Source organism: Muscardinus avellanarius, assembly GCF_963383645.1.
Source record: "Muscardinus avellanarius genome assembly, chromosome: 11".
NCBI classification, from domain to species: Eukaryota; Metazoa; Chordata; class Mammalia; order Rodentia; family Gliridae; genus Muscardinus; species Muscardinus avellanarius.
Window position 1 is genome coordinate 94,547,348 of NC_137797.1, and position 71,284 is coordinate 94,618,631.

At 47.9% G+C, this 71,284-nt stretch overlaps 1 protein-coding gene across 1 annotated transcript; it reads left to right on the top strand.

The window, feature by feature from the left end:
* Nucleotides 1-18,463: 18,463 nt before the first annotated feature.
* On the top strand, nucleotides 18,464-38,247 carry WNT5B (Wnt family member 5B; the record flags this gene model as incomplete). The annotated part of the gene is made up of 5 exons (XM_080705960.1): nucleotides 18,464-18,583; nucleotides 19,664-19,800; nucleotides 21,722-21,969; nucleotides 27,555-27,847; nucleotides 37,789-38,247. Exons 1-5 carry the CDS (start codon nucleotides 18,533-18,535, stop codon nucleotides 38,245-38,247), a joined length of 1,188 nt encoding a protein of 395 aa, XP_080562086.1. The 5' UTR covers nucleotides 18,464-18,532.
* Between the last annotated feature and the right edge of the window lie 33,037 nt (nucleotides 38,248-71,284).

The window sequence follows — 71,284 nt, forward strand, 5'->3', positions numbered from 1 at the left end:
GCCACTGGCTACCAGAGCGCACAGTGAGGTCTCCTGTCGGGCGGCAGTGTCCCAAGTTTAAAACTGAGTGACCAGGGCCGGGCGTGGTGGCGCACGCTTGTCATCCCCGCGCTTGGGAGGCGGAGACAGGAGGATCGCGCAGGTTCAAAGCCAGCCGCGCTGGCTTAAGAGACCCTGTTTCCAAATAAAATATAAAATAGGTCTGGGAGTGTAGCCCGGAGGTAGAAGGGTTTTATCCCCAGTACCACCAAAAAAACAAAACCAAACAAAACGGAGTGGTCTGCGGGCGTAGTGGCCCATGCTGCTTGCTGGTAATCACAACATTTGGGAGGCTGACCTGGAGGATCATGGTTCAAGGACAGCCTTAGCTACTTAGGCCCTTTGCAATTCAGTGGACCTTATTTCAATATAAAGAATAAAAAATAGGGCTGGGGATGGAGCTCGGAGGTAGAATGCCCCTGGGTTCCATCCCCTTTTCACATGTGTCATCCCAGTACTTGGGAGGTTGAGACAGAAAGATTGTAGATTTGAGGCCAGCCTCAGCAATTTAGAGAGACCCTGTTTCAAAATTTTAAAATGGCTGAGGTTGAACCTTGGAGATAGAATGCCCTTAAGTGCAATACCCAGTACAAAAATAAAAAAGATATTATCCAAACATCTAATTAGTTTTGTTCTTTTACACTAACACCCAGCTTAGTGTTTTTTTGGGGGGCTTTATCTTTACTTTTATTAAAGGTTGGAAATTCTAGAACAACTTATTTTGAAAGAGCAATAAATTGCCCAATGAATTTATTGATCCATTCTGGCAAATCGATTGACTAGTCAATAGATGCCAGAAACATTAAAACTGGAAAGTACTTTGGGGATTGTATGGTCAGCCCTTCATCCTCTTCACTGTGGTGGTTCTGGGGTCAAACTCAGGGCCTTGCACGTGCTGGGCAGGCACTGCACCACTGAGCTATACCTCTAGCACCTTCCTTCATTTTGTTCCCCTTGCAGTACTAGGAATTGAACCCAGGTGCATTCTACCTCCAAGCTACACCCCAGTCCTATTTTATTTATTATTTTGAAACAGGGTCTTATTGATTTGCAGAGGCTGGCCTTGAACCTGCAATCCTCCAGTCTCAGCCTCCCATGTACTGTACTGGGACAAAACAGTAAGATAAACATTGTAAGAGTTTGTGTTAGTTACAGTCAGGCTGACTCCCATAACAAAAACCCCAAATATAAATTGACTATAAAACTATAGACTGTAAGTTTATTTCTAGTCCATGTAATACCAAAATGGCCGTTCCTGTTGTTGGGCGGTTCTCCAGATGTTCACATGGGGACCTGGGCTGCTTTCAGTCTCATGACTCTCTCTTCGGCCCTGGCTTTGAAGACTGCTACATGGTCCTCTTTCTGCCTCTTGATATAACTTATAAGGAGGCTCATGACACTCTCCCAGGGTCTCTCTAAGTTGCTGAGGGCCTTGCCAAATTGCTGAGGCTGGCCTTGAACCTGCAATTCGTCTGTCTCAACCTCCCAAGTACTGGGGTTACAGGTGTGCACCAACTGTGCCTGGTTTGGATATAATTTTTTTTTTCAGGTCTGGGGATGGAACCTAGGGGTATTAACATCCTAGCCACACCCTACTTGTTTTTTAAATTTGGCTCATGACTGACCCGGGCGTGGTGGCGCACGCTTGTAATCCCCGCGCTTGGGAGGCTGAGACAGGAGGATCGCACAGGTTCGAAGCCAGCCTCAGCTACTTAGTGAGGCTCTCAGCAACTGAGTGAGACCCTGTTTCTAAATAAAGTATAAAATAGGTCTGGGAGTATAGCCAGAGGTAAAAAGCCTCTGGGTTCTACCTCCAGTACCACCAAAATAAATAAATAAATAAATAAATAAATAAATAAATAAATAAATAAATTTGGCCCATGATTTCAGAGGTTTCAGTCCATGACCCATTTGCCCTGTTGCTTCCGGGCCTGTGGCAACGCAGCACGTCTTGGGAACACGTGGCGAAGAAAACTGTTCATCTCATAGCTGTGGCATTATAGAGAGTCAGTAAGAGGCCAGGGTCTCAATACCCCCTCGAGGAGACCCCACCCCTGCCCTAGCCTCACTTTCTCTACAGGCTCCACTTCCTAAAGGTCCCACCAGCCTGGTCCTCCTGGTGCCACAGGCTGGGGACCAAGCCGACAGACAGCACGTGAGTCATCGGGGACTTCAAGATCCAAACCATAGCGGCTGCCATGCTCGCTGCATCAAAGGGGGAAGAGCTCAGAGGGTGACTCACTGGAGGTTACAGATACCACCTCTTCCAGTTCTCTATAGATAGGGCTCAGTCATGTGACCATATGTTAGTGCAGTGCATGGTGGGCCGTGTGGTGAAGCTCTGCGTGATTTCAGTAGCCAAGTGCTCTCTGCCACAATTAGCTTTAAGGTTCCAAACCAGGAAGATATAGGAGGGTGAAGTAACTCTAGTCAAATTAGTATATACCTAGGCATGCAAAAGTTACTTCTAGCCAGGTGTTGTGGCTATTAACTAACTTTTGTTCATTTCAATATAGATTTCTGCTGACTCATGTGCTTCAAGCTTTATTTTAAGTTGTGATTCTCATTAATGACGTGTTTGTAAGATGATAAGATTAAATCTACGGAGATTAAATCTTTTCCAGCCACTTAATAGGACCTTGGAAATGAGCATAAAAACTAATAGGTTCCCCTTGTAGCCATACACAAATAGAGACTACACAGTCAGTGCTCTTTGGGGCAGAGGGTGCTGAAGATGGAACCCAGGACCTCATGCATGCTAAGCAAGTACTCTACCTCTGTGCTACACCCTCAGACTTTTATTCAATTCTTTCTTGATTTCAATTCAGTAGCTATTAGAGGCAAGCAGGCCAATGCCTGCACTGGTCAATAATATAACTCTGGACTGGTGGTTGGTGGCTCTCATTCTCTGTGTTCATCTATGGGAGAGCTGTGTTATCAATACCATCTTCCCCACGCAGCTTCCCTCCCTTTGAGATTATTTGGTCTTTCTTAGGTGTTGGGATAGCATTTTTGGTACCTCTATTTTAACCTAGCTATGAGCTGGGTATTCTAATCTGACACATGTTTTTCTCACTCTATAACCAGATTCCTGTTTGTTTGTTTGTTGGTTGGTTGGTTGGTACTGGGGTTCCTGGAAGCCCTTCTACCTCCGGGCTACACTCCCAGACCTATTTTATGTTTGGAAACACGGTCTCTTAAGCCAGCGCTGCTGGCTTCGAACCTGCTCATTCCTCCTGTCTCCGCCTCCCATGTGTAGGGATTACAAGCGTGCGCCATCACGCCCAGCTTTTTTTTTATTTTTGAAACAAGTTCTCACTGAGTTTTGAAGGGCCTAAGTAGCTGAGGCTGTTCACGAACTGTGGTCCTTCAGTCTCAGCCTCACGAATGTTGGGATTACAAGAGTGCACCAGCTTGCTTGGGCTTGTAGTCATACATCTTAATGAAGTACAAGATGGTAGAGGATTCCTGTTTCTTATCCTTGAGTAAAGACCTAATGGATGCTCAGTAATATGAGTTGATTTTTTTTTTTTAATTTTGCGGGTCTGGGGATGGAACCCAGGGGCATTCGACCTCCGAGCTGTACCCCCTGCCCTATTTTTTTATTCATTATTTTGAAACAGGGTCTCACTGAGTTGCAGAGGGCCTCACTAAGTAGCTGAGGCTGTCTGTGAACCGCGATCCTCAGGTCTCAGCCTCCCGAATGCTGGGATTACAAGCGTGCGCCACCACGCCCGGCTATACGAGTTGATTTAAAGTAGTCTCAGCCAGGCTTGGTGGCACACGCTTGCAATCCCAGCATTCGGGAGGCTGAGACGAGAGGATGGTGGTTCGCAGACAGCCTCAGTTACTTAGTGAGGCCCTATTTCAAAATAAAGGATAAAGCCGGGAGTAGTGAATAAGCTGTCCATTGAGTTCTGATAATGGGACATTGTTGTGGACTTCTTCACAGAGTGCCTGCTTTTCTGAATGATTATCTATAAGGATGAATAATAGAGATTGTCATGGAGTAGAAGAAGGTTTTACCTCCGTGGGGTGTGGACCCTAGGTCATGAGTCAGAGTGAATTACTCCTATCCTGATTGCACGTGGCACTTTCCATGTATCTCTATCATAGTCCCTACTGCACCTGATTAATTAACTGATTAATTTTAGTAGTACTGAGAATTGAACTCAGAGGATTCAACCTCTGAGTTACACCGTCAGCCTTTTTTAGTTTTTATTTTGAAATAGTGGTTAAGTTGCTTAGGGTCTAAGTTGCTGAGGCTGGCTTGGAACCTGCAATCCTCCTGTATCTGCCTCCCCAAGGACTGGGATTACAGGTGTGAGCCACCATGCTTGGCTACCAAATTTAAATAACAAATTTCAAGTGGAGCTCTTGGTCTTATATGAGTGGAGACTTGTTTTCTCCTCTGGCTTGTACTTGAGACCGGCACTGTTCATAAACTAGGATGGTGGGAGTGATCTCTAACCCATACCACCCACCCAGAACTTCAGTCCCTGGCCACATGAGGCCGCTGAGCATTTGAGATGTGGCTGGCGCAACTGAGGAACTAAACACTGAGCTTTTGCTAATTTCAATTTTTTTTTTCAGTACTGGGGATGGAACCCAGGGGCATTCTACCTCTATGCTATACCCCCAACCGTATTTTTTATTCTTTATTTTGAAACAGGGCCTCACTAAGCAGTAGCTGAGGCTGTCTGCGAACCGTAATCCTCCTGTCTTAGCCTCTCAAATGCTGGGCTTACAAGCGTGCGCCACCACGCCCGGCTAATCATTTTAATTTGTTTTATTGGTGCATTGTAATCATTCGGCTTGCTGAAGTTCAGCGTGACATCGGCATACATACACACAGTTTCATTAGCCCCCCTCCAGTTCTCCCACGCCATTTCCTCCCTTCCCCTCCCAGTGCTCAGCACAGTGACTGCCTTTGATAAGTCTGTATGTGCACAGCATCCCTTGTGGTGTTTCTCTCTTCAAGTCTTCCTCCCCGCCCATCTCCCTCAGATCCCTTCCTCACTCCATTACGGTTTCTCCTTCTTTGTCCCTCCTATGTCCCAGCTTTACCCTAGCTTCTGTATATGAGGGAGGACATCCAACCTTTCCCTTTTTGTGACTGGCTGATCTCACATAGCATAATCTCCAGTTCCATCCATTTCCCTGCAAGTGACATGATTTTGTTCTTCTTTATGGCTGAGTAGAATTCTATTGTGTACATATCTCATAGTCTTGTAACCCATTCATCTGTTGATAGACATCCCGGGTGGTTCCATCGTTTGGCACTTGTGAGTTGTTCAGCTATTAAACATAAATACACATGGATTACTGTGGTGGTTTGGTTTCCATTTTTTCTGTGGCCAGCAGCCACCACATTGCACAGCACCGCAATACCGAGTTCTAGGAGAAGGACGTATTAAGTTATCATACTCTCCTGTACAGTGCTAGGGAAGCATAGCCCCTCAGTAAGCACATGTTAACTGATGCTGGCACTTACTGAGTGCCTGCTGATGCCAGTGTTGCCAGAGGCTTCCTATGTCCCATTCATATTTGCAGAGGCCCTCGTTGGGGCAGCATGGAACGCCAGGCTTGACACCCATCATGGCAGCTTTTCCCAAAAAAATTGGCAGCCAGGGGAGCAATTTAGCCTGAGGCTGGGGAGCCTGGCAGAGCCCTCAAAGGAACTTAAGCATCTCAGTGGTGAACCATGGGCCTCTTTATCCTGCCCATGCCTGGATCCAGCGATTGCTGAGACAGTCACAGAAGTCATTTAATCCTAAAAGGCAGGGCCTTGTGGAACCCACAGACATGGTCTGAAGATTGCTGGCAGAAGCTTTGGCAAAGGAAAGGTGAACTGCTTATATATGAGAGGGTCATGAGAAGAGGTGACCGCCTGGCTTTGACTGCTCTGCGTGGGAGGCGGGCCCTGCACTGGGACGAGCCTGCACCTTGATCTGCATTAAGGACCTGCTTGGCACTTCCCCCAGGAGCCTGGCCTTCTGCAGCGCAATCTAAGGTTAGGGGCGAAACCTGGGCAGTAGCCAGGTCGGCTTTAGGAGGACCCACATATTAAGAGCTACTGGTTTCCCCCGCCAATTTTTTTTTTTTTTGGCAGTACTGAGGATAGAACCCAGGGGCATTCTACCTCTAAGCAACACCCCCAGTGAGCCTTATTTTTTATTCTTTATTTTGAAACAGGGTCTCACTGAGTTGCAAAGGGTCTCACTAAGTTAGCTGAGGCTGTCCGTGAAACACGATCCTCCTGTCTCAGCCTCCCAAATGCTGGGATTACAAGTGTGCGCCACCACGCCTGGCTCTCCCCCCCAAATTTAAAAACCAGGCATCACTTCTGCATGAGCAGAAAGTTACAAGGAGAATTATAGCTTGTAGTCTGCCCTTTCCCACTCCACAGGTAGAGTCTGGCTGGCCCTGTGCTTCCTTTCGGAGTTCTGTGTGTCCTGACAGGTGAAGGATGCGAGATGGGCGGGGCCGGTCAGCCAGGGCTCTGTGGATCCAGGACTCTCATTCTGCAATATTCATTTCACACTGGCTTACAAACCTAAGCAACTGTTCGATTTTTCCAAACAGAAATTGCTACTTTTTAAAGTAGAGGATTGGCAGCTTCAGGAAGATTGCTCATCCAAACTGAGATTCTGGAGGAGAGTTATAGACTTGCTGGACTTGGGGCGGTGGCTCAGTGATAGACTACCTGCTGAACACGTATGAGGCCTGGGGTTTGAGCCCTCCCTCACGCGTGTGCACACATGCACAAGAATTATTGAATCATTTAGAAAAAATTAGTATAACTACTTTCAGAAAACCCCATATGGGAAGTCCAGATTTATGAGTAGTTAAAGAGTAGGTATGCATATAGTAAAATGACTATTAGACCTATAATATATTAATAACTATATATTTTTTTGTTTGTGTGTGTGGTACTAGGGATTGAACCCAGGGGCATTCTACCTCTGAGCTATACCCCCAGCCCTATTTTTTTATTCTTTATTTTGAAACAGGGTCTAACTAAGTTGCTGAGGCTGGTTGAGAACCTGCAGTCCTCCTGTCTCAGCTTCCCAAGTACTGAGATTACAAGTATGTGCCACCGTGTGTGCGTGCGTGTGTGTGTGTATTTATTTATTTATTTATTTTTTTTTTTTTTTGCGGTACTGGGGATGGAACCCAGGGACATTCGACCTCCAAGCTATATCCCCAGCCCTTTATTTTATTCTTTATTTTGAAACAGGGTGTCACTGAGTTGCAAAGGGCCTCATTAGGTAGTAGCTGAGGCTGTCCTCAAACCACGATCCTCCTGTCTCAGCCTCCCAAATGCTGGGTTCACAAAGCTTAAATTAACATATATAGTTTATATGTGGGTGTTTGTGTGCGTGCGTGTATTATATATATTTCTTTAAAGTACAGAATGGCAAACTCAAAACTCTATGGGAACCCGCCAAGCAAAATGGATGCGGGAGGCAGACAGCAGTGACAGAAAACAGCAGGGACGGGAAGTGAGAGCCTGCATGTCCCCTCTCCTCTCACCAAGGCATTCATGTCCTGAAAATTGTAAAACACTGTGTTAGTCAAAGAAATCTGGCTGGCTGGCTGGCTGCCAGGCGGTGGTCTCTGCTTTTTAAAACAGCACAATTGCCCAGGTCCTTAAAGAATACATTCCAGTTTGTAACATTAGGAACACATCTACTTGGTAGCACAGATACACTTTGATTCCAATTAGCTCCTAGTACAGACAGCGCTTGGCATCCTCCCCTTGGTGCGGATCTCCTACTCCTTTCCCTCTGTGTAAACTTGGAGACCGACTGCATAGCTCAGCTGGGATCTTGCCTAGCGTGCAGGAGGCCCGGGTTTCATCCCAGCACTGCAAAGAATAACAAATAAACTTTGGGGGTTTGCAGAAAAGGCAATTGGCTGAGATAAATGTTGTCTCCTGTAATACAAGGCCCCAAAACTCGAGAGCAGATAAGAGTAGACTATTTGCAAGATGAGAACATTTAAACACCTTTCTCCTCAGCCCTTCAAACCTTTGTAAACCAAACCTACAGCTTTGGCTGCTGTGCTCCTCAGAATCATTTCCTAACCCACACTGACTTATGAGCCATACTTTTTCTTTCTTTTGTGGTAGTGGGGTTTTAACACAGAGGAATTCTACCTCTGAGCTATACCCAGACTTATTTTATGTTTTAGTTCGAAACAGGGTCTAAGTTGCTAAGGCTGGCCTCAAACCTGTGATCCTCCTGTCTTCGTCTCCCTCCCTGGGCCATTCCTTTCTGCCTTCTTTTGTAAGCCGTCTTTTATCGCAGGAGTATCTATGTTCATAGATGCGCAATTCATCATTCCCAAACTATGGAACCAGACAAGATGTCCATCAACAGATGAGTGGATTACAAAACTACGGGATATGTACACAGTGGAATTTTACCCAGCCATCAAGGAGAACAAAATTATGGCATCTACAGGGAAATGTCACTAAAAATAAGAAATCAGATACTTTCCCTAATATGCGAAAATTAGGGAGAAATGGGTAATAGGAGGAACTCTAGATGAAGAAGGGGCCCTACAGAGGTGCAATTAAGGCGACCTATCTGAGGGGATGGGAGGGGGAGAGGGAAACTCTGTAAAGCACGTGATATACTTAAACATATCAAAGTTAATCACTAAATCAAGCATGGGAATGAGGGAGGGGGAGGGAATGGGATGGGGATTGGGTAAAGGCTAATTGGGTGATGTGTGCATGTATATCTCCACAAGTTTTTTATTCCATTAAGATGTTTGACAGCCGGGTGTGGTGGCGCACGCTTGTAATCCCCACGCTTGGGAGGTGGAGACAGGAGGATTGCGCAGGTTCGAGGCCAGTCTCAGCTACTTAGTGAGGCTCTCAGCAACTTAGTGAGACCCTGTTTCCAAATAAAGTATATAAAAAAAGTTAAAAAGGCTGGGGTGTAGCTTGGAGGGAGAATGCTCCTGGGTTCAATCTCCAGTTCCAAAAGACAACTTGATTTTCTCATGAAGCTGGCAGGATGGATTGTCACCGCTCCCCTGCATGGGGATGTAGCGTGCCTTTCTTTCTTCCCAAATCACACCCATCATCACTGGGAAGGCCAAATACATTTCTGACTCAGTATTTTTCTTGATGGCCAGAATTTAAATTTCTTCTCAACTATGTACTCTGTATCTTTCCTTCACCAGGAAGGCATAACTTCTGCAAGCTAGAGAAACAACCAGAAGAGACAAAATATTTGGGCGGAGAGATTTCTCAAAGAACCAAAGAACTGCTGGAAAAATAATATGCTAGAGCCGGCAAACCCCAAACTCCTCCCTTCTCTATTTTTAATTTTTTTCTTTTCTCAACCATCCAGAAAGTAGATCACACAAAGGACAAAGGGATGCTGTGCCTTGGGGCTAAGATGACTTATGAGCAAAGCCAAGCCTGGAAGGGGGAGAGAGAGGGAGGGAGGGAGGGAGGGAAGGAGGGAGGGAGGGAAAGAGAGAGAGAGAGAGAGAGAGAGAGAGAGAGAGAGAGAGAGAGAGAGAGAGAGGAGAGGAGCTGACCTAGAGGCAGAGAAAGGCCCTTGGGAGAAATAATCAAGGCTGGCAGGCAAGGGCTATGTTAATTGAGCTGAGCAGAAAGATGAGCGTCTAGGGATTCTCTTAGGAGACTGCATTTTCTGATAAAGTCTTTGGTACGTTATTGCACTAATCTTTGGTCCCTATAGAAAATGTCTTTTAAGGATAAAAGGTGTCTGTAAAAAAAAATGTCATGCAAGAGAAACAGCTGGGTTACAGGAGGTCATAGGACTAAACAGCAATCCTTGACCAAAAAAAGAAAAGAAAAAAAAAAAAAGAAAAGGCGATACAGAAGATGGTTGTGCCAGATCCTGGCTTCCCAGAGTGGGAAAGAGAGGAAGCCACGTGCGGCGTGGGCTCCTGAGGTGGTGGCTGCTGCTCCTGGAGAATTGGTCTAGGCCTGGCACACGGGCACACTGTGTGGTCTGCACTGGAGCCCCTCCCACTGACCCGCCAATGGTCACCCCACCTGGCCGGCTTTGCGGTACTGGGGATGGAACCCAGGGGCACTCTATCTCTGAGCTACACCCCCAGCCCTATTTTTTATTCTTTGTTTTGAAACAGGGTCTCATCATGGTAACATAATGCAGGAAATTACAAAGAGCATAATCTATGGACAGAGTAATAAACTGCCATAAAATAAACCACCTGGTATCCATTACCCAGGTTGAGAAATAGAACATTGCTGGTACCCCAGTAACTCCATAAGCCCCTTTCTCATCAGGAGTCCCCAGCCCCCCAGGAAACCATTCCCTGACATGCGACAATCAGTTTCTTGCTCTTCTTTGTGACTTAACCACCTATGTGTGGGTTTCTAACCAGGAGAGTTTTGGTATGAATGAGATCGTAGTCTAAATATTCTTTGGTGTAGCCAGCTGTGTTAATACACACCTGTAATCCCGGTACTTGGGAGGCCGAGACAAGAAGATTGCAGTTGAGGCTAGCCTCAGCAACTAGATCCTGCTTCAAAATAAAAAATAGAGCCGGGCGTGGTGGCACACGCTTGTAATCCCAGCACCTGGGAGGCTGAGACAGGAGGATCGCACAGGTTAGAAGCCAGCCTCAGCTACTTAGTGAGGCTCTCAGCAACTTAGTGAGGCCCTGTTTCCAAATAAAGTATAAAAAAAAAATAGGTCTGAGAGTATAGCCCGGAGGTAGAAAAGCTCCTGGGTTCTACCCTCAGTACCCGCACCCCCCCACACACACATAGCTGGGTGTGGTGGCGCACGCTTGTAATCCCAGCATTTGGGAGGCTGAGACGGGAGGATCATGGTTTGGGTACAGCTTCAGCTGCTTAGTGAGGCCCTCTGCAACTTAGTGAGACCTTGTTTCAAAATAAAGAATAAAAAAATAGAGGGGTGTAGCTTGGAGGTCGAATGCCCCTGGTTTCCATCCCCAGACCCACAAAAAATAAAATAAAATAAATAAATAAAAATAAATAAATAAAACTGGGATAGGGCTGCAGCTTGGAGGTAGAATGCCGCTGGTCTCTGATTTCAACCCTCAGTACCAAATATATATATTGGTGCCACCAAGCCCAGCATGAGCTACTATTTTGACATGCTTCCTGGTGTATAAGTATCTCTAGGGCAGTAAGATAGCTGCATCATCAAAAATACTTTTTTCGGCTGGTGTGCCTACCTGTAACCCCAGTGCTCGGGAGACTAAGACAGGAGGATGGCAGGTTCAAGGCCAGCTTCATAACTCAGCCAGACCCTGTTTCCAAATGAAAATTAAAATAGGGCTGGATGGGTAGTTGGAGGTAGAAAGCCTTTGGTTTTACCTCCAGTACAAAAAAAAAAAAAGGAATGTTGCCAGGTGGGTGGCACACACTTGTAATCCCCACGCTTGGAAGGCAAAGACAGGAGGATCTCACAGGTTCAAAGCCAGCTGTGCTGGCTTAAGAGACCCTGTTTAAAAAAAAAAAAAGTATAAAATAGGTCTGAGAGTATAGCCCGGGGGTAAACGGGCTTCCAGGAGGAACTCCAGTACCACCAAAAAATAAGGAATGCTTTTTTATCTCTTTACTTTTACTTTTTGAGACAGAGATCATGCTAAGTTGCTTAGGCTAGTGTTGAACTCAGGATTCTCCTGCCTCAACCTCTGGAGTAGCTAAGACTACAGGCTTGTACCACTGCCTGGCTAGGAACATTTTTTAAAACTCTAACAACTTTGTAGATATAATTCAGGTATGATACAGTTTGTTTGTTTGTTTGTTTGTTTATTAGTCTGGGGATGGAACCCAGAGGCATTCTACCTCCGAGACACACCCCCTGCCCTATTTTTTATTCTTTATTTTGAATCAGGGTCCCACTGAGTTGCAGAGGGCCTCACTAAGTAGCTGAGGCTGTCCGTAAACCGTGATCCTCCTGTCTCAGCCTCCCAAGTGCGGGGATTACAAGCGTGCGCCACCACTCCCGGCACAATTTTCTTATTAAAGTGTGCAGTTCAGTGGCTACTAGTCACAGAGATCTGCCACCCATCATCAGTAACACTTTTAAGTGAATTGGCATTTTGTTAATTTCTTTTTTTTTTTGGTGGTCCTGGGGTTCCTGGAAGCCCTTCTACCTCCAGGCTACACTCCCAGACCTATTTTATATTTTTGAAACAGGGTCTCTTATGCCAGCGCGGCTGGCTTCGAACCTGCGCGATCCTCCTGTCTCCACCTCCCAAGCACGGGGATTACAAGCGTGCGCCACCACGCCCGGCTACATTTTGTTAATTTCAAGGATTTGTTTACTTGTGACTATGAAAGTAGAAAAAGACAGACATATGTATAGAGACAGTGCTTAGTTTGCAAGTGTTATGTGAGTCAGTGGCCCTCAGGGGGTCTTAACTCCAAGGTTAGGAGCCTTAGGGTTAAGGTATTGATTATGTCAAAATTTGCCATTAAGCCGGGCGTGGTGGCGCACGCTTGTAATCCCCGCACTTGGGAGGCTGAGACAGGAGGATCGCGCAGGTTCGAAGCCAGCCTCAGCTACTGAGTGAGGCTCTCAGCAACGTAGTGAGACCCTGTTTCCAAATAAAATATAAAATGAGTCTGGGAGTATAGTCTGGAGGTAGAAAGCCTCTGGGTTCAACCCCCAGTACCACCAAAAAAAAAAAAAAAAAAATTTGCCATTAAATCCTTTCTGTGGAGCCCGGTCTGGTGGCCTAGGTTTGCAATCCCAGCGTTCGGGAGGCTGAGACCGGAAGATCGTGGTTCTCCACCAGCCTCAGCTACTTGGTGAGGCCCTCTGCAACTCAGTGAGACCCTGTTTCAAATAAAGAATAAAAAAATAGGGCTGAGGTGTAGCTCGGAGGTAGAATGCCCCTGGGTTCTACCTCCAGTACCACAAACACTAAAAAGAAATATGGTACATTAGTTTATTACATATTACTGTGGATTGCTTTATGACAGCAGTTCTGGAATTTCCTTGTGTGTCAGAATCACCCAGGAGGGCTTGTTAAAGCTGATTGCTAGCCAGGTATGGTGGCACAAATCTGTAATCCCAGTACTTGTGATGCTGAGACAGGAGGATTGCAGGTTCGTGGCCAGCCTCAGCAACCTCTTGGGGCCTTCCACAACTTATGAGACCCTGTTTCAAAATAAAAACATAAAAAAAAAAAAAAGCCGGGCGCTTGTAATCCCAGCATTCGGGAGGCTGAGACAGGAGGATCACGGTTCATGCACAGCCTCAGCTACTTAGTGAAGTCCTTTGCAACTCAGTGAGATCCTGTTTCAAAATAAAGAATAAAAATAGGGCTGAGGGTGTAGCTTGGGGGTAGAATCCCCTGGGTTCCATCCCCAGTACCGCAAAAAAAAAAAAAAGAAAGAAAGAAAAATGTACATCTGGGGGTGTAGCTCAGAGGTAGAATGCCCCTGAGTTTAATCCTCAGTACCAACAAAACAAAACAAAACAAACAACAACAGCAAAAATCGATTGCTAGGCACTACCCTCAAAGTTTCCAGTTTGCTGGGTCTGGGTGGGGCTTGAGAATCTGTTTCTAGCAGTTTTTCCAGTGATACTGATGTGGTTGGAGGCAGGCACACCCTGAGAACCACAGAACTGGATGTGGGGGAATCCATTCAAGGCTGGGGTACAGCTGGGTGGTAGGGAACTTGCTTACTATTTGAGAGGCTCTGGGTTTGATCTCCAGCATCTCAGAAGAAAAAAAAAGGGGAGAAAGAAAGAAGAAAAGGATATAAGATACAGTTTGTTTGAAGGAAAATAGGTCAGTTAGCAGACTCTTGTGGTAGCTCAGAGTATGGCAGTAGGAATGGAGAGTATGGCTATAGTATTTACCATCCATCCATCTATCTATCTATCTATCTATCTATCTATCTATCTATCTATCTATCTCTCTATCTATCTATCTACCTATTTATTTGCAGTACTGGGGGTGGAGCCCAGGGGCATTCTACCTCCAAGCTACCGCCTCAGCCCTATTTTTACTCTTTATTTTGAAACAGGGTCGCACTGAGTTGCAAAGGGCCTCACTAAGTAGTAACTGAGGCTGTCCTTGAACCGCGATCCTCCTGTCTCAGTCTCCCAAGTGCTGGGATTACAAGCATGCGCCACCCCGCCTGGCTGGAAATAGTTTTTAAATAGTATGAAAGGGAGTTTTGTTCAACCATAAAGAAAAACAAGAAGCCAGGCGTTGTGGTGCAGGTTTATAATCTCAGCACTCAGGAGGCTGAGACAGGAGGATCAGGTTCACGGACAGCCTCAGCTACTACTTTGGCCCTTTGCAACTCAGTGAGATCCTGTTTCAAAATAAAAAATAAAGCCGGGTGTGGTGGCGCACGCTTGTAATCCCCGCGCTTGGGAGGCAGAGACAGGAGGATAGCGCAGGTTCGAAGCCAGCCGCTCGCTGGCTTAGGAGAACCTGTTTCCAAATAAAAATGTAAAAATAGGTCTGGGAGTGTAGCCCGGAGGTAGAAGGGCTTCCAGGAACCCCAGTACCACCAAAAAAATAAAATAAAAAATAAAAATAGGGCTGGGGCTGAAGCTGGACGTGGTGACGCACGCTTGTAATCCTGCACTTGGGAGGCTGAGACAGGAGGATCCCACAGGTTCGAAGCCAGCCTCAGCTACTGAGTGAGGCTCTCAGCAACTTAGTGAGACCCTGTTTCCAAAAATATATAAAATACCACACACACACACACACACACACACACACACACACACAAAAGGCTGGGGCTGTAGCTAAAAATGCCCCTAATTTACAAATTCTCAACCCCCACCCAGACCTAAAAACTGGAAACCTTGAGGGTAGTGCTTAGCAATCTAGCAATCGGTGTTTGTTTTGTGGTGGTACTAAGGGTTGAACACAGGGGCATTCTACCTCTGAGCTACATCCCCAGACCTATTTTTTCTTCCATCCCTAGTCCCTCCCCCCCCCCAAAAAAAAAAAAAAAATATATATATATATATATATATATATATATATATATATATGCCATTTGAAGGCAAATAGATGGAACCAGAGTATATTATGTTAAGGAAAATTTGACTCAGAAAGTCAAAGGTCACATGTTTTATATGTAAAAGCTAGAGAGAAAACAGGAAAGAAGGGGGTGACCTCATGAAAATAGAAAAGAAACAAACAGAGCAGAGGAAGGGGACAGGGGCGAGGAAGGGGCTTCTGGGAATGGAATTGACCAAATGATGTTACGCACTTGTACAAATATGTAACAACAAAGCCCACTATCATGTGTAATTATAATGCACCAAAAACAAAAAACAAACATGTCCTGTGGAGGGCTGGGGTGGCGCTCAGTGGTGGAGTACTTGCCTAGCATGTGTGAGGCCCTGGGGGCCATCCCCAGCACAGAAAAAACAACCCCACCCCTGTAGAGACACAGTCGGGAGTCCTTGGCAATTGACTTGACACGGAGGTTAAAGGAGAGGGAGGAGTCCAAAAAGACACCAAGATGTCAGGCCTGGACCCAGAACCAGGATGGACGGAGCAGCAGGCCTGAAGGACCAATCACCAGCCTCGCTCTCTGCCTCTGGGCTCTCTAGGAGGATCCACTCAACCATCGATCAGTGGCCAAAAGTCACCCAGGGTGACCGATCCCCCAAGTCTTTGGCCCCATTTCTGCAATGTTGCCCCCAGATACTAGAGGCATAGCGTCGTGGGAATTCTCCTAGGTAACTGCTCTTGAAGAATCCAGGAAAATTCAGCATGAGATTTTGCAGGAACTACCTAAATTTAATGAACAAGAGTGAGTCTGAAAACGTTGGAAGTGGTTGAAGTCTTCCTTTATTGCAATCTCCCTCCTCCCCTTCCAAAACACCTTGAAAGTTTCCCTCTTTGACCAAACTGCATCATCATATAAAACCCTTCCTCTTCTTTTCCTTCTTTTTAAAGCCCAGGTATCAGGTGGGTGTAGCGGCACACGCTTGTAATCCCAGGGATAAGAAGATCATAGCCTCAACAACTTAGTGAGGCCTTCCACCACACTTAGTGAGACTGCTTCAAACTAAAAAGTAAAAAAAAGGGCTGGGGGTGTAGTTCAGAGGTAGAATATCCCTGGGTTCAATCCTCAGTACCACACACACACACACACACACACACACACGCATGCACGGGGAACTTTTTAGATCTCCCAGCAGAAGAAATTCAGCTTTCTCACCTTTGGGTAGTTCCCAGATCTTTCTTTCTACACAAAGGAGAGTGTCCTGAGGTTGAACCTGCTGTAAACCTTACCAGTAACCCACACGAGGGATTTTCCATATGTCCTGCTCACTAAGACCAAGCCATCAACCCCCACGCAGCTTCTTTCTTCCCCAGGGAGCTTGAGGAGAGAAGTTTCCCTTCTGCCCAGTTAGTGGGACCCACCACCAGGTTTACCTTTCCAAGACCTCCCCCCTACCATCCCCACACAAGACCGTGCACCAGGCAAGCAGCTGCCCAGCTCTTGGGTTGTGGCTCCCATCTGTCTGCCAGGAGAGAGGGCATCTTTAGGTGTGGGAACAGTTGTCCATGGGAAGGGTTAGTTTCCGGTACCACAAATCTAGAAGATAAAAGTACCAAGCAAGATAGAGCATCCCCCTCCCTGGGGTTGGTTGGTTTGTGGTGGTACTGGGGATTGAACCCAGGGGCATTCTACCTCGGCCCTTTTCATATGTGTGTGTGTGTGTGTGTGTGTGTGTGTGTGTGTGTGTGTGTGTTACTAGAGATTAAACCCAGTAGCATTTTACCTCCTAGCTATACCCTGAGCCCTATTTAATTTTTATTTTGAGACAGGGTCTCACTAGGTTTATGTGAGTCTCACTACTTGGCCCAGGCTGTCCCCGAATCTGTGATCCTCCTGTCTCGGTCTCCAAACACTAGGTTTATAGGCATGTGCCACCATGCCAGCTCCTTTTTTATTTTTTATTTTGAAACAGGGTCTTTGCTAAGTTGCTCTCCTAGAACCTGTGATCCTGAGTTAGCCTCCCAAGTACTGAGTTTACAGACATGTGCCACGGTGCTGGAGTTTTTGGAAGGCCAGGGGGCGGTAATTTTTAAATATAATTTTTTTTTTTTTTTTTTTTTTTGCCGGACATGGCGGTGCGCGCTTGTAATCCCAGCATTTGGGAGTCCGAGACCAGAGTATCATGGTTGATGAACAGCCTCAGCTGCTTAGTGAGGCCCTTCACAACTCAGTGAGACCTTGTTTCAAAATAAAGAATAAAAAATTAGGGCTGAGGGTGTCGCTCAGAGGTAGAATGCCCCTGGGTTCCATTCCCAGTACTGCAAAAAAAAAAAAAAAAAAAAAAAAAAAAAATATATATATATATATATATATATATATATATATATATATTTTAATCCTTTTTATGTTTGAAACAGGGTCTCACTGAGTTTCAGAGGGTCTCACTAAGTAGCTGAGGCTGTCTGCGAACCCCAATCCTCCAGTCTCAGCCTCCCAAATGCTGGGATTACAAGCCTATGCCACCATGCCCAGCCTAAAAATATAATTTTTACTGAGCTGAGATTTGGATAGGACAAACACCCCAGAGGTTCTAGGAGTCCCTCGTTCTGTGTGTGTGTGTGTGTGTGTGTGTGTGTGTGTGTGTGTGTGTAAGGCTGGGAGGGGCGGGCCCAGCAGCTCTGGGGGAGTCTGGCCCTAGTTGCCTGTCCGCTTGAATGGAGCAGTCAAAGCCGCAGTGACCATTGGTTGGCAGGCACTGGCTTCTGTCCTTGGCTCTACAGAGGTCTCAGTGGAACCCAGGACTTGCAAGGCCAAATAAATGTCCCTGGAGCCAGCTGGAAGGAGGTGACCCGGCTGAGGGGAGACCCTGGGGATAGGAAGTGTCGCCAGTTGGGAGGAGGCCCCTATCTGGCTGTGGGAATGTGTGATGTAGATTGGGAGGGGGGTGTTTGGGGTAAGATGGGGGAGGGGAGGGCGGAAGGCAGGAGGGGATGGTCCCCTACAAGGACTGGGAGGTGGGGTTGGGGATGTTTGGACAAGGAAACTCTTTGAAGCGTTTCCCTCCCCTTCCCTATCCTGAACCTGGTCCCCTCCCCTCCATAAAGCCATTAGCTTCTGGTGCCAGCCCTATCTCTGCTCCATCTCTCGGTTCCAGTCGCTGCATTCGCAGACCTCCTGGCCCGAGGGACGAGGAGGATTTATGGGGGTCGGGGGGGGGGTCGGGGGAGGGGGCATCCTTTACGGCGTGGAGAGGTCGGTGTGGGCAGCTGTTGGTCTCAGGCCGCTCATTTCCGAGCTGGCTCTGCATGACAAAGGGGACTGCAAGGCTCCTCTTTGATCTGCCCTGGCCGGCCCCCACACACCTGCCTGTTGGTCTCCCCGCCCCATCGGAGACCTCAAGGAGAAAGACCAAAAGGGGGTGGGGGAAAGGCATAGTCCCAGCTCTCCTGGACCCTGCTCGGGCCACCTTCCTCTCTTGGTGGCCCCAGGACATAAGTATTTCCGAGGCTGATGACCAAAAGCACCTGCCGCCCCCTCCGGTGGCGCCTGGAGACCCGCGCGGTGAGACGGGGCGGGGGCGGCGGCCGCCTGGCGCGCTGGGAGAGAGGTGCGGAGGGTCCCGGAGCAGACTCCCAGGAGACGTGGGGTCCCGCCCCACAGGGAGCGGAGGGAGAGGCGGGAGGGGGCGCAGGGGGCGTGTTTTATCAGCTCGCTCTGGCTTCAGTTACTAAAGCGCTAGGCAGATGTGGGGACCTCTGGTGCTCCGGCCGAGCGTGGTGGCTTTGGGAAGATGTCCTCGGCCTAGACATCATATCAGATGCTCATGTGTCCCGGGGTGGCCTCTCTGCGCGAGAGGGTACCAGGCCGCCAAGGATGCGCGACCCCAGACTCCCAGAAACCTTTTGCGCTGTTGGCTGCGCTGCTTAGAGACGCTGACTTGAGAAAGTGAAGTCCTCCTTGTTCTTGGGAGGCTGAGACAGAAGGATGCAAGTCCGAGGTCAGCCTGCGGCAACTTTAGAGATCCTGTTTCAAAATAATAAAAAAAGAAAGAAAGAAAAAGGGCTGGGTATGTAACCGAAGGAAGGAAGGGAGGGAGAAGTCTTCCCTCTTCTCCCTGCAGTTATTCCTTAAGGATAAACAAGAGTTGGGATTTGGAAAACTTGTTTGGAGGAAGAAGGGTACAGATTGAAGACTCCTATTTGGGTTTAGGGAAATCCAGTTCACCAGTTTTGTATGTTTGTTAAAATCCCTACCCCCCCCCCAAAAAAAAAAAGACTGATGGTAAGAAAAGTCAGTCTCTGGACTGGAGAGGTAAAAAAAAAAAAAAAAATGAGGCTGGATGGTCCTCATTTCTCAGGATGTCCTAGAAGGGCAGGTGTGCTTCACAGCAAAGCAACTTCCTACACACCACACTATGTTACACCTTCGTTTCCATCCCCCTTTCCCGGTTCCGTTTATTTCCTTTGGAGTTAGGACCTGAATGGGGTTCCCACGGCTCCCGGCAAGAGAGGTGGAGGTTGTCAGGGGCTGAGTTGCTGTGGGAGCAGAACTTGACTCAGGCCCACCCAGAGCCCAGCCCGGGCTTTCCTGGCCTGCCCCTCCCTCCTGGTCTGCGCACTCATTCTCCCCTGGTTTCTCTAGGGAGCCCCGCTTTGGAAGCTGTTGGTCCCAGGGCACTGGGGCGGGCTGAGGCCCACCATGCCCAGCCTGCTGCTGCTGTTCACCACGGCTCTGCTCACCAGCTGGGCCCAGCTGCTGACTGACGCCAACTCCTGGTGGTGAGTGAGGGGCTTCGGGACTACTCTGCACGCCACAGCTCCTTTGGTGATGGAGGTGTGGAGGGAGGGCACCCTGGTCATACTTTTATCCAGAGGAATGGGAAGGGCCTTTTGTTAAGATTTCCTTTTCCCTCTCCAGCCCCCAGAGGTGAGGGTTCCCTGAAGATACAGGATTGGTTCTTTTGGGTTTTTTTTCCTCTGATCCTATCTACCATCCTTTTTCCTGGACCCTCCCCCATCCCCATGAATTGTTAAAAATAGCTCTTTTAAGCCTGGCGTGGTGATGCAGGCTTGTAATCCCAGCGTTCAGCATTCGGGAGGCTGAGCCCAGAGGATCAGGGTTCTTGGACAGCATCAGCTACTTAGTGAGGCCCTCTGAAACTTAGTGAGACCCTGTTTCATAATAAAAATACAAAATAGGACAGGGGGTGTAGCTCAGAGGTCGAATGCCCCTGGGTTCCATCCCCAGACTCACACACACACACACCAAAAAAAAAATAGCTTTTTTATTGTTATTTGGGTTAATTAACTATTGATAATAGTATGCATAAGGCCCTGGGTTCAATCTCCAGCTCTGAAAGAAAAGAGAAGAAAAGAAAAGAAAAATCCTATGAAGCTGGGCACAGTTGCACCTGCCTGTGCTCCCAGTTCCTCAGGAGGCTGAGGCAGGAAGATTGCTTTGGCCCAGGCATTCAAGGCCAGCCTGGGTCACACTGAGACCTTCATCTCAGAAAATATATACGTATTGATATCTGTTTTCACCCGCAGAGGCAGAGAGGGCAGAATTTCTGTTTCATCCAGATGGGGGTCTGCAGGAACACGTGTGGCTTCTTGTTTTAGGGCCACTGTCACTGCCAAGTCAGCACAGCAGTGTGATGGCGAATCCTTATTTTACATGGTCTGTGCCCTGTGCAGATGTTTATGCAGATGGTGAATCTGCATAAACATCTCTAACCTAAAACTTTTTATGTCTGTTTGATGATGAACAGGAGGATTCCAGAACTGATGGGCAGTGGGTTGGGGGATGTGTGGGGTAAAATATGGAAGTGAAGATGTATAGAATATATTATGCTGTGTGCAGACTAGATTCTATTGCATTTATTTAGTAGTAAGGATTGAAACCGGGTGCAGTCTATCCCTGACTTTTTTCTTTCTTTCTTTCTTTCTTTTTCTTTCTTTCTTTCTTTCTTCTTTGGCGGTCCTGGGGATGGAACCCAGGAGTATTTATTGTACCTCCGAGCTACACCCCCAGCCCTATTTTTTTGTCTTTTTATTTTTTTGAAACAAGGCCTCACTAAGTAGCTGAGGCTGTCCGTGGTCTCTGCCTCCCAAATGCTGGGATTGCAAGCGTACACCGCTATAACCGGCTTCTTCCTTTTTTTTGAAGCAAGGGCTCACCAAGTTTCTGAGTCTGGCCTCAAACTTGTGATCCTCCTGTGTCAGCCTCCCATGCTGATTTCTATTTTAAAGGCATAAGGAAAGTTCCATTTCGGGGAGTTGGTCACTCTCCCTCCTATCACCTGCTCTTGGGCCAAACTGAACTAGTCATTTCTACTCCTTGGACAAGACTTATGCTGACATTTGGTTCTTCTTGCCCTGTGCCTCGAAAGAATAGCTACCCTGCCCCCACACCTTCTTCTAAGACCAGTTCAAATTCCGGCTGGCTCCTTCTAAAGGCTTCTCCTGGTGGAAGAGCTTTGCCTGTCTGCAGGCCCCGCCCCCAGGCTCCTTGGATGAGGCATCGGGCAACGCATGCGCCATTGCTGCCTCACTTTCCCCTTGAAGGCATGTGGTCTCTTCTACTAAATTTTCCTTCCAAGTCGCCCAGGGCTTCGTACCAGCAAGCGTCCGAGGAGTGAGGGCGGCTGGGCACTGCGCAGGCTCAGCGCTCGCCTTCCCCCTTTCTGCGTTGCCGTTGTAGGTCCTTAGCTATGAACCCAGTGCAGAGACCAGAGATGTTTATCATCGGTGCTCAGCCCGTGTGCAGCCAGCTCCCCGGGCTCTCCCCCGGCCAGAGAAAGCTGTGCCAGCTGTACCAGGAACACATGGCCCACATCGGAGAAGGAGCCAAGACGGGTATTAAGGAGTGCCAGTACCAATTCCGGCAGAGGCGATGGAACTGCAGCACCGTGGACAACACCTCTGTCTTTGGCAGAGTCATGCAGATAGGTAAGAAGCCGCTGAAATCAGCCTGGGCCACGGGGAATGTGCTCTTCTTGCCTGAGCTCAATTAAGCCCTCCCAGGACTGGCACATGGAGACCCCAAATGGAAACCTCATTGGGTTCTTCCTAGGATTGGAAGCAGCGTGCAGATAATATATTCATGGCCCCGTAGCCTCTGCCCTCCAGCTTCACCTGGGCGGGCTGGATGGGACATCCCATCCTTGAGTTGACTTAGAGTGGGTTAGGAGACCCGCCTGCCACCGCCGCCTTTGTCTCTCCTGCAACAAGGGCCTCCTGTTAGCCTTTTGAGAGTTTTGGGTAGAGAACCCCAAATTCCAGCCTTGGATGTCTCTAGAATTTTTTCCTCTTCCACTTGGATCCTTGAAAGACAGATAGAAATGTTGGGTCAAATTTCCACATTGCTGATAGCTGTCATTAACCCAACCCAGACCCAGAGCAGGCTTTTTCATTTGAAGGTGTGTGTGTGTGTGTGTGTGTGTGTGTGTGTGTGTGTGTGTAAGTGGGGGATGGGAGCAGACTAAAGAAGAAAGAAGAGAGGGCCATTTCTTCTGGATTCCTGGCCCTTCCCCTCTCCCACTGCTGGTCTAGGATTCTTAAGCAACCCTATTGCTCAGATGGAGGTGTGATCTGAGGTCTAATTGTTTGAGGTCCCTTTAAAATGCAATCCTCCCCCTCCCTGCCTGGCAAGAAATTGAGAAATCCGGCCCTATTCTACTGGGTCTTATCCCCAGGGCCATAAAAAGGAAGGTGTTGGGGCCCTGTATTGGTCCCGTCTCACATTCTCCTAGGACCTCACATTCTCCCAGGACGGCTTCCCATCTGAAGGCCACATTCTGGGTTACCTGAGGCTGGGGCTTTCCCAAGGAATGTTTCTAGTACAGGTGTGTGCGTGGGGGGCTGGTGATTGCGATATCCTCCATCATGAAGGATGTGTGGAAGGCTCTCTTCCTCTTCCACTTACTCCAGACCTCTTTCCCCAGCCCATACGGAGAGGTAAAGAACCTGGAATGTGAATATTTATTTATTTATTCATTCAGTACTGGGGATGGAACCCAGGGGCATTCTACCTCTGAGCTACACCCCCAGCCTGATTTATTATTATTATTATTAATATTTTTGCGGGTCTGGGGATGGAACCCAGGGGCGATCAACCTCTGAGCTATACCCCCTGCCCTATTTTTTATTCTTTATTTTGATACCGGGTCTCACTGAGTTGCAGAGGGCCTCGCTAAGTAGCTGAGGCTGTCCGCGAACCACGATCCTCTGGTCTCAGCCTCCCAAATGCTGGGATTACAAATGTGTGCCACCACGCCTGGTTTCCAGCCTGATTTTTTTACTCTTTATTTTGAAACAGGGTCTCACTGAGTTGCAAAGAGCCTCACTAAGTAGCCGAGGCTGTCCACAAACCTGTGGTCCTCCTATCTCAGCCTCCCAAGTGCTGGGATTACAAGCGCGGGCCACCAGGCCTGGCTGTGTGTACTCTGAACCCTGCTGCTCTTCCTCTTCTTTGGGGATCTCCTCCAGGTGCAGAGCAGGACTGCGCAGGTATTCCTGGGACAGCGCTCGGGTCAGCTTCTGCAGAGGGTGCCCTTGGGGCTGAGTGGGATTGGCTCACAACATAGCCGTATCAGGTGACCCGCAGGTAGATGATTTTCACAGGGAATCCTGAAGGGCCTGACTCTGCTCTGAAAAGCCTGTCTGCTAAATGCAGTCGAAGAAACCAGACATATGTAGCTTGGGAAGAGAAGCACAAAAGGCATCTTACTTGTTTTCAAACACTGAGGAGCTGTCAAGAGGAAGAGGGATTCGACAGTGTCGCCGCAGCCAGCGGAAGTTATCAGGAGGCATATTTCGGTTTAGTAGAAAGAAAAACATTTTAGTGATTTGAGTCATTGAAAAAAGATGCAGTGAGATTCTCTGAGAGCCCAGCCAGCTCCTCTGAGGAGCACTGTGCAGGCATACCCTGGGGTTGGGCTCCAGGGTACACCTGCACAGTGCTAAGGAGCCTCAAAGGCTCCTCTCTGTTCTGGGGTGCTGGTTAGGGGCTGAGGCTCTGGTCTAGGTGCCTTCTCAGGGACGCAGCCCTCAAAGTGCAGCCCACTCTGAACCCCCAGGCCAGAGCCCTCCGACTCTACTTCAGCACCAGTTCAGATGTCAGTCCTGACGCTGGATCTAGAATGGGCTTCCTGCCATCCTTTGGGGGTTCATTTCCATTCCACAACTGACTAGAAGCCAATCTGTGGCTAACTGAGCAAAATGAACTCACTCAGGATGGTCTGGGTCACCGTGTGGTGCCGAGGTAATCAAGTCAGGCAGAAAGGCAGGCGCAGTGGTGCACACCTATAATCTCAGTACTTAGGGAGGCTGAGATAGGTTTGCTGCCCGCCTCGGCAATTTAGTGAGACCCTATTTCCAAATAAAAATAAAATTGTCTGGTGGTGTAGTTCAGAGGTAGAAACCCTCTGCATTCAATTCCTAGCAATCCAAAAAAAGAAGGAGGAGTTAGGAAAAGTGGGGTCCACTCCAGAGCTTTTAACTGATGGAGACCACCACCCCTCCACCTGCCGGGACTGGCCTGGGAATGTCTCCTGACCATGGAGCCGCAAGAGGGAGGAAAAGGGAAGCAGAGGTTCTGCATGATGTAGGCTCAGAGCAGGACTGAATCTGTTTCCTGCCAACAATCACTCCCTTCCCTCCACATCTCAGTCCACGTGAGTATTAGTTATCCTTTTAAGAGCTTCATGGAGATATAAACCACATAGTATACCATTTAATTTGGGGGGAGGATACTGGAGATTAAATGAGAGGTATTCTACCTCTGAGCCACATCCCAGCTCTATTTATTTATTTACCTTTTTGATACTGGGAATTGACTCCAGGGACATTTTGCCTTTGAGCTCATGCTGTTTTATTTTTTATTCTGAGTCAGTCTCACTAAGTCAGTGAGGCTGTCTTCAAACTTGGGATCCTCCTGTCTCAGCCTCCCAAGTACTGGGATTATAGGTATGTGTCACTATGCCCAGCCAGCCAGTTCGTGTGGCTGGGCATAGTGACACGTACCTATAATACCTTGCTGGGGATTAAGCCCAGGGGCATTCTACCTTCGAGCTACATCACAGCCCTGTTTTATTTTTATTTTTGAAACAGAGCCTCACTGCCGGGGTCCAGCCCTAGCAGAGTCGGGGTTTGTGTAAAGGTGAGGGGGGAAAACCGAGGCCGAAGAGAGAAGACGACACACGATCCAGATTCGATCTTCTCCATTTTATTCAGGATTTGTTACAGTTTTTATACTTTATTTTTTGGCAGAAAAGCAAGAGCATAGTCATACAAGCAGGATTTCCAAGGACAGTAAAAATTATTATTTTCTATAAAGTTTAGGGCAAGGGTGCTGGACATAGTATATTTTGTCTCACTTCACAAGGCTGTCTCAAACTTAATTGTATACAGTGGCTCTAACTAAGGTCAGCTTGAACTTAATATTTGGCCCAATATTTTTATCCTTGGGAAGATATCTTTGCCACCTGAGTCTCTCACAAGCCGTTCCCCATCAGTTTTAGTTATAAAGTTTATACATAAAATTCCAATTATACATATTAATCCAAATAATCCTAAAATATTTTTTTTGAAGAAAGAAATGCCAGACATACTTCATGGGGGACCTACACCGTTGCGGATCCCCTGATCGAGCTCTCAAGATCTGCATGAAATTGCTGTGGCACCTCACTACTTGCAGGGTGACACACGCCTATAATCCCAATACTTGGGAGGCTGAGACAGGAGGATCGCAGGTTCAAAGCAGCCTCAGCAACTTGGGCTCTTCAGCAACCTAGCATGAACCTTGTTTCACAAAAAAAAAAAAAAGGCTGTAGGTATACTTCGGAGGTAGAATGCCCCTGGGCTCAATTCCTAGCACTACACACACTACACACACACACACACACACACACACACACACAAAAGTATACCATGCACAAGGTATGCAACTGTCACCACTAATTCCAGAACACTGTCATCATCCCATAGATGTCCCTGTCCAGCCCCTAGCCCCCTCCCTAGGCAACCACTAATCTGCCTCTATGGATTTACCTAACCTGGATATTTCATATAAATAGAAACACACAACACGCAGCCTTGACTGACTGGCTTCTTTCACTTGGGATAATGATGTAAAGCTTCATACATGTTGTAACATGTGTCAGTTCTTTATTCCTTTTATGACCGAATACTATTCTATTATATGGCTAATACCACAGTTTGTGTATCCACTCATCCATTGATGGACAGTGGGTTGTTTCTACTTTTCGCCTATTACGAATGATGCTGCAGTGAGCATTCATGGGTAAGGCTTTGTGTGTTTTCATGTCCCATGGTATATTCCTAGGAGAGGGGTTCCTGGGTCATACTCTACTTTTAACCTTTTGAGGAACTGCCATACTGTTTAGCAAGCAGCTATAGCATTGAACGTTCCCATCATCAACTACACAGGAGGGTTCCATATCCATACCAAATCATTATTACCTGCCTTTTTTATTGTGATGGCCATCCTAGTGGTATCTTTTTTTGACTTTGAGGTGCATTTCCCAGGAAGCTGAATATTATTTCTTATAAATGTTTTCATCTGCCGGGCATGGTGGCGCATGCTTATAATCCTTGCATTCGGGAGGCTGAGACAGGAGGATCTCCGTGTGAGGACAGCCTCAGCTACTTAGTGAGGCCCTTTGCAACTCAGTGAGACCCTGTTTCAAAATAAGGAATAAAAAGTAGAGCTGAGGGTGTAGCTCAGAGATAAAATGCCCCTGGGTTCCATCCCCAGTACCGCAAAATAAATACATACATACATGTTTTCGTTGAAGTCGAATATATGTCATGAGTTTTTTAAAGTGATTTGCTATTGCAATAAGAAGGAACATGGTTGGGATTTTCTCTTGGACAGTGGTCTGGATATTTAGAGGGACCATGCTTAGAGCCTGAGATCATAGATACCGTCGTGTGGCTCCCCGGTGTGCTCGAGTTAGGAGGCAGTATGGCTTCTGTGGAAGAGAGAGGGAGACAGCCTGGGTTATCCTGGACTTTGTAATTCTCCTTCACTTTGCGTTCCTGGTCTCTGCAGTATCTAGCTAGATAATGGTAGTGATAAAGAAGACAGACCTGTCCCTCCTAGAGAGGTCGCATCTGTGAGGGAGAAATGTTTGCTAGGGCGCAGATTCCTGCTCCTGATACCAGGGCTCTGTTGAGGCGCGTGTGGTCCCTTGTTCCTGGAAGTCCTTCTCCCTACTTCCGTCTCCCTCCCAGGGACCTACAGCTCCTGTAAACATCTCTGCAGTGTGTAGGAGCTTAGCCAGGCCTGGAAGGATTCATTGATTCAGAACTGGGGCCGAGAGGCAGGGCTTTAAAAAAAGAGGCAAATGTCAGCCCATTAAAAAAAAAAAAATTTCTCACCATCAGAGCCATCAGAAGGTAAGGTGATTTGCCAAAAACTGTTCCCCACCCCCACAGAGGCTGAGGTGGACAGGCCCGGAGGCAGAGGGAAGGGGCCACCTCCTTCCTCAGCCCTCTTGTCCCCCTCACAGGCAGCCGGGAGACCGCCTTCACCTACGCCGTGAGCGCCGCAGGGGTGGTGAATGCCATCAGCCGGGCTTGTCGCGAGGGCGAGCTTTCCACCTGTGGCTGCAGCCGGGCAGCGCGGCCCAAGGACCTCCCCCGGGACTGGCTGTGGGGTGGCTGCGGGGACAACGTGGAGTACGGCTACCGCTTTGCTAAGGAGTTTGTGGATGCCCGGGAGCGGGAGAAGAACTTTGCCAAGGGATCCGAGGAGCAGGGCCGCGTGCTCATGAACCTGCAGAACAACGAGGCCGGCCGCAGGGTAAGACGAGCCTCTGCCCCCGCCCCGCCCCCAACACACACCCGGGCCTGCGCCGGGGAGGCGGCCAGCCCCACCGCTGAGGAATAACCCCGGCGGCTGACCCAGATACCCACGCTACTGAGCTAATTCCTGTCCGATCGCTGCATCCACCATGGGCGCATTCAGTTGTCACTTTGCGTTTTTCTTTTTCTTTTTTGTAATTTGGTGGTACAGGGATGGAAGCCAGGAGCACTCGACTTCCAAGCTGCACCCCCAGCCCTGATTTCATTTTTATTTGGAAACAGAGTCTAAGTTGCAGAGTCTCAGAAGTCTCCAAGGCTGTCCTAGCACCTGTGACCCTCCGGTCTCAGCCTCCCAAGTACTGGGATTGCAGGCATGCGCCACCACGCCGGGCTGTTGGTTGGTTTTTTTGATTTTTAGTGGGTCTGGGGATGGAACCCAGGGGCATTCGACTTCCAAGCTATATCCTCTGCCCTATTTTTTTTTTTAATTCTTTATTTTGAAACAGGGTCTCACTAAGATGCACAGGGCCTCACTGAGTAGCTGAGGCTGTCCACAAACCCTGATCCTCTGGTGTCAGCTTCCTGAATGCTGGGATTACAAGTGTGCGCCACCACGCCCTGCTGTTGGTTGTTTTTTGAGATGGGATCTCACAAGGTTGCCCAGGCTGGTCTCCAGCTCCTGGGCTCAATCCTCTTGCTTCAGCCTTCTGAGTAGCTAGGGCTACAGGCTTGTGCCACCTTGCCTGGCTCCCAGATGTCACTTTTGGAACCCTGTTTACCACTTCCCAGGACATCTGCTCCTGTAGGACTTAGGTGCAGTGCTCAGCATTCCAGGAGAGTGGGGCTCTAGTCTTGACCTGCCCTCTTGTGGGACAGATAAGACTGTGGGAGGCTAATCCAGTAGAGAATCCCCTGGCCATGGATTTATGATTTGTTAAAGGCTCAGGTAGACCAGAGCTGACTTTTAAGAGCTGCTATCACACATATCCAGAGCCCCAGTCATTGGAGTGCTGATGGCAAACACCTTCTCTGCTGGGAGGGTTTTTGTTTGAGCAAGAGGGGCTGGGGATTTGACTCTGGAGCACTCCACCACTGAGCTGCATGCCGAGTTCATTTTATTATTGTGTGTGTGGGAGGGTGCACTCGGGATTGCACTCAGGGGCATTCACCTCTGAGCTATACCCCTAGCATGATTATATTTTATTTTTTTGCGGGTCTGGGGATAGAACCCAGGGGCATTTGACCTCCAAGCTACACCTCCTGCCCTGTTTTTTGTTTTGTTTTTGTTTTTTATTTGTTTATTTTTTTTGGTGGTACTGGGGTTCTTGGAAACCCTTCTACCTCTGGGCTACACTCCCAGACCTTTTTTTTTTTTTTTGAAACAGGGTCTCTTAAGCCAGCAAGGCTGGCTTAGAACCAGCATGATCCTCCTGTCTCCGCCTCCCAAGCACGGGGATTACAAGCATGCACCACTACGCCCGGCTATTTTATACTTTTTTATTTGGAACCAAGGTCTCTTAAGCCAGCACGGCTGGCTTCAAACCTGCGCAATCCTCCTGTCTCTGCCTCCCAAGCATGGGGATTACAAGCATGCACCACCACGCCCGGCTCCTGCCCTGTTTTTTATTCTTTATTTTGAATAAAGAATATGGGTCTCACCAAGTTGTGGAGGGCCTCACTAAGTAGTCCGTGAACTGTGATCTTCCGTTCTCAGCCTCCCAAATGCTGGGATTATGAGCACGCGCCTGCGCCACTACACCCGGCTTCTGATTTTATTTTTGATGTTGAAACAAGGTTTTGCTAAGTTGCCAAGGCTGGCCTCAAACCTGCAATCCTCTTCTCTCAGCCTCTCAAGCGCTGGGGTTACAAGCGTGCGCCACCACACCTGGCCCCCAGCCCTATTTTTTAATTTTTTACTTTGAAATGGCCTCTCACTAAGTTGCAGAAGGCCTTACTATAAATTGCTGAGGCTGGCCAGGAACCTGCAATCCTCCTGTCTCTGACTCCCAAAAGCTAGGATTACTTAGGTGCACTACTGTTCCTTGCTCCCAGGTCTTTCTATTTTAGTTTGAGACAGAGTCTCACCAAGTTGCCCAGACTGGCCATAAACCTGCAATCCTCCTGCTTCAGTCTCCCTAGTCTCTGGGATTATAGGTGTGCAGTACTGTGCCTGGCTTATTCTAGGAGTTTTTCTACATATGTGGAAGTGTGCAAAGATAACCGTTTCTGTAAGGCTTAAGGAAACAGTCACAAATTTCATACCAGATGTGGCTTTATGAGAAAGCCTCAGTTCCCGTAGAAGCTAAACCCCAGTTTGGGGAGCCGGGCTTCTGGCAGGTGCAGAGTGTGGCTGTGCAGCTGCCTTTGCGGGGTGCTGAGCCTGTGCTCCTTCCTCCCGAGGACCCCGCTCTGATCACACATCTGGCCCCGCCCCGGCCTACCTCTGCCCGGGAAGCCTGAGGGCCCGCCCCGCGGGAAGCTCTGCCTGCAGCTGGCTCAGCGTGGCGGTGTTGACAGGAAGTGGAAGCGAGGATGTGGTGTCCATCCTTCCCCTTGGGTCGGTCTGAGCTCTGAGTGCTGGTACAGAGCCCTTGCGAAACAACACCACACAGACTTCTTCCTCAGGTGTTGTCCTCACTGAGGTCAGTTTCAAGCCAGCTGGCCTTGGGTCCCCGGCCAGGTGCTGTAGCAAGACCCAAGACAGACTAAAAATGAGAACAGCAATTTCCTGAGAAGAAATAAGGTCAGAAGTATAATGTCGGCTTACTGGCAATTCAGTGACAGGATGCAGATACAGTTCTCAAAATACCTTTATGTACAGTCAGGCGTGGTGGCGCACACTTGTAATCCCCGCGCTTGGGAGGCGGAGACAGGAGGATCGCGCAGGTTCAAAGCCAGCCTCAGCTACTTAGTGAGGCTCTCAGCAACTTAGTGAGACCCTGTTTCCAAATAAACTATTAAAAAAGGTCTGGGAGTATAGCCCAGAGGTAGAAAAGCCCCTGGGCTCCACCTCCAGTATCTCTCTCTCTCTCTCTCTCTCTCTCTCTCTCTCTCTCACACACACACACACACACACACACACACAATGCCTTTATGTATCACAAGTTTAAAACAGGAGGCTGAGACGGGAAGATCACAGGTTCAAGAACAGCCTCAGCAAGTAGTAGGACTCTCATCAACCTAGTGAGGCCCTGTTTAAAAAAAAAAAAAAAAAAGGCCTGGGGATGTAGCTGAGCAGTAGAATGGCCCAAGTTCAATCCCCAGTAACTACACACACAAAAAAAGAAAAACCATCGACCCATGTTTTACAGGAGCACCTATCAAGTAAATTGAATTGGGTGTGTCTTTTATGTGAGTTGAGATCTTGTACTAGTGGCTCCAGAGGACTTGGTACCCCTCCGTAGACTTAGCATCACCTGTAGTGTGATGTCAAGTAGAAAGTAGACATTGTCAGGTCCAGTGGTGCACATCTGCAATCCCAGTACTTGGGGAGCTAAGGCAGGAGATTTGCAGGTTTGGGGCCAGCCCACAGTAACAAGGGCATGCATTTTTATAATCCTAATCCTTGGGAGTTGGAGACAGGGGGATCACAGGTTTGAGGCCAGCCTCAGCAACCTAGTGAGATCCTGTTTCAAAACAAAACAAAAGGGTTTGGGTTGTAGCTCAGAGGTAGAACACCCCTGGGTTCAATCTCTAATACCACAAAAGGGGAAAAAGAAGGGTAAAAAAACACACAACAAAGAGAAAAGAAAAAAAGAAATGAATTCGATTTGGTTTTGTACCCCGGGTCTTCCCTGCACACCCTACCCATACCCAGGGGCTGGTTCTGTTAGTGACGGTGGGATGTTAGTCTGAGGGGAGGCTGGGCCATCTGGTTGAGGCTCTGATCTGCAGTTAGGGTCTAAACCAGAGCAGAGAGGCTGGAGCTACCCTTGATGACTTCCACTCTGGGCATCTCTGGAGTGTGCTCTCTCCAGGCCTCCTCTCTGCATGGAAGTCCATCTGGGTGTCAAACTTGAGCAGAGAGTGACCAGTGAGATGGGGGAAGATATACCTTCTGAGAGCCCGATTTCCATCCATTCTTTAGATCCTAGCTGGGTGCTATGGCCCACCTGTAACCCCAGCATTCAAGAGGCTGAGCAGGAGGACAGCTTGAGCCCAGGAGTTCAAGGGTCAACACAGAGGGATGCTCTCAAAATCAAAATAAAATAAAGCATAAGAGATCCTAGCTTAGCCGGACATGATTGTGCATGCCTGTAATCCCAGTACTTAGAAGGCTGAGACAGAAGGATCACAGATTCAAGGACAGCCTCAGCAACATAATGAGACTCTCAGCAACCTAGTGAGACCCTGTTTCAAGAAATGGAAAATAAGAGCTGGGCGTGGTGGCGCACGCTTGCAATCCCAGCATTCGGGAGGCTGAGATAGGAGGATCCCGGTTCACAGACAGCCTCAGCTACTTGGTGAGGCCCTTTGCAACTCAGTGAGACCCTGTTTCAAAGTAAAGAATAAAAAATAGGACTGGGGGTGTAGCTGGGGTTCCAGCCCCAGCCCCACAAAAGGAAAAAAGAAAAAGAAAAAAAAGGGCTCAATGTGTATGTAATTTGGAGGTAGAATGACCCTGGGTTCAATCCTTGGTAAGATGGTAAGAGAGAGAGAGAGAGAGAGAGAGAGAGAGAGAGAGAGAGACAGACACACACTATGAATAAAAGATAAAAGGTCCCTAGCTCAAATGCATTTCCCCATAGCGCCTCTTGCATCTGAACTTCAAGGGATCCTTTTACACAGTTCTTGGTATTTCTCCACTACTTTTATCTTGTCAAGGACAGGGATGGTCTATGGCCTTCACAGGTAAGCACATGCAGCTATGCAGAGTTCCCACAGGGCCTGCTGGTGAGAGGTCAGATTCGGGGAGCTGCCGTCTGCTCTGAGCCCCGCCTGGGACTGTGGCCAGGCCTGTGTCCTCATCTGAGGCCCTGGAGGGCAGGGGGAGACAGGAGCCCTTCCTGCGCAGTCTTGACCCCGCTCCTGCTGGCTCTGGGCTTTATTGCCCTGTTGCTTGTTTGTTTGCACTGGGCCCTTCTCCTGGGCATCTGCCACACCGCCTTCCCGGCTTCCTGTCTGCCTCCCAGGCCTGGCCCTTTCTCTGTCTCCACCCCTCTTCCACAGCCCTTCACCTCTCCCTTCGCCTCTGTCTGCTTCAGGTTGGGAATTCTCATCCCCGTCTACTTTTTAATCCTCTCTCCAGGGAACAGGCCTGCACCATAAATCATCATCTGGGGCTGCAGGCAGTCACCTCCCAGCTCTTCACACCTACACAGACCCTTCCCAGGAAGGGCTGAGTGGTGGTTGGGACTGAAAAATACCCTGGACTAGTGTTTTATGACCAGATTAAAAAAACAAAACAGATTATCTAGGATCTGACATTTGACCGCAGAATAAATCCAGAGAGTAAATACTTTACCAGAAGTTTCTCTTGGCTTTTAAGAGCCTCCGGTAGCTCCTTAGACACTGACGGCAAGACCAGGGGCTTGCAACTGCTTGGTCACTCAAGGGTTTCTAAGCATTTTCCAGATAAAAGCTTTGTGGCTAATCTTCATGACATTCCTGTCAGACGCCCAGTTCGTCACACCATTAGACAGACAGATTCGGGAAAGGAGCTAGACAGGGCATGGCCGAGGGAAGATGTAAAGTTAAAAGGTTTTTAAAAAAGCCAGGCGTGGTGGCGCACGCTTGTAATTCCAGCATTCGGGAGGCTGAGACTGAAGGACTGCGGTTCGCGGACAGCCTCAGCTACTTAGTGAGGCCCTCTGCAACTCAGTGAGACCCGGTTTTAAAATAAAGAATAAAAAATTGGGCAGGGGGTGTAGTTCGGAGGTTGAATGCCTCTGGGTTCCATCCCAAGAAAGAAAAGAAAGAAAAAGAAAGGAAGGAAGGAAGGAAGGAAGGAAAAAAAAATAGGGCAAGGGGTGTAGCTCGGAAGTCGAATGCCCCTCGGTTCCATCCCCAGACCTGCAAAAAACAAAAAAAATTTAAAAAGAATTTTGTTATTGTTATTATTATTAGGTGGTACTGGAGATTAAACCCAGAAGTATTCTACCTCTGAGCTATACTCCTAGCCTCTTTTTTTTTTTTTTTTTTTTTTTTTTTTTTGCGGGTCTGGGGCTGGAACCGAGGGGCATTCGACTTCCGAGCTACACCGCCTGCCCTATTTTTTATTCATTTTGAAACAGGGCCTCACTAAGTTGGCTCTATTTTTTTTTTTAAAGACGGTCTCAGATGGCCTTGAACCTGCAGCCCACTTTTCTCAGCATCCCAAGTTGTCGGTTGTGGGATTTTAGATCTGTACCACCACACCTGGCTTGTTATTGTTTTCATAATTAGTATTAGCTTTACTATTAGTACTGTGGTGCTAGATCAGAACCCAGAACCTCATTCCAACTGGGCAAGCACTTTAGCGCAGAGCTACATGCCCCTGTTCCCATGTTTTTTTTTTTTACTATTTTGTCAGTAAGCAGGAAGGACCCAAAATTGAAGTGTTGGAGCTTATAGATGTGATCAACAGTAAAGCAGGGAGCCAGCGTGGTGGCCACGCTTGTAATCCCAGCGTTTGGGAGGCTGAGACCGGAGGATCGCGGTTCGCGGACAGCCTCAGATACTTAGCGAGGTCCTCTGCAACTCAGTGAGACCCTGTTTCAAAATAAAGAATAAAAAATAGGGCTGGGGGTGTATGTATCTGAGAGGTAGAATATCCCTGGGTTCTATCCCCAGTTCTGAAAAAAAAAAAAAAAAACAGGGAAAAAAAATCCCACAAATATTACAACCCCCGAAACATCTTGAAGTAGAAGAAGGTTGGGACAAGTGTCAGTAGGGAAGGGCTGGGTCTTCTTGCTCTCAGGTTTGCTATGCTGGGTGATGCTGGCGGGGGGAAGCGCTTCTTCCAGCCTGCTTTCCAGCATCCCTACACTGGGCTTCCGGTCCTTAACCCCCAAGTCTGGCTTTGACTCTCCTCCCGCAGGCTCCGAGTGTTGGCTCCATCCGAGGTGCCCACCGCCCTCCTCCAGGTGCTCAGTGGCAAGGTGCACAGCTTTAGACCCTTGGTGCTTCCTCCTCCCTGCCCTGTGGATGCCTGCCATCCCTCTCTAAGCCAAGGACCATTTCCAGGGAAATGTCAGAGAGCAGTTCAGACCTGGGGACTTGGGGCCAGAAGGCTAATTGCAGGTCCTGTCTTTGAAGCTCTTATTAGGACGGGGCGTCAGTTCCTTTGTGCCGTGGGCTGGAGCTGCCAAGCCCAGTGCTACTGCCTTTAGCCTTGGGAAGGAGCTTCCTTCCTTCCTTCCCCACCCTAAGCCGCCTTTAAGCCTCAAGATGGAGTGCAGATGTGACTGCTATCCTGGGTTCCTCCTGGGTGGCCTTGGACACGTTATTGACACTCCTGGAGGTTCAGTTTCTCCACCATAAAATAGAGGGACTAATTCCCCACCGGGAAAAAAGGAGGAGGAAGAGGAGGAGGAAGGAAAGGAGGGAGGGAGGGAGGGAAAAGATCAGGAAGAGTTTTGACAATAGTCCTGTGGGCTGGTGATGGTTACACTATTTTTTTTTTTTTTTTTTTTTTTTGCGGGTCTGGGGATGGCACCCAGGGCACCTCTGAGCTACACCCCCTCCCCTATTTTTTTATTCTTTATTTTGAAACCGGGTCTCACTGAGTTGCAGAGGGTCTCACTAAGTAGCTGAGGCTGTCCGCGAACCGTGATCCTCCTGTCTCAGCCTCCCGAATGCTGGGATTACAAGCGTGCGCCACCACGCCTGGCTGGTTACACTATTTCTTGCACCTGCAGTGATCTCTGCTTAGCTCTGAGTAAAGACACAATCTGGGAACTCTTTTGAAAAATGAATCCTGACTCAGTTGCTGACAATAGCTGCGGCCTAAGAAAATGTCCGGAGGCAATCGTGCATTTTTATCCTGCCATCTGCACTCTGGGCCCGCTGCCAGGGTTATTTGACACAATGCTTTCATTGAAAAGCATTTTGTAAGCAACTTTCTGGCCTACTCTTGCTTTTAAATATCGATTTGGGATAACTCAAGTTCAAATCCATCCCCACAAAGCCGGGCATGGCCACACACCTGTATTCCCAGTACCTGAGAGGCTGAGAAAGAAGGATTACAGATTTGAGGCCAGTTTTATCGAGACCTTGTTTCAAAAACAAAAACAAAAAAAGCCCGGTGTGGTGGTGGGTATGGTGGTGAATGCTTATAATCCCAGCATTTGGGAGGCTAAGACAGGAGGATCACGGTTCACGGACAGCCTCAGCTACTACTGAGTGAGCCCATTGCAACTCAGAGAGACCCTGTTTCAAAATAAAGAATAAAAAATAGGACTGGGTGTGTAGCTCAAATGTAGGATGCCCCTGGGTTCCATCCCTAGAACCGCAAAAAAAAAAAAAAGTAAAAAGAGGAAAAGAAAAGAAATATGGTGGTTTGTGGGAGGCTCCTGATGACCATGGAGTTGGTAACCAAATAGCAACATAAGAAAAAGGACCATTCAGCCGGGTGTGGTGGCGCACGCTTGTAATCCCAGCGTTTGGGAGGCTGAGACAAGGAGGATCACACAGGTTCAAAGCCAGCCTCAGCTACTTAGTGAGGCTCTCAGCAACTTAGTGAGACCCTGTTTCCAAATAAAGTATAAAAAAGGTCTGGGAGTGTAGCCGGGAGGTAGAAAGCCTCTGGGTTCCACCCCCAGTACCACCAAAAAAAAAAAAAAAAAAAAAGGACCATTCAATTCTTGGGGATTTGGTGGGATCAGGGAGCCAGGGCCAGGTTTCTATTACAGGGCTTGTGAAAAGTCTAGATTCTTTGTTGTCTGACCTGTACTCCAGATTGTGCTAAAGCCGGACACATTCTTTTTTAGTGGTACTGGGGATGGAACCCAGGGGCATTCTACCTCTGAGCAACACCCCCAGCCTTAGTTCATTCTTCATTTTGAAACTGGGTCTCGCTAAGTTGCTGAGAGCCTCCCCAAATTGCTGAAGCTGGCTTCAAACCTCCAACCCTCCTGCCTTAGCCTCCCAAGTACTGGGATTACAGGCATGCGCCAAGCCTGGTTTACTTCTTTCTTTGAGACTTTGATCAAGATGGAAATTTTTATCAAAATTACAGGCTCACGCCTGTAATCTCAACACTCAGGAGGTTGAGTCAAAAGGTTTCTTGGGCTCAGAAGTCCAAGGCCAGCCTGGAAAACATAGCAAGGCTCATCTCAAAAAGAAAAAAAAAAAAAAAGCCATCGTGGCGTTCCATGGATCTGGGTCTGCTTTGGAAAGCTGTCTACCTCCTGGGAGCTCTCTGTGGCCTAGACCTGCCACTGCCCTAGCAGCGGCCTCCTCCTCTTTCCTCTCCCCCTCCTCCTCTCCCTTCTCCTCTTTCTTTTCCTCCTTCTCTTCCCCCTCCTCCTCTTCCCCTTCCCTCCTCCCCCTCTCCTCCTCTCCTCCTCCTCCTCCTCTTCTTCCCCCTCCTCCTCCCTTTCCCTCCTTGTCCTCCTCTCCCCTCCTCCTCCTCCTCCTCCTCTTTCTCTTCTTCCCCTTCCTCCTCCTCTTCTTCCTCTTCCTCCCCTCCCCTCCTCCTCTCATCCGCCTCTCCTCCCTTCCTCCTCCTCCCCCTCCTCCTCCCCCTCCTCCCCTTCCTCTCCCCTCCCCCTCCTCCTTTTCTTTCTCTTCCTCCCTTCCCCTCCTCCTCTCTTCCTCTCCTCCCTTCCTCCTTCTCCCCTTCCTCCCCTTCCTCCCCCTCCTCCCCTCCTCCTCCTCCCTTCCCTCCTTCTCCTCCCTTCCTTCCTCCTCCTTTTCTTCCTCCTTCTCCCTTCCTCCTCCTCCCCCTCCTTCCCTTCCTCCCCCTCCTCCCACCCCTCCTCCTCCTCCTGCTCACGGGCTTCTGTCTCCTCTCCTCAGGCCGTGTATAAGATGGCCGACGTGGCCTGCAAATGCCACGGCGTCTCGGGGTCCTGCAGCCTCAAGACCTGCTGGCTGCAGCTGGCGGAGTTCCGCAAGGTGGGGGACCAGCTGAAGGAGAAGTACGACAGCGCGGCGGCCATGCGCATCACCCGCAGGGGCCGGCTGGAGCTGGTCAACAGCCGCTTCAACGCGCCCACCGCGGAGGACCTGGTCTACGTGGACCCGAGCCCCGACTACTGCGTGCGCAACGAGAGCACGGGCTCGCTGGGCACGCGGGGCCGCCTGTGCGACAAGGCGTCGGAGGGCATGGGCGGCTGCGAGCTGCTGTGCTGCGGCCGCGGCTACGACCAGTTCAAGAGCGTGCGGGTGGAGCGCTGCCACTGCAGGTTCCACTGGTGCTGCTACGTCAAGTGCCGCAAGTGCGCCCAGGTCGTGGACCAGTACGTGTGTAAATAGCCGGGCGGCCGCACAGAGTCTATTGCAGAAGTCTATCGAAATATATTTTATATTTGTATAAGTAAAGGGATGGCTGATAAGAAATTAAAAGGAGGAAACGGGAAGGAAACACTTATTTAAAAGACGCTGGCGATCTCTGAGGACTGGGCTTGGCTGGTTCTTCCTCCCCGTGGGAGGGAGAAGGGGATCCTGCGCTCCGCCTGGTGAGATGTGGACATTTTTTTTTTAATTCTTCTTTTTGAGGCAGGGTCTCCCTAAATTGCAGAGGGCCTCACTAAGTCGCTGAGGCTGGCCGCGAACCCGCGGTCCTCCTGTCTCAGCCTCCCAAATGCCGGGATCACGGGTGTGCTGATGTGGAAATATTTACTGTCTGTCCTCCGTGGTCTTGAGGAGAGAGGCGGTGGTTAGCTGGGGGTGATGCTGGCGGAGGAAGTCTGTGTTGGTAGATAAGTGCCCCGTGACCCTGGCCACGAGGCGAGGAGGCAGCTGAAGTCTCACCCAGAATACCAGCCTGTCCAGTAAGAGGCCCCTGCCCTGCCCAGACAAGACAGGCGCAACGGCATCGAGGAGCCGGGCCTGCAGAGGCCTGGGCGCATGGCAGTGAACGTTGCGCCAGCCTGCCCCCAGCTGCCCCCAGGGAGAGGAAGCTTGTGCTGTTGACCACCCAGGGCGACCTCAGGGGTGGAGGACAGGAGCCTGGCCAGGGCAGGGCCTGCTGCGCTCTCATCTCTGCTCAAATGTACAGTGCCCTCTGACATTAAATATTCCTTCACCGAGGTTTCTCGCCCTCTCCTTATTTTGTGAGTCTTCTTTGATATTGTATTTGATTTTATTTTTAGTGCTGGAGATGGAACCCAGGATCTCAGTGTGCTCTACCACTGAGCCACACCCCCAGCTCAGAGTAGGCCTTCCTTCCTCCCCTCCCTCCCTCCTTTCTTCTTATTTATTTATTTATTTATTTATTTAATTTTGCGGGTCTGGGGATGGAACCCAGGGGCATTCTACCTCTGGGCTACACCCCTGCCCTATTTTGTATTCTTTATTTTGAAACAGGGTCTCACTGAGTTGCAAAGAGCCTCAGTAAGTAGCAGAGGCTGTCTGCGAACCGTGATCCTCCAGTCTCAGCCTCCCAAATGCTGGGATTACAAGTGTGCGCCACCACACCGGGCTATTTATTTATTTATCTTGTGTGTAGTACTGGGGCTGGAACCCAGGGGCTTCCTATCTCCAGGCTATACTCCCAGACCTTTTTTATTTTTTATTTTTTTTACCTATTTTATATTTTATTTGGAAACTAGGTCTTACTAAGTTGCTGAGAGCCTCACTAAGTAGCTGAGGCTGGCTTCAAACCTATGCAATCCTCCTGTCTCAGCCTCTGTAAGTACGGGGATTACAAGCATGGGCCACCACGCCCGCCCAGCTCGTGTGTGTGTGTGTGTGTGTGTGTGTGTGTGTGTGTGTGTGTGTGTGTGTGTTACTGGGGGTGGAACTCAGGAGCTTTTCTACCTCCAGGCTATACTCCCAGACCAATTTTTTTTTTTTTTTTTTTTGGTGGTATTGGGGTTCCTGGAAGCCCTTCTACCTCCGGGCTACACTCCCAGACCTATTTTTACATTTTTATTTGGAAACTGTGTCCCCTAAGCCAGTGTGCGCGATCCTCCTGTCTCTGCCTCCCAAGTGCGGGGATTACAAGCGTGCGCCACCATGCCCGGCTTCTCCCAGACCAATTTTATACTTTATTTGGAAACAAGGTCTCACTGAGTTGCTGAGAACCTCACTAAGTAGCTGAGGCTGGCTTCGAACCTGTGCCATTCTCTATCAGCCTCCCAAGTGCAGGGATTACAAGCGTGCACCACCACGCCCGGCTGACTTCCTCCATTTAAAAGGATGAGCCAGGCATGATGGTGTGCGCCTGTGATCTCAGTACTTGGAAGGCTTGATCTGTCGGGTCAGTTAGGACCTGAGAAAGGCCGCCCCCTCCCCCCAAGGGACCCTGCAACTGGGGCAGGAGCCCAGGACTGGCATTCTCCTGTCTCGTTAGCCCGCACCCCCAAGACGCTGGCTACTTAAATACCCTCACTCTCTGTGTGACTCTGCTGGGCGTGACTCTGCTGACGGATAGCCCCCCACACACACACACAATATTGGGTCGGCAGTCCTTGCCTGAAAGTGCCAATTAATTAAAGGTGCCTGGTCTTACACTCCTTTGCTGGATTTTGCCTCCCTTGGGACCCTCAACTCAATTTCAGAGTTACAAGGCTGAGACAGGAGGATTGCAGGTTCGAGGCCAGCTTCAGCAACTTAGAGAAGATCCTCTGCAACTTGGTGAAGACTGTTCTAAAATTCATTAGAAAGAAAGAAAGAAAGAGAGAGAAAGAAAGAAAGGCTGTGGTGTAGCTCAGAGGTAGAATGCCCATAATAAAATAAAATAAAAGGCAGGATGAACAGGAGAAAATGGAGGAGGGGGAGGCTGACTGGGCCAAGGTTAAGGTTAGGGCGCGCCTCCATTCATCCAACCATCCCGAACAAAGAACTGGGATCCCAGCCCTTCTCCCAGAGCTCTTTGGCTGATCACCCACCCTCCTTTGAGGTGAGAAACAAAATTTGCCAACTCTACTGATCGCCTTTGAAATTCTGCCTCCGTCCTCCTTCAGTCACCTGCTCTTGCTTGAGCCCTGCCATCCCCTGGAGTTTTAGGAGGTGGTGGACACCTGGCCGCTGAGATTGCTCTAGGAGATAGAACTCCTACAGCTGCTGTAGCTTATCTAAGTTTTCTTGGGCAGAAAGCCAGGCCATTCCAAGAGGCTGGGAACGAACAGCTGTTTCCATCTTCAAACAGGTCCTGAATCGTTGCCAGATACTGCTGCGTGTGTTTGGGTGCACGTGTGCACTTACACACTCGTGTACAACCTTGGGGGGACAGAGACCTCGAATATGTAAAAAATTAAAAATAGCTCTCCACTTCTGACTGTCCTTCCTGGAAGCCTCAGTCCTCTGCCTGATGATGACAGGTATTATGTCTCCAGATTGAAAGGAAATGTTGGGAACCGAGGAAGGCCAGTATTGTAGTTCTTCATCACATAAGAATTTCTAAGCCAAGTATGATGGCTCACGCTTGTAATCCCAGCATTTGGGAGGCTGAGACAGGAAGATCACCATTCCCAGACAGTCTCAGCTGCTTAGTGAGGCCCTTTGCAACTCAGTGAGACCCTGTTTCAAAATAAAGAATAAAAAATAGGGCTGGAGGTATTGCTTGGAGGTAGAATGCCCCTGGGTTCCATCCCTAGTGCTAAATAATAATAATAAGGCTGGAGGTGTAGCACAGTCGTAGAATGCCCCTGGGTTCCATCCCCAGTACCAAAAAGGTTTCTAGCCTGGCACTAGAATCCTGTGGTACTAGAGTCGTGGCAAGAGTCATGTGTCCTTTTAGGGAACTAATCAGCCTCTGACATCATCAGCAAGCCCGTTGTGGTGCCTGTAACCCCAGTACTTGGGAGGCTGAAATAGATAGATTGCAGATTCGAGGCCAGCCTCAGTAACTTAGTGATTTCTTTAGTAATTTAGACCCTGTTTCACAGTAAAACAGCTTGGATGTACAATGGCTCTGGGTTCAAGCCTTACTACCAAATGGGGTGGGGGGTTCTGTATCATATATTTTAAAAGAAGTAAAGGGTTAGCTGGGCATGGTAACACATGCCTGTAATCTCCGTACTTGGGAGGTTGAGGCAGGAGGATCACAGGTTCAAGGACAGCCTCAGCAAGTAGTGAGACTCTTCAACTCACTTGTTTCAAAATAAAAATAAGCTGGGTGTGGTAGTACACACCTGTAATCCCAGTACTTGTGAGGCTAAGACGGGGATCTCAGATTTAAGGACAGCCTCAGCAAGTTGTGAAACTCTCAATAATCTAGCAAGACCCTGTTTCAAGAGAAAAAAAAAAAAATAGGCCTGGTAGCTGGGCGTGGTGGTGCACGCTTGTAATCCCAGCGCTTGAGAGGTTGAGACAGGAGGATCGCACAGGTTCGAAGCCAGCCTCGGCTACTTAGGCTCTCAGCAACTCAGTGAGGCCCTGTTTTCAAATAAAGTATAAAATAGGTCTGGGAGTATAGCCCAGAGGTAGAAAAGCCCCTCGGTTCCACCTCCAGTACCACACACACACAAAAAAGGGCGGGTGTATAACTCGGAGGTAGAATGCCCTGTGTTCAATCCCTAGTACCATAAATAAATAAATAAATAAATAAATAAATGGACTGGGGAGGTAGCTTAGAAGTAGAATGCCCCTGGGTTCAATCCAAAAAGAAAGAAGAAATAACGTTTTTTACATAAGAAGTATGGGTAGTTTGCTCCTATTTCCCTGAAGTAAGACGATTTGGGCCAGCCATGAGGATCAGACACCAGGCAGTATGGCTACACAGTGCACTTTCTAGATTGTTACCTGGTGGGCTAGCCAGGGCCTTGGCTGCGGCCCTGCTGCCTGCCTTTTGATCCTCAAGCCCTTCATTAGCGACTCCACCAGGGGCAGCAAAGGGAAGATGGACCAAGTCAGTTCCCTGAGGCTTCCTAAGTAGTTTTAACAAAAACTGTTCAACCTCCCCTCCTAAGCAGATTTTTAAAACCGCCTGTGACTTTAGCGTGCCACACGTGTGAATTATCTACTGCGCCCTGTGGTAACTGAGAAGAGAGAAAGCTGGCACCCCCCAGAACCGCAGGAAACTCCTGTAAGAGAGAGGAAGCCGACTTCTCTCCCCAGCACAAAAGAGGCTTTGCCGGAGGATGGGAACTGCGGAGCCTGTCAGCAGAGTATCAAGGGCCACTAGCAGGAGCCCCAAGAAAAGATGTCAAAGAAAAGACACTCTAGAAAGAACGGAGATTTCCAGTCCAATCTTAGATTAAAGCCAGAAGGAACCCGCAGTGTTTAAGCGGCCCCGGACCTCAGTACGTAGTCTAAGGCTTGGGACTCATGCTCTCTGGTTGACATCTGATTTGAAATTTTTATCTTTTTTTGTGTGTGTGTGGTACTGGGGTTCCTGGAAGCCCTTCTACCTCTGGGCTACACTCCCAGACCTATTTTATATTTTTATTTGGAAACAGGGTCTCTTAAGCCAGCGCAGCTGGCTTCGAACCTGCGTGATCCTCCTGTCTCTGCCTCCCAAGCACGAGGATTACAAACCTGCGCCACCACACCCAGCTGAAAGTTTTATCTTTTATGAATCTATTACCAGAGAGCTTTTTAGAAGTTAAATTGAGCCAGGTGTGGTGGCACATGCTTGAAATCCCAGCATTCAGGAGGCTGAGACAGGAGGATCCGGGTTCAAGGACAGCCTCAGCTACTTAGGCTCTTTGCAACTCAGTGAGACCCTGTTTCAAAATAAAGAATACAAAATAGGGCTGGGAGTGTAGCTCAGAGGTCGAAGCCCCTGGACTCCATCCCCAAGACCACACACACACAAAAAAAAATTACAAGTTTACAGGTAACAGAATCAATTTGAGCCAGATCAAAAAGGAGGGTTTTTTGTTTTATTGTGGTACCAGGGATTGAATCCAGGGGAATTCCATCTCTGAGCTACCCCAGCCCTGTTTTATTTTTTATTTTGAAACAGTGCCTCACTAAGTTGTTGAGGCTGGTCTTGAACCTGTGATCTTCCTGTCTCAGCCTCCCAAGTACTAGGATTACAGATGTGCGCCAGCAAAGCAAGGCCAGCTAAGGAGGGGGTTTCACAGGGTTCACGAGAACCTCCTAGTTTCCAGGGTCTTCAGGACTGAACTGGGCATCTTTGGGTCTCTCTTCCTTCTCTCTTCTCCGAGTTTTACTTCTTTCTCTGTCTCCTTCTCCCTCTTCCTCTGCAGACCAGTTTTCTCTGCTCCTCACAGTGGGAAACATGGCAGCTGACAGCCTTCAAGGTAACAGGCGATGGTTCCAGCCACAAAAGTGACTCTGACTTGCTCCTGGCCCAGGGCTCTCTGCACCTTCCCAGGGCTTTGCAGCAATCAAGTCCGTGGAGTGGAGTAGAGAGGTTTCAGAATTCACAGGCAGCAGGAGCTCCTCCCGTGCTCACTAATGTCTCTGCTGAGATACAGAGGATGTGGAATCCAGCTTTTTTTGGTGAGAATAGAGACCCCTAAATATTTACTCTGCAAATTTCACAATTTTTTTTTTTTTTTTTTTTTTTTTTTTTTTTTTTTTTTTACTGACTGGTCCTTTATCTGTATAATTTGGGGATAAGTCATAAGATCTTTTTTTTTTATGGTATCGGGGCTTGAACCCAGGGACATTCTACCTCTGAGCCACACTTCCAGCCCTTTTTTATTATTTTGTTTTGAAACAGAGTCTCATTAGGTTGCTGAGAGTCTGTGGTGTGTGTGTGTGTGTGTGTGTGTGTGTGTGTGTGTGGTACTGGAGGTGGAACCCAGGGCTTTCTACCTCCGGACTATCCTCCCAGACCTATTTTATATTTAATTTGGAAACAGGGTCTCACTAAGTTGCTGAGAGCCTCACTCAGTAGCTGTAGCTGATCTTCCTGTCTCAGCCTCCCAAGCACTGGGATTACAAGTGTGTACCACTACGCCCGGCCTTCTATAAGTTATTGAGGCTGTCCTTGATCTAAGATCCTCCTGTCTTAGCCTCCCAACTACTAGGACTACAGGCCGATGCTGCCACACCCGACTGAGATTTTTGAAAGGAATTACAAATCTAAAACTGGGGTCAGGCGTGTTGGCACAGGCTTGTAATCCTAGTTCTTGGGAGACTGAGACAGGAGGATCACAGGTTGGTGGCAAGCCTCAGCTACCTAGTGAAACCCTCAGCGACTTAGTGAGTCCCTATTTCGAAAATAAAAAATAAAAAAAGAAATAGGGCTGGGGATGTAGCTCAGAGGTAAAATGTCCCTGAGTTCAACCCCCAGTACCACACACACACACAATACAAACTTAAAGCTGGGTATAGTGGTATACCCTGTAATCCCAGTACTTAAGAAGCAGAGACAAGGGTTACAAGTTCAAAGACAGCCTCAGCAGTGTAGCAAGACTCCACAGCCTAGAGAGACCTTTTTTCAAAATAAATAAATAAAAATCGTGTCAGGCTTGGTGGCACACGCTTATAATCCCAGCTCTTGGGAGGCTGAGATTGGAGGATCACAGTTCGCAGACAGCCTCAGCAACTTAGGCCCTCTACAACTCAGTGAGACCCGGTTTTAAAATAAAGAATAAAAAATAGGGCAGGAGGTGTAGCTCAGAGGTGGAATGCCCCTGGGTTCCATCCCCAGACCCTCAAAATAAATAAATAAATAAAATAAAAATAATAAAAAATTTAAAAAGGGTTGGCATTTGGGAGGCTGAGACAGGAGGATCAGGGTTTGAGACCAGCTACTTAGTGAGGTCCTTGGCAACTCAGTGAGACACTGTTTCAAAATAAAGAATAAAAAATAAGGCCGGGGTGTAACTCAGAGGTAGAATACCCCTGGGTTCCATCCCCATACTACCAAAAAAAAAAAAAAAAAGGGTTGGGAGTATGCTCAGAGGTAAAATGCTGCTAGGTTCAATCTCCAATAACACACACACACACACACACACACACACACACACACACACACGAAAGAAAAAAGAAAAATCTGAGCCCACTAGGATGTAGAGAAAGACCTGGCTCCAGCCTAATTTTTAAATATTTATTTACTTTATTTATTTATTCATTTTATTTTATTTTTTATTTATTTATTTTTCTTGGTGGTACTGTGGGTGGAACCCAGAGGCTTTCTACCTCCGGGGTATACTCCCACCAGACCTATTTTATATTTTATTTGGAAACAGGGTCTCACTAAGTTGCTGAGAGCCTCACTGGGTAGCTGAGGCTGGCCTTGAACCTGTGCGGTCCTCCTGTCTCAGCCTCCCAAGCGCTGGGATTACGTGCGCCACCACGCCCGACCTATTTTTTTTTTTTTTACTGTGACATGGAGTCTCACTAGGTTGCTGAGAGCATCACTAGATTGCTGGAAGTCTCCCTATGTTGCTGAGGCTGTCCTTGAACCTGCCACAATCCTCCTGTCTCAGCCTCCTAAGTACTGAGATTATAGGCGAGTGTCATGCCTGGTTTGGTTTTTAAAAATTTGAAACAGTCGCTCTAAATTACCACATGCTAGCCGTGCGTGGTGGCGCACGCTCGTAATCCCAGCATTCCGGAGGTGGAGACCGGAGGGTCACAGTTTGTGGACATCCTCAGCTACTTAGGCCTTTCACAACTCAGTGAGGCCCTGTTTCAAAAATAAAAAGACTAATAAATAGGGCTGGGGAGTGTAGCTCGGAGCTATAATGCCTCTGGGTTCCATCCCCTGTACCTCAAAAATAAAAAAAAGAAAAGAAGAGAGGAGAAAAAGAAAAAAATTCCACTCACACGTGTAAGGTGCGTGTTCCTTCCTAATTTTATTTTCTAACGAATTTTTTTTTTCTCTGAATGTATCTAACTGCTCATCTGACAGACACCATGACCCAGGAACCTTCTCGGGCCCCACCCAGCCTGGGTCAAGACTTTGAGATCCGTCCGGCACCTCCGAGGGGCTAGCCTGCAGTTCTTCATCTGGCCACGTGGCGTCACTGTCTCATCAGTTCTAGCCAAACGTCTTTGTGGCTCAGTCTCTGGTTCAAAAGTTGGGCAGCGGGGACCTGGTGGATTGATGGCAGAAAACGGAATCTGGACAGAAGCAAAGTTGAGTTCTAGACTTTTCATTTGGGGCGGGTTTGGAAACAGGTCAACGTTATTTTACTTTTGTTTGTGTGCGCGAGAGGGTTACTGGGGGTTGAACCTAGGGACAGTGTACCTCTGAGCTGCACTCCCCGTCCGATTTTTTTTTCTTCCTGGTACTGGCGATGGAACCAAGGGGCACTCTACCTCCGAGCGAGGAGCCCTGGTCCTATTTTTTATTCTTTTGTTTTTGAAACAGAGTCTCACCGAATTGCAAAGGGCCTCACTAAGTAGCTGAGGCTGTCCACGAATTGTGATCCTCCTCTCTCGGCCTCCCAAGCGCGGGGATTACAAGCATACACCACCACCAGGCCTGCGTGCTTGGGAGGCGGAGACAGGAGGATCGGGCAGGTTAGGCCACCCCCACACCCGGCTCCGGCTTATTTATTTTTTTAACAACTGAGAGTGTAGCGGAGCGTGGTGGCGCACGCTTGTAATCCCAGCACTTGGGAGGCTGATACAAGAGGATCGCACAGGCTCTGAGGCTCTCAGCAACTTAGTGAGACCCTGGGCAGTATTATCCACGTATTTGAGACAGGAAAGGTAACACTCAGAAAGAGGAAGACGCACTCTTTGTATCACAGGCTAATCATTGCTGCCCACTCAGAGCTGCTTCTGGCTCCTCAGTGGACTTCCGGGCTTGTAAATACAGTAGTTGGGAGACTGAGACAGGAAGATCAAAGGTTCAAAGCCAGGCTCGGCTACTTAGCGATGCCCTCCACAACTTAGAACTTGTTTCAAAATAAAGAATCAAAAATAGGACTGGGAGCCGGGCATGGTGGTGCACACCTGAAATCCCAGTGCTTGGGAGGCTGAGACAGGAGGATCGCAGGTTCAAAGACAGCTTCCGCAGGTAATGAGACTCTCATCAACCTAGTGGGACACTGTTTCAAAATAAAAATAAAATAGGTCTGGGAGTGTATCTTAGAGGTAGAATGCCCCTGGATTCCATCCCCAGTACCACAAAAAAATAAAAAAATAAAAAATGTAGTGTGTGTTCATTGATTCTCTCCATCTTACCACCATGAATTTCTTTCTTTATTTTTCTTTATTTGTACTGCTGGAGATTAAATCCAGGACTTCCCACATGCTAGACAAGTGCTCTAACCACTGAGCCAATCTTTTTTTTTTTTTTTTTTTTTTTTTTTTTTTGGTGGTACTGGGGATGGAATTCTACTTCCGGGCTATACTATACCCCCAGTCTTATTTTTTAATATTTATTTATTTATTTATTTATTTATTTATTTTGGTGGTACTGGGGCTCCTGGAAGCCCTTCTACCTTAGGGCTATACCCCCAGACCTATTTTATATTTTTATTTGGAAACAGGGTCTCTTAAACCAGCGAGGCTGGCTTTGAACCTGTGCGATCCTCCTGTCTCCGCCTCCCAAACACGGGGATTACAAGCGTGCGCCACCACGCCTGGCTTTAATTTTTTTTTGAACCAGGGTCTCACTAGGTTGATAACAGGCTCACTACTTGCTAAGATTGTCCCCAAAACTGTGATCCTCCTGTCTCAGCCACCCACATACTGGGAGTACAGGGACACTCCATGGCATCTGGCCTCAATTGGCCTGTGTGTGTGTGTGTGTGTGTGTGTGTGTGTGTGTGTGTGTGGTACTGAGGATGGATGGAACCCAGGGGCTTTTCTACCACCGGGGTACACTCCTAAACCTATTTTGTAATTTATTTGGAAACAGGGTCTCACTAAATTGCTGAGAGCCTCACTAAGTAGCTGAGGCTGGCTTCGAACCTGTGCAATCCTCCTGTCTCAGCCTCCCAAGTACTGGGGTTACAAGCGTGCGCCACCACGCCCGGCTCAATAGGCCTTTGTGATGAGGACAGAGGTTTGGTTTTATAATTACAGAGGTAGGAGACCAGAATTGTAGCCCTGGCTCAGTTTTGGTCTGTCCTGGAGCCTTGGAGGAAACACCAGGCTTTTGGGCTCTCCTTTGCCCCAGCCCTGGTGCGGGCCGCTCTGCCCACCGTCTGCCTGAGGTGAGAAAGGACTTTGGAAAATGTCTGTGATCCATCTCACAGGAGTGGTCATGTCAGTTCTGCTGGGGACTGTTGAGAATTGACCCAGTCACCCCAGGAAGGTCCCTTGTCCTTTTTTTCTTTTCTTTTTTTTTTTTTTTAAGCCTTTTATTGCTTTTTTCCCCAACAGAACAGTGAAAAACACTTTCTCTGCCAAACTTTTCTTCTTTCTTTCTCTCTCTTTCTCTCAATAAAAATGACTTTCTTTTCCTATCTTTCTTTTTCTTTCTTTCTTTTTCTTTTTCTTTTTATTTATTTATTTATTTTTTTTTTTTTTTGTGGTACTGGGGTGGAACCCAGAGACATTCTGCCTCTGAGCTACACTCCCAGCCCTAATTTTTATTCTTTATTTTGAAACAGGGTCTCACTGAATTGCAAAGGGCCTCACTAAGTAGCTGAGGCTGTCTGTGAACTGCGATCCTCCTGTCTCAGCCTCCAAAGGCTGGGATTACCAAGTGTGCGCCACCACGCCCAGCTAAAAGATAGCCTTCTAGTCAGACAGCGGCTATTTGTTACCAAGGCAAGGTGACTGAGGGTTCTAGATTTCATTCCCTGGAGAAGCTTAAGAAAATAAAAGGCATTTAGATATTTAGGATAATTTAATAGAATCTAAGACAGGGAGAAAACCAGATAATCTCTGGAAACTATTCTGCTCCAGGACCGTGAGAGTTCTGTGTCAACGTCAGCAGACTAACTTGCCTCTAAAATCATCAGCAAACCAGGTGCAGTAGAACCCGTGTATAACCCCGGTACTTGGGAGGCTGAGACAGGAGGATCATAGGTTTGAAGCCAGCCTCAACAACTTAGTGAAGCCCTTGTTTCAAAATAAAAAATCAAATGGGGCTGGGGTGTTGCTTGGAGGTAATATGCCTCTGAGTTCAATCCTCACTACCAAAAGATAAAAATAATAAAATAAGATATTCGGCAAGAGTGCAGGATTTGGGGGCAGAAGATCTGGTTTCCCAAGCAACTAGCTAAGAGATCTCCGGGGGTTTCTTTAGCAGGAAAACTAGAAATAATAATGTCTTTGCCTCGAATATGATACTGGACCTGAAAGCCTTTTGTATAATGTAAACATTGTAAAAATTGAAATCGCAGACTAGGGGTAGAGCTCAGCGGTTGAACACCTGTCCAGCAGGTAGGAGGCCCTGGGTTCAACCCCCACCACCGAAAAGCAAATCTGAACTACCAATATATATATACATCAAGCTCAACCAAAGATCTATCTATCTATATATTGATGTATATATGTATACAAATGTACATCAAAGCAAAATCAAAGAAAACATCATTGGATTTTCTTTTTCAGTGCTGGGGAGGGAACCCAGGGCCTCCTGCATACTGGGCCAACACTCTACTGCTGAGCTACACCTCAGCTCAAAAAGCCTGATTTTTAAAAAAAAGTTCCAGTTGATGACCCATAAGATCCTGAGAAGCTGGATCTGGTGGCGCACACTTGTAATCCCAGCATTCGGGAGGCTGAGACAGGAGGATCGCGGTTCACAGACAGCCTCAGCTACTTAGTGAGGCCCTTTGCAACTCAGTGAGACCCTGTTTCAAAATAAAGAATACAAAATAGGGCAGGGGGTATAGCTAGGAGGTAGAATGCCCCAGGGTTCTATTCCCAGCACTGAAAAAAAAAAACTATCCTGAGTGTCTTGACTGAAGACAACCACAGATGTCACGGGTTAGCCTGGATCATCTGAATTTGTGTGGTCTTTGTAGACCCAGAAATCTACCCTTCTTCCTGATGCAGATAGACTCTGTCTTTCATGGGAGGGCCAAGAACTGAAAAATGAACATTTTTCCCCCCTCAAAGGGAGTTCTTTGCTTTTTTTCTTTTTAGTGCTGGAGATTAAACCCAGGGGCATTCTACCTCTGAACTCCATTTTCAGCCTTATTTTTTGTTTGAACCACGGTCTCACTAAGTTGTAGAAGGCCTCAGTACTTGTTGAGACTGGCAGTGTACTAGGATTATAAGTGGGCGTCACCATGTCTGGCTTTTTTAAATTTATTTTTTATTAAAAACCTTCAATCTGGCCCGGAGTGGTGGCGCACGCTTGTAATCCCCGCGCTTGGGAGGCTGAGACAGGAGGATCGCACAGGTTCGAAGCCAGCCTCAGCTACTTAGTGAGGCTCTCAGCAACTTAGTGAGACCTTGTTTCTTTTTTTTTTTTTTTTTTTTTTTTTTTTGGTGGTACTGGGGTTCCTGGAAGCCCTTCTTCCTCCGGGCTACACTCCTAGACCTATTTTATATTTTTGAAACAGGGTCTCTTACGCCAGCACGGCTGGCTTCGAACCTGCGCGATCCTCCTGTCTCCGCCTCCCAAGCGCGGGGATTACAAGCGTGCGCCACCACGTCCGGCTGGAGAGAGACCTTGTTTCTAATAAAATATAAAAATAGGTCCGGGGGTATAGCCCAGAGATAGAAAGCCCCTGGGTTCCATCCCCAGTACCTAAGAAAAGAACAAAACAAAAACAAAAACAAAAATACCTTCAGTTTATTTACCATTGTTTCTCTGGAACAGAGGCTTCAGGAAACTTTAAAAGGGCAAAGAAGCAGAAGCAGCCCATCCCAGGGGCCCTCCTCCGCGGACTGCAGGCAGCCAGGCCCTGCCGAGCTGGCCAGCCCTCCCCTCCTCTGGCATCCACCCCAGGCGGTGGCAGACACACCCAGGCTCCAGGACTGGGGAGTCAGGACCCCTCCTCTCTGATCCTGGGTGGGGTACGCAAGGGTGGGGTTTGTTCCCCTGGTACAACCCTTGATCTCGGCCACACAAGAAGCTCTTTGGGGCCCTGAATAATAAAGAGAACACAGAGCTGTTTTTATCCGGGGAAGTGCTCTCCTGTTCCAAACAATTGACTTACAAATTCTCTGAACACAATAGCCATTCATGAGCTGGGGACGTTCTGTCCAGTGGCTTCTGTCCAGTGGCTTTGGGCTGGGCACTGGCAGTCCTCGGAAAGCAGGAGGCCGTGTCAACCCTGCAGGGTGCCCAGGCCCCTGTGGCCAGGAGTGCGGGCAGGCGCGGACTGGTCCCGACCTGCCTGCAGGAGCCCATGGTGTGTGTGGCCCTCATGCGGCCTGCCAGCGGGCCACCAGCCTTTGCTCTGAGCTGAAGAATACTGCGTCCTCAAGCAAGGGCACAGTAATACACCTTCAGATGTCACCCAAGCCGGAAAAAAGTTAAGAAAAATAGTTCACTCTCAGGTAGAATACTTATTGCTTATTGTTCCTGCTTATCTTTTTTTTTTTTTTTTTTGTACTGGGGACTGAACCCAGGGACATTCTACCTCTGAGTTACACCTCCAGCCCTTTTGACTTTTTATTTTGAAACAGGGTCTCACCAAGTTGCTGAAGGTTTCACTACAATGCTGAGGCTCCAACCATTGATTTTCCTGTCTCAGCCTCCCAAGTACTGGGGTTACAGGTGCACACCAACGTGCCCAGTCCTGCTTACTTTTTGTTTTTTGGTTGTGGTTCTGGGGCTTCAACCCAGGGGCCTTCTACCTCTGGGCTACATCTTCAGTCCTATTTTATTTTTATTTTGAAATAGAGTCTCACCAAGTTGACGAAAGCCTCACTACTCGCTGAGGCTGTCTTTGAGCCTGTGACCCTGCTGTCTCAGCCTTCCTAGTACTGGGGTTACAGGTGTGCACCACCTCGCCCGACTTCTCTGCAGCAATAGAGACATGGTTGGGAAATGCTGACAAAGAAGTTCTCTCTGTCTCCTTATCTTGTAGAGCACCAGGTAGAGACTGCTTAATCTTACAGGGCACTAAAGACTGTCTAGTGAGGGTGGAGGCCTTTTTTGTGTGTGTATGTGTTACTAGGGGTGGAATCCAAGGGCTTTTCTACCTCCAGGCTACACTCCCAGACCTATTTTATACTTTATTTGGAAACAGGGTCTCACTAAGTTGCTGAGAGCCTCACTCAGTAGCTGAGGCTGGCTTTGAACCTGTGCAATCCTCCTGTCTCAGTCTCCCAAGTGCTGGGATTACAAGTGTGCACCACCGCGCCCAGCAGGAGGCCTTTTTTTTTTTCAGTACTGGGGATGGAACCCAGGGGCATTCTACCTCCGAGCTACAACCCCAGCCCTATTTTTAATTCTTTACTTTGAAACAGGGTCTCTCTGAGTTGCAAAGGGCCTCACTAAGTAGCTGAGGCTGTCTGTGAACCATGATCCTGCGGTCTCAGCCTCCTGAATGCTGGGACTATAAGCGTGCATCACCACGCCCGGCTGGGAGGCCATTTTTAAAATTACAAATACACAACAGAGTCTTGCAAGGCAAGGCAAAGGCTCTGAAATGTAAGCTTCATTCCATTTTCAGAGAACCCAAGGCTGGTTCTGTTGCTGGAGAAGAGGTCAACTCAGGACCAGCAGAGTCCTCTGCTTGAGTGATGAAAGAGGATTTCAACACAGGCCAGTCAGAGGCGAAGACAGGTCCACTGAGTAAAGCGTGGCGTACACAGTCAAGGCAGAATGCAGAGCTGGGGGCCACAGTGCACGCCTGTGATCCCAGCACTTGGGAGGCTAAGACAGGAGAATCGCAGGTTCAAAGCCAGCCTCAGCAACTTGGTGATCCTCAACAACTTAGACTCTGTTTCAAAATAAAAAATAAAGTAGGGCTAGGGTTGGAGCTCTGAGATAGAATGCCTCTGGGTTCAATTCCCAGTACCCTCCCCCAAATAAAGGAGAATGCAGGTCCTTTCCAAACTGAGAGGCTTCAGGAGCTCACAGCTCTTTTAAGAATCTTGGTGAAGCCAGGCGTGGTGGCGTAATCCCAGCGTTTGGGAGGCTGAGACAGGAGGATTGCACAGGTTCAAAGCCAGCCTCAGCTACTTAGTGAGGCTCTCAGCAACTTAGTGAGACCCTGTTTCCAAATAAAGTATAAAAATAGGTAGGGGAGTATAGCCCGGAGGTAGAAAAGCCTCTGGGTTCCACCCCCAGTACAACACACACACACACACACACACACACACACACAATCTCGGGGAAGGGCAGGTACAAAAAGATAAGGACTAAGGACGTGGCCTCCATCCTGTGGTCACAAGACAGTTTATGGTGGTCTGGTCATGTCTGGATCCTTCACGTGGTCTCCAGTGTCTGAGCAATAGAAAGTCAAGATACCATATCTCTGTTGCTTAAACTTTTCATTGGTGGGATAATTAACAGTGCTTGAGGTAGTTATCACGAGTGAGTGAATTTCCAGTAACTTTAAGATTGTGGATAAAGATTTATAGATTTCTCTGAAATTTGGGCCTGGCTTAGGGAGCGAAGAGATAGGGAAATGAGGAACTTTGGTACGAGATTTTAATAGTAAGGTTATACTTTCTGAGTTCTTCCTTTATGTCTCCTTTCTATCTATTCTTTGACTTCTTTTTTTTCTTTTCTTTTTTTCTTTTTGTATTAGAGATTGAACTCTGAGCTATACCCCCAGCTCTATTTTGTTTTTTATTTCCAAACAAGGTCTTGCCGAGTTGCTGCGATCTCGCTAAATTGCTGAAGCTGGCCCTCAAACCCGCAATCCTCCTATGTCAGCCTCTCAAGTGTGAGGATTTCAAGTGTGGGCCACCATGCCCAGTTTATTCTACCTCTTTTTTAAAAATTTAAAATTTTTATTCTTTTACTTGTGGTACTGGGGATGGAACCCAGGGGTTTCTACCTCTGAGTTACACTCCCAGATCTATTTTATATTTTATTTGGACACAGGGTCTCACTAAGTTGCTGAGAACCTCACTAAGTAGCTGAGGCTGGCTTCGAACCTGAATGATCCTCCTGTCTCAGCCTCCCAAGTACTGGGATTACAAGTGTGTACCACCATACCCTGCTTTTTTTTTTTTTTTTTTTTTTTTTTGCGGTACTAGGGATAGAAACCAAGGGCATTCTACCTCCAAGCTACATCCCCAGCTTTTTTTTTTTTTGGTGGTACTAGGGTTGGAACCCAGGGGCTTTCAACCTTCGGGCTATATTCCCAGACCTATTTTATTTGGAAACAGGGTCTCACTAAGTAGCTGAGGCTGGCTTCAAACTTGTGTGATCCTCCTGTCTCAGCCTCCCAAGCGCAGGGATTATAAGCGTGCGCCACCACACCTAGCTCACAGCCTGATTTTTTTATTCTTTATTCTGAAACAGAGTCTCACTGAATTGCAAAGGGCCTAAGTAGCTGAGGTTGGTGGCGAACCTCGATCTTCCTGTCTTAGCCTTCCGAATACTGAGATTACAAGTGTGTTTCACCATGCCCAGTTTTGTTTTGTTTTGTTTTTTGTTTTTGCGGTACTGGGGATGGAACCCAGGGGCATTCTACCGCCAAGCTACACACCCAGCCCTATTTTTTTATTCTTTATTTTGAAACAGGGTCTCACTGAGCTACAAAGGGACTCACTAAGTAGTTGAGGCTGTCTGCCAACCATGATCCTCCCATTTCAGCCTCTGGAATGCTGAGATTACAAGCATATACCACCATGCCCGGCTCAGTTTTTAAAATTCTGAAACAGAGTCTCACTTAAGTTGCTAAGGCTTGCCTCAAACCTGCCATCCTTCTGTCTCAGCCTTCCAAGTACTGGGATCCCACGAGGATACCACCATGCCCAGCCTTCCTACCTCATTCTAAGAAAATGCCACGAAAATACAGTCTTATAGAGCTTTAAATTATGTGTAGGATACTCCCACTACTTCTGGTCTTGACTGATTTCTGGGTTTTCCCTAATAATGTCATTTGATTTACTTACTTAGTTTATTGTTTAAGAGACAGGACTGGCTTCAACTCCTGGGCTCATAATCTTCTTGCTCAGCCTCCCAAGGGGCTGGGGCAACAGGCGCCACCCAGCTGGGCCTAGTCATCAGGTTTAACATCCTGGTTAGAGGCTCCTCCCCACATACCCGACACAGGCCTGGGCCCAGCCATCCCTGCAGCTGGGCCCCCTCTGCCGCTGTGGCTCCTGCCCCCTGCCACCCATCCCCCAGCCTCTGCCAGGGCACCAGGGTCCAGGAAGCCACCACTTCCTAGCCTCTCAGCCATCTCCTGTCAGCAAGCAATTCATCAGGCTGGGAACTGTCACCGCCCACCATTTCTTTTTCTTTCTTTCCTTTTTGCCCCCGCTCACTTCTGAGCTACACCCCCACCCTTTTAATTTTATTATTTATGTTTGTTTGTTTGTTTGTTTGTTTATGGTACTGGAGGTGGAACCCAGGGGCTTTCTATCTCCAGTCTATACTCCAACACCTATTTTAAACTTTATTTGGAAACAGGGTCTCACTAAGTTGCTGAGATCCTCACTAAGTAGCTGAGGCTGGTTTCGAATCTGTGCGTCCTCCTATCTCAGCCTCCCAAGCGCCGGGATTACAAGCATGTGCCACCACGGCTTTATTTTTTATTTTGAAACAGGGTTTCACTAAACTGCTGAATGATTCACTTAATTACTTAGGGTGGCCTTGAACCTGTGATCCTCCTGTCTCAGCCTCCTAAATTCTGGGATTACAGGTGTTTCTTTCTGTGTGTGTGTGTGTGTGTGTGTGTGTGTGTGTGTGTGTGTGTTACTGGGGAGTGAATCTAGGGACATTCTATCTCTGAGCTAAGCCCTATTTTGTTTTATTTTGAAACAGAGTCTCAGTAAGTTGTAGAGCATTGCTAAATTGCTGAGGCTGGCTTCCAAAGTGGGGTCTTCCTGTCTCCGCTCTCACGTACTGGAATTACAGGGATGTGCCACCATGCCTGGCTTCATCATTTCTTTCTTTATTATTTTTTAAAATTTCTTGGTCAGGCGTGGTGGTGCACACTTGTAATCTCAGCATTTGGGAGGCTGAGACAGGAGGATAGCGGTTCATGGCAGCCTCAGCTACTTAGTAAGGCCCTCTGCAACTCACTGAGACCCTGTTTCAAAATTTAAAAAAGAATAAAATAGGGCTGCAGATGTGGCTTGGAGGTAGAAGATCCCTAGGTTCAATCCTCAGTGCCAAAAAAAGGAGAAGCGGTGTGGCCCTCACACCCAGCTCTGGGCTTCCACATGAAACCCACAGGACTAGGCCACCAAGGGCAGCCCTTCTTTCCCACTGGGGCAAAACCCTTCACCAGGCTCTGAAGCAATCACTGCAGGCAGTGATGACATCGCCCCTGGCAGAGCAGGCCATTTGGATGGAGCGGAGCACACAGTGTCCTTCCCCTCAGAGGCGCTGGCTGTTCCTGGCTGCTGCTCCAGACCCCCCCCCCCCCCAAGCTCCATGCTCCCAAGCCGGGCAGCTCCTCCTGCTCCTGCTCCGGAGGTCCTCTCCCCTCCAGTGCTCCCGGACCTTGACTCCATGCCTGACACCTTCCCAGCTGACCTAGCTCCATTTGGACTCAAGAATCCTTATTTCTACCGGGGCGTAGTGGCGCACGCTCCTAATCCCAGCATTCAGGAGGCTGAGACAGGATGATCGCGTTTCACAGACAGGCTCAGCTACTTAGTGAGGCCATCTGCAACTCAGTGAGACCCTGTTTCAAAATACAGAATAAAGCCAGGCATGGTGGTGTATGCTTGTAATCCCAGCGCTTGGGAGGCTGAAACAGGAGGATCACACAGGTTCAAAGCCAGCCTCAGCTACTTAGTGAGGCTCTCAGCAACTTAGTGAGACTCTGTTTCCAAATAAAGTATAAGATAGGTCTGGGAGTATAGCCCGGAGGTAGAAAAGCCCCTGGGTTCCACTCCCAGTACCACAAAATAATAAATAAATAAATAAATAATAAAAAGTAGGGTGTCGCTCAGAGGTAGAGTGCCCCTGGGTTCCATCCCCAGTACCACAAAATAAAAAAAAAGAAAAATCCTAAATTTCTGCCACTTCCCTTCCCCTCTCCCTCCAAACTTGTTGCAGAGACCTGTCTGTGGGGAAGAGAGTGTTCCAGAAGTCCCCTCTGCGTCTTGGGTGTCCCTCCAGAGAGATCCCTTGCCGCACTCCGCAGGGCGCCTGCGCAGGCTTGGCCTCTGGAATCCTGAGCTCTAAGAGACCTGGTCTCTCTGTCCTTGTCCTGTCCTGGCCAGAAGCTCAGTCGAGGATCTGGCAGGCAGTAAATGCTGGACGGCCTCCCTAAAGCACCTGTGGATTACTAGAAAGAGCCAGCAGGGAGTGAGACCAGTGGCTCACACTGGTCATCTCAGTATTTGGGAGGCGGAGACAGGAGGTTTGCAGGTTCGAGGCCAGTCCCAGCAATTTTGTAAGACGCTCAGCGATTTAGCAAGACCCTGTTTCAAAATAAGAAGGGCAGCTGGGCGTGGTGGGGCACACCTGGAATTCTAGTACTAAGGAGGCTGAGGCAAGAGGATCACAGACAGGTTCAAGGCCAGTCTCAGCAACTTAGTGAGGCTCTATTTCAAAATAAAAAATAAAATAGGAATGAGGGTGTAGTTCAGTGGTAGAATGCCCTGGATTCAATCCCTCATACCACCCACACACACAGGTTAAAATGCTCTATCTTATATTATGCAGATTTTACTACGATTTAAAAAAGAAAGTCATACACCCAGTTGACTGAGAATCCTGACAAGCCTAAAACCTTTAGCTAAATATTTAAAAGCACAATACAGCCAGGCGTGGTGGTACATGCTTGTAATCCCAGTACTTGGGAAGCTGAGACAGGAGGATCACAGGTTTGAGGCCAGCCTCAGCTACTTAGTGAGGCCCTCCACAATTTAGTGAGACCCTGTTTCAAAATAAAGAATACAAGATAGGGCTGAGGTTTAGCTTAGAGGTAGAATGCCCCTGGGCTCAACCCCAGTAAAATACACACACACACACACACACACACACACACACACACACACACACAATAAATAAATAAATAAACAAACCAGCACAATACTTAATTAGTTTTATAGTCTCCTTATGACTTTTAACTAAACTCTCCTTTTTCCTATAATTTTCAGTCCAAAGCATGACAGACATCCTTTTTTTAAAAAAAAAATTTTAACTGAGGATTGAACCCACGGGTATTCTATCTCCAAACTATGCCCCAGTTCTTTTTATTCTTATTTTGAAACAAGGTCTTCTTGTTTATTTGCTGTGGGTCTTGCTAAATTGCTGAGACTGGCCTTGAACCTGCAATCCTTCTGTCTCAGCCTCCTGAACACTGGGATTACAGGTGTGCACTGCTGAGCCTGGCTTACAGAAATCCTTACACACACACACACACACACACACACACACACACACACAGGAAAGTACCTAAACAACAATAGAACCAAACGAGAAAGAAGAAGCCACTCTTAAGCGATGAAGAGGTTGAGCTTGTAGCACCGAGGTGTCCAGTGAATTTGTTCCTGTTCTCTGAGCTGGCCAAGGCACAAAAGCCATCCAGGCAGGAGCCACAGAACACACATATTTCCACACCTCCACCTGGGGACCGGGGAGTAGTTTCGAAATACTTTATGCCCAAAAAAACCCCACCAACAAAAAGCCCCGAGCAGCCACACAGGAAACCTTCGCCGCCTCCTTCCACCCAGAGCTACCCTGCCGAGCCCCGGGCGATGGTGCTTTGTTACTTCTTGGCCTTTTAACCAGAATCCTGCCTGAATTTCTCACCAGAATCTGCCCTAGTCTGTGAGGGTGAGTCTTATTTCCAGCTCTGGTCTTTAGGGAGAGGCCTGGTCTTCGGAGTTTGAACTAGGGCAGAGGGACTCTGGAATCTCGAGGGGAGATTGCGGCAGGTTTTCTCAGCCAGCTTCAGGTTTTGTAATTCTGTCGCTGTGACCCTGTCCCTGCTGGCCCCGACTCGGGTCAACCCACTTGATTCTATTCTCGCTTTTGAAACAGTCTGGGTGACAGCCAACGTGGCCCATGGCCCGGTCACCCTATATGGCCTCCGCCAGTGAGAGGAGCCTGCCGTCTGTCTGGGCAGGGGACTGTCCTCTGGTCCCGAGAGGCCCCATGAAATCAGCACCAGGGCTGGAGACCGAGGTGCACTGAGACGTGGAGGGGGTAGAAACGCAATATTGCTTGGGAAGCTTGGCTAAAAAAATCCTTAACCTGTTTCAAAAATCAAAAAGACTAAAAAATAGGGCTGGGGATGTAGCTTGAAGGTACAATGCTCCTGGGTTCCATCCCTAGTACTGTAAAAAAAAAAAAAAAAAAAAAAAAGAAAAGAAAAAAGAAAAGAAAAAAAATCTTCACCTGGCTCCTCTCTTGTCTAAAAGACCTTTCATTTCAACTATAGTTCACCTGCCTGGAAAACAGGTGCTCAAGGTCTCACTAAGCTGTGGACGGATCACAAATTGCTGAACCTGTGCTCCTCCTGTCTCTGCCTCCCAAGTACTAGGATTACAAGCATGCGCCATCATGCCTGGCTCTAGTTTAGAGGGGAGAGGAATGAGAAAAAATAACCACCGTAATAAGAAAATCCTTTTTTTTTTTTTTTTTTTTGGTGGTACCGGGGATAGGACTCAGGGGCATTCTACCTCTGAACTACACCCCCAGTCCTATTTTTTTTTTTTTTTTGGTGTGTGTGTGTGTGTGTGTGTGTGTGTGGTAGTTGGGATGGAATGGAGGTGCATTCTACCTCCAAGCTACACCCCCAGCCCTATTTTTTATTCTTTCTTTTTTTTCTTTATTGATTTTTGCTCTGAGGATGCAAAAATAAAGGAACCCAGGGGCTTTCTACCTCCAGGCTATACTCCCAGACCTATTTTCTATTTTATTTGGAAACAGGGGCTCACTAAGTTGCTGAGAGCCTCACTAAATAGCTGAGGCTGACTTCGAACTTGTGCGATCTTCCGGTCTCAGCTTCCCAAGCGCGGGGATTACAAGCGTGTGTCACCACGCCCGGCTATTCTTTATTCTGAAACAGGGTCTCACCGAGTTGCAGAGGGCCTCACTAAGTAGCTGAGGCTGTCCGCGAACCTCAATCCTCCTGTCTCAGCCTCCTGAATGCTGGGATTACAAGTGTGCGCCACCACGCCCAGATCCCAGACCTATTTTTTTTTTTTTTTTTTTTTTTTTTTTTTTGCGGGTCTGGGGATGGAACCCAGGGGCATTCGACCTCCGAGCTACACCCCCTGCCCTGTTTTTTCATCTTTAATTTGAAACAGGAGCTCACTGAGTTGCAGAGGGCTCACTAGGTAACTAGGCTGGCCGCAATCCCAGGTCCTCCTGTCTCGGCCTCCCGAATGCTGGATTACAAGTGTGCGCCGCCAAGCCCGGCTTAATGGGAACAATTCTTGACATATTGTTAATTTTATTCCTCCCAAATTCTAATAAGTTGTTGGAAATGTCACAGCCCCCCACACTCCACAGAACACCTCAACACATTCTTTTTCACCTCTGGTAAAACAAAAAACACAAAAAAAACCAAACAAATAAAAAAACAAGAGGACTCACGCTAGAGCTGTGTGTATGTGTGTGTGTGTGTGTGTGTGTGTGTGTGTGTGTGTGTGTGTGTGTGTGTACACGAGAGGAGGGGGAGAGAGAGGTGAGAGGTGTGCTAGGGATGGAGCCCAGGGCCTCCCTCCCGGCTAAACACCTGCTCACCACTGAGCTAAACGCAGCCCCTTCTCCAGTCTTGCATGATAGCCCCGAAGCTCAGACTACAAACCACAGTGTCTTCCACACTCTAATCTGACTCTGCCTGGAGGGGTGAGCGTTAAAGCTGTATCACTTCCCAAGGGTAAAAACTGGACAGAGAGGGACAGGCTCCTGAAGGAGAGGGAATAAACCAAAACAGAATGTGGACACATATTTATTTTTGGCGCTGAGGGTTGGATCCAGGGACAGTCTACTTCTAAGCTATACACCTAGCTCTTATTTTATTATTTATTTTGAAACAGGATCTCACTAAGTTGCTAAGGGTCTTACTAAGTTGCCAAGGCTGGCCTCAAACCTGAGATCTTCCTGTCTCAGTCTCCCAAATCCTGGGATTACAGGTGTGTGCCACCATGCCAGACTCAAACCTTTTTTTTTTTTTTTTTTTTTAGAACTGGAGGTTGAAACCAGAGGCATTCTACTTCTGAACTACATCTCAGTCCTATTTCTTTTTCTTTTCTTTTCTTTCTTTCTTTCTTTTTGTTTTTTTGCGGGTCTGGGGATGGAACCCAGGGGCATTCGACCTCTGAGCTACACCCCCTGCCCTGTTTTTTATTTTTTTATTTTGAAACAGAGTCTCACTAAGTTGCGGAGGACCTCACTAAGTAGCTGAGGCTGTCCCCGAACATCGATCCTCCGGTCTCAGCCTCCCAAATGCAGGGATCACAAGTGTGTGACACCACATCCGGCTCTTTTGGCATTTAACATGGTCTCACTAAGTTGCTGAGGCTGGCCTGGAACCTGCAATCCTCCTGTCTCAGCCTCACCTGGCTCACTTAGGCCTTTTAAGGGTTTCCATGGATACCTCACTTGGAGACAAAAAGTCTCCACCTTGGCGGAGCCCTGTCAGTCCTTCTCTTCAATGGGCTCTCAACTTTAAGGGTCCTTGCGTTCATGTTTTCACTGTAAGCAGTTTGGAGTTTGAATGGTGAATGGCTCCCAAAAGCCCATGTGCCAAAGCCATGGTCCCCAGGGCGGTGGCACCTTTAAGAGGTGGGGCCTAGCGGGAGGCTCTTAGTTCAAAGGGAGCATGCGTTCAAGTGCATTGTGGGACCCTCCCCCCACCTTTTCCTTTCCTCTCTTCTGCTTCCAGGCCATGAGGTGAGTAGTTTTCTCCCCACCAGACACTCGCACCAGAGGCCTAAAAACATTGGGTCTGCCCAGTCCTGGACTGGTAACTCTAAAGCCTGGTCTTTATGTCTGGTATTTGTTACACTGACCAGCAGCACTTCTGCACACCACCCCTCACTCACATCGCATTTAAAAAGACGTCTCAGAATCCAGGCATGGTGGCGCATGCTTGTAATCCCAGTACTTGGGAGGCTGAGACAGACAGGAGGATCATGGGTTCGAGGACAGCCTCTGCTACTTAGTGAGGCCCTCTACAACTTAGCAAGAACTTGTTTCAGAATAATAATAATAATAATAATAATAATAATAATAATAATAATAATGATAAGGCTGGGGGGTGTAGCTCAGAGGTAGAATGCCCCTAGGTTCCATCCCCAGTCTCTCTCTCTCTCTCTCTCTCTCTCTCTCTCTCTCTCTCTCTCTCTCTCACACACACACACACACACACACACACTTCTCAGCCAGGTGTGGTGACGCGCACACCTGTGCTCCAAGTACCTGTGTCACAGGTTCGAGGCCAGCCTTAACAACTTAGTGAGACTTTGTTTCCAAGTAATAAAGTAAATAAGTAAATAAATAAAAAGACTTTTCTCATCAAGCATGAACTTCTCACTTCCATTGTTAGGAATCCTTTCAATACAAAGTCATCAATGTGTTCTGGGCACTGTGCTCTGAGTAGTGCGTTCCCCAGCCTGGTGAAAGGTCAGCAGCCCCGCCCTCACCCTGTGATTATGCCTTTGTAAACACTTGCCCATTTTATTTACCCTGTGGTTAATGTCCTAATCTAGAAGTTGGAACAGCATAGTTTTTCCCTGAGATTCACGTATTTACCTCTTACCTTAAAAAAAAACACACTTTATCAAGTCAGTAAACAGATATTGTTTCTCTTATCCCATTGCTTTTATTTTATTTTTTTGCGGCACTGAGGATGCACTCTACCTCTGAGTTCCACCCCCAGCCCTATTTTTTATTCTTTATTTTGAAACCGGGTCTCACTGAGTTGTAAACGGCCTCACTAAATAGCTGAGGCTCTCTGCGAACCACAATCCTCTTGTCTCAGCCTCCTGAAGGCTGGGATTACAAGTGTGTACCACCAAACCCGCCCCAGCTTCCCGTTGTGTTTGTTCTCTCTCTCTCTCTCTCCTCTCTCTCCCTCTCTCTTCTCTCTCTCTCTCTCTCTCTCTCTCTCCCTCTCTCTCTCTCTCTCTCTCTCTCTCCTCTCTCTCCCTCTCTCTCTCTCTCTTCTCTTCTCTTCTCTTCTCTTCTCTTCTCTCTCTCTCTCTCTCTCTCTCTCTCTCGTCTCTATACTAGGGATGGGACCCAGAGGCATTTCATCTCCAAGCTACATCCACAGCCTGATTTTATTACTTATTTGGAAACAGGTTCTCACTAGGTTGCTGAGGCTAGCTTTGAACCTGTGATCCTCCTGTCTCATCCTCCCAAGTATTAGGATTACAAGCAAGCGCCACCAAGCCTGGCATTTTCTAGATCTTAAAGCTGGATATTAGCTGGGCCTAGTGGCACATGCCTATAATCCCAGCACTGGAGAGGAGAGCAGGTGTGAGGACAGCCTTGGCAATGTAGCAAGACCCTCGGCAACTTAGCAAGACCCGTTTCAAAAATGAAACAAAATAAAAAGGGCTGATGGTGTAGCTCAGTGGTAGAACGGCCCAGGTTCAACCCCGAGCTCTAAAACAAAATACCATAAAACTTAAAAAGATCTTTGTCCTTCGGGGCTGCTCAGCATGGAGAAAGGGAGGCAGGGACAACAAATAGCCATGTTGGGCTTGGTGGCAGAGCCTTCCCTGTGTGCAGTATCAACCAAGCAAAGTTCAGAGATAGTATGGCGGATGGGATCATGGTTGTCCGCTCTTCACTTCTTCCTTGTGTGACACTAGAGTACTTGGAATGCAAAGCCCTGCCCCTCAACTCTGGGCTTGGCTGCATGGCCTGTTTCCACCAAAGATATGGGTGGGAACGTCCAGTTGTGGTTCCATGATATATACTGGTTTTTGTTCACAGTTCCTGGCTCGTAACTCCTGCCCCAAGGAAAGCCATTGAAACTCAGACAGCAGGTTATTCAGACAGGTGCTTCCGGTATCCTGGAGAAAGTGCGACACAGAGGCCGAGAGGAATCTGAACAGACAGGCCTCCCTGGCATCCCCACCCCGTCTATTGGCCATCGTGCCTGTGCAATACCATCTCCATAAAACCCCTACGGACGGTGTTCTGAGTGCTCCCGGATGGCTGAAGACATGGAGGCCCTGGAGAGCCGTCCGCAGTGGTCACGGAAGCCCAGGCCCCTCCCCATGCCCGCCCTGCGCGGCTCTCCATCTGTGTCCTTTATGATAACCTGGCAAGTGCATTTCCCTGGGTTGTGTTAGCTGCTTAAGCAAATTAACTGAGCCTGAAGAGGTAGTTGTGGGGATGCCCACTTATTTATTTTTTGCTGCACTGGGGATGGAACCCAGGGGCATTCTACCTCCGAGCTACACCCTCAGCCCAATTTCTTATTCTTTATTTTGAAACAGGGCCTCACTGAGTTGCAAAGGGCCTCACTAAGTAGCTGAGGCTGGCCTCAAATGTGATCCTCCTGTTTCAGCCTCCCAAATGCTGAGATTACAAGCATGCACTACCATACCTGGCTTGGGACCCCCATTTATGAGCTGGAGAGCCGGAAGCACAGGGCCTGTGATTGGTATCTGAAGTTGGGGGCACAGTCTTGGGACTGAGCTGTTAACCTCTGAGATCTGATGTTATCTTCAGGCAGCTGGTGTCAGGATTGAATTGGATTAGAGGACACCGAACTGGTGTCTGCTGCAGAATGAACTGCTTGGCAGTTGACAGGAAACAACACATTTGGTGTCAGAAGAAGTGATCTGTACTGAGCCTGGCCTTGGTGGCACAGTCTGTAATCTCAGTACTTGGGAGGCTGAAACAGGAGGACTGCAGGTTTGAGGCCAGCTTCAACAATTTAGTGAGAAACTGTTTCAAAATAAAAATAAAGCGGACACAGTGGCACATGTTTGTAATCCCAGTCTTGGGAGGCTGAGATAGGAGAATCACAGGTTTGAGGACAGCCTCAGCAAGTAGTGAGACTCTCATCAACCTAGAGAGACCTTGTTTTAAAATTTAAAAAGGGGGGCCCGGGGATGTAGTTCAGAGGTAGAAATGCCACCGGGTTCAATCCCTAGTCAAAAAAAAAAAGTGATCTGTATTGTGACTATTATAGGAAGGACTGAGTTTGTTTTCCCTTCTATAGCTTCAGAAGAGTATATCAGTTCTGTGTGTGTGTGTGTGTGTTACTGGGAGTAGAACCCAGGGGCTTTTCTACCTCCGGGCTATACTCCCAAACCTATTTTATACTTTATTTGGAAACAGTCTCACTAAGTTGCTGAGATGGCTTTTTTTTTTTTTTTTTTTTTTTTTTTTTTTTTTGGTGGTACTGGGGGGTAGAACACAGAGGCTTTCTACTTCCGGGCTATACTCCTAGACCTTTTTTTTTTTTGTATTTTATTTGGAAACAGGGTCTCACTAAGTTGCTGAGAGCCTCACTAAGTAGCTGAGGCTGGGTTCGAATCTGCGTGATCCTCCTGTCTCAGCCTCCCAAGCTCTGGGATTACAAGTGTACGCCACCACGCCTGGCTTTACCCCAGTCTTTTTTATTTTTATTTTTTATTTTGAAACAAAGCCTTGCTAGGTTGCCAAGAGTCTAACTATATTACTGAGGCTCAGCTAGAACCTGCAATCCTCCTGTCTCATTCTCTCAAGTACTGGAATTACCATCACCCTGATTTAACTTTATTTTTTGATTATTCACCATTGTATTTAAAAGAAACCTTATAGCTGGGTGTGGTGGCACACACCTGTAATCCCAGTATGTGGGAGGCTGAGACGGAAGGGTCACAAGTTCACAGTCAGCCTCAGCAATTTAAGCTTGCATTAATTTATTGTGTCCAAATAAAAAATAAAAAAGGGCTGGGAGTGGAGTTTGGAGGTAGAATGCCCCTGGGTTCAATCAGCACGCATGCACACACACACACACACACACACACACACACACACACACACAGAATAATTGGAGACCAGTCCAAACTACTTGATTCTGAGTATTAATGAAGATAAGGAAGATAAGAAGTGAGTCTGGAGAAAGGAATTATCTTATATATATTCTTTTTTTTTTTTTTTTTTTTGCAGTACTGGGATTGAACCCAGAGACATCTTACCTCCAAGCTACACCCCCAGCCCTTTTTATTTTGAAACAAGGTCTTGCTAAATTGTTGAGACCTTCCTGGAACCTGCATTCCTCCTGTTTCAACCTTCCACACACTGAAATTATAGGCATGCATCACCAGGCCCTGCCTAGAATAGGCATTCTTAACCAGACATTTAAGTCATAAAGGTCAATGTATGGTCTTGGAAGAACATGGGAATCCTCTGTGAATTTTTAAAATATTTGCTAAATAAACATGTGTCTATCTTTCTGAGAGTTAGAGATGCTCAGAGGACTCTATAGTCCAAAAAAGGCTGAGAGTGACTCTGTCTCACCTAATAAAGTTCCCAGAATAGTGCGGTGCTACCCGACCCCATGGTTGGGCGGTTAGCGTGAGAGTCGTACTCCGAGTCTGAACTGTGGCTCTTCCAGTTAATGACTGTGACCGCCAGTCCTTTGCCCTCAGCTTCCTGGTTTGTAAAATCAGGATAACTACAGTATTTATTATTTCATGGTGTTTTGATTATATGAGTTCATATTTATAAATAATTCTGAAAGTGCTCAAAACATAGTAAATGTTTGAACTATATTAGCTATTGGATTATATATCTATATTATATATATATATATATATATACATATATATATATATATATATTTTTTTTTTTTTTTTGCAGGTCTGGGGATGGAACCCAGGGGCATTCGACCTCCGAGCTACACCCCCTGCCCTATTTTTTATTCTTTATTTTGAAACTGGGTCTCACTGAGTTGCAGAGGCCTCACTAAGTAGCTGAGGCTGTCCTGGAACCACGATCCTCTGGTCTCAGCCTCCCGGATGCTGGGATTACAAGCGTGCGCCACCACACCTGGCAGCTATTGGATTATAATTGCTACACAGATATGGCATTGATAATGGTGGTGAAGAATCATGGCGACATACCTTCCTAAAGTCACTTCAGAGTAAATGAGCAGGGCGTCGTGGTGCACACTTGTCATCCCAGCATTTGGGAGGCTGAGACAGAAGGATCCCGGTTCCCAGATAGCCTCAGCTACTTAGTGAGGCCCTCTGCAACTTAGTGAGAACTTGTTTCAAAATAAAGACTAAAAAATAGGGCTGGTGGTGAAGCTCAGAGGCAGAATGCCCCTGGATTCCATCCCCAGTACCACACATACACACACACACACACACACACACACACACACACACACACATCAAACGAGGCTGGGCGTGGTAGCCCATGCATGTAATCCTAGAGGAAAATCACTGGTTCAATGACAACTCAGTAACTTGCTAAGACCCTGAGTAAAAGTAAAAAATAAAAAGGGCTGGGGGGGGGGTGTAGCTTGGAGGTAGAATGCCCCTGGGTTCAAAGCCCAAAAAAGAAAAAAAACAAAACTCCAACAGATCTGTAGATAATTCCCTGGATGTTTTCAGTAGTGGAAGACGGAAGTCTAAGGTCTAACTCTAATTGCAGTTTTATGGCTCATGGGAACAGAATGGCTACATAAATTGCAGGACCTAGTGTAAAATGGAAACGAGGAGCCTCCTGTTCAAAAGTCATTAACAATTTTTTTTTTTTTTTTTTTTTGTGTGTGTGTGTGTGTGTGTGTGTGTGTGTGATGATACTGGGGATGGAACCCAGGGACCTCTCAGCTATATCCCCAAACCTATTTTATTCTTTATTTGGAGACAGGGCCTCACTAAGTTGCTGAGGCTGGCTGCAAACCCGAGGTCCTCCTGTCTCAGCCTCCCAAGTACTGGGATTTTATCTGCTTTTTGTTTGTTTGTTTGTTTGTTTAATACTGCGGATTGAACCCAGGGGAGTTCTACCTCTAAGCTACATCTCAGCCTTTTTTATTTTTTTATTTTGAGTCGCATCTCACTAAGTTGTTGAGGCTGGCCTTGAACCAGCAATCCTTCTGTCTCAGCCTCCCGAGTGCTGGGCTTACAGGCGTGGGCCACTGACCTGGCTCATGGGATCCTTTTGAGTACAGGCCAGGAGCAACTGCACAGGTCATCAGCCCAGGAAGTCAGGCCTCCTGTGTGTGTGGAGCCCACCATCACAGTCTCTGGAATCTGGTAAAAATCTGACTTATGAATGCTGGGCGTGGTGGCGCACGCTTGTAACCCCGTTCTTGGGAGGCTGAGACAGGAGGATCGCACAGGTTTGGAGCCAACCTCAGCTACTTAGTGAGGCTCTCAGCAACTTAGTAAGACTGTTTCCAAATAAAGTATAAAATAGTTCTTGGAGTATAGCCTGGCGGTAGAAAAGCCCCTGTGTTTCACCCCCAGTATCATAAAAAAAAAAAATTGACTTCTGGGGCTTACTGAAGAATAAATGAATCAGGATCTCTGGGATAGTGTCTGGGAATCAATGCTCCTCCAGATGTTGTTTTGTACCAAAAGATAAAGAACTTCATACTTTTTTTTTTTTTTTGGCTTGGGAAAAAGAAAAAGTGATTCCATCTCTTAGAAGTGCTTGGCTTGCTTGCCTGAGGCTGCTGATAACATCCGTGTTCCAGCACCATCGGCAATTCTCCCCCCCCCCCCACATCTCCTCAGCAGCGTGTTCCAATACACTGGCAGGGCTCGTCTCCATCCATTCTTACCAGTGAGAAAGTGCTCCAGACTGGGTAACAGGTCACTAGTCGAGTGTCATCATCCGCCCCTTCACACTGTTAGTACAAAGGCCTTCATTAGAGATTTCATAATTTTGTTTGTAAAAAGGAACATATCACTGGGCGAGGTGGCACAAGCTTGCGATCATTTGGGAGGCTGAGACAGGAGGATCGTGGGTTTGAGAACAATCTCAGCAAGTAATGAGACCCTCATTAACCTGACAAGACCCTGTTTCAAAAGAGAAAATACAGAAAGGCATGTGAGTGTAGCTCAGTGGTAGAATGCCCCTGGGTTCAACTACCAATATCATTAAAAAAAAAAAAAAAGTGCATGCCTGTAATCCTAGCATTGGAGAGGCTGAAGCAGGAGGATTGAAGGTTTGAGACCAGCCTCAGCAACTGAGCCAGACCCTGTTTCAGAAAAATAAAAAATTAAGCCGGGCATGGTGGGGCACGCGTGTAATCCCAGCATGTGGGAGGCCGAGACAGAAGGATTGCAGTTCGCAGACAGCCTCAGCTACTTAGTGAGGCCCTTCGCAACTCAGTGAGACCCTGTTTCAAAATAAAGAATAAAAAAATAGGGCTGGGCTTGTAGCTCAGAGGTAGAATGCCCCCAGGTTCCATCCTCAGTACCACAATAAATAAATAAATAAATAGAAAGAAAAGGCGGAGTAGCTCAGAGGTAGAATGCCCCTGGATTCCATCCTCAGCACCACACCCCACACACAAAATGTTTCTTTTACAGACATCTTCTATATATTTCTTTCTTTCTTTTTTCTTTCTGCAGTACTAGGAACGGAACCCCAGGCTTCGCACTCGCTAGACAACTCTTCTGCTGCTGCTGAGGGAGCTATACCCTACCCTAAATATTGCAAGTCGCTTCTGTTCCTAAGTTTTGCAAATCATGTCTGTTCCTCCAGCCTGTGGCCCTCCTGGTGGATCAGAGCCTTTTGAAATGAAAATGTTTTTGCTTCCCAACTTCCTGGTAACTGCTTTTCTGCATGCTGAGAATGGAAACAGAGAAGCCACCCCCTGGCAAGTGCAGGCACCAAGGAAACAAACGGCGACACATTTCTGACTGGCACGGCGGAGCGAAGGCTGCGCATGTATGCGTTTCCTGCCTTTGGGCCCCTGAACCTCCTCATCCTATAGAAGCCCTTGTGCCCCATGAGCTCAGACTGGAGACAGGTAAGGTCCCCGGGCTTCCTCAGAGCTGCTTTGAATACACCTGTTCTCAGCGCCCTCTGTCTCCTCAGCTTTAGGGAAGCTACGAGCAGTAGAACCTGTGTTCCCACCAGCACTGGGCCTCCTGGGCCCAGCCATGGACTTGGCCCGAGGGATGCCGCATCACGAGCTTCGTATGTATTGACTGATTGACTGATTGATTGCAGTCCTGGGGATGGAACCCAGGGGCTTGCTACCTCAGAGCTATACTCCAGCCCTATTTTTTATTCTTGATTTTGAAACACAGTCTCACTGAGTTGCAAAGGGCCTTCCTAAGTAGCTGAGGCTGGCTGTGAACTGCGATCCGCCCGTCTCAGCCTCTCGAATGCTGGGATCACAAGCGTGCGCCACCACGCTCGGCTTGGTACAATCCTCATGTTTCTTTGTTTCACAGGAGGCCCTGACCTCCACAGTGGCAGGCTCTAGAGCCAATGGGTCCTTACTCTACAACTAGGGCAGAAAGCTGGGTACAAATCTGGGCTCTTTTTCTTACGAGCTGTATGATCTCGGGCAAATGACTTCACTTTTCTGTGTGT